This window comes from Jaculus jaculus, chromosome 1 (assembly GCF_020740685.1).
Source record: "Jaculus jaculus isolate mJacJac1 chromosome 1, mJacJac1.mat.Y.cur, whole genome shotgun sequence".
In the NCBI taxonomy this organism is placed as follows: Eukaryota; Metazoa; Chordata; class Mammalia; order Rodentia; family Dipodidae; genus Jaculus; species Jaculus jaculus.
Genome location: NC_059102.1, coordinates 207,975,038 through 208,047,126, shown reverse-complemented (window position 1 = coordinate 208,047,126; position 72,089 = coordinate 207,975,038). Strand labels below are relative to the sequence as shown.

The 72,089-nt window shown below is 38.0% G+C and overlaps 1 pseudogene; it reads right to left on the bottom strand.

Moving 5' to 3' along the window:
• Window positions 1-40,954: 40,954 nt before the first annotated feature.
• On the bottom strand, window positions 40,955-41,522 carry LOC123457762 (annotated as a pseudogene).
• Window positions 41,523-72,089: the final 30,567 nt, after the last annotated feature.

Here is a 72,089-nt window from a genome sequence, read left to right as displayed (position 1 = left end):
TTGCAGTCTGGTTTGCATTGCTGGTAGAAATCACCCAACCAAGAGCAGCTTTGGGACAAAAGGGTTTATTTTGGTTTACAGGCTTGAGGGGAAGCTCCATGATGGAGGGAAAACAATGGCATGAGCAGAGGGTGGACATCACCCCCTGACCAACATCAGGTGGACAAAAGGAACGGTAGAGTGTGCCAGACACTGGCAAAGGGACACTGGCTATAATACCTATAAGCCTACCCCCCAAAATACACTGCCTCCAGGAGGCATTAATTTCCCAAACTTCATCAGCTGGGAACCTAGCATTCAGAACACCTCAGTTTATGCGGGACACCTGAATCAAACTGCCACATCTTCTCTGGTGTTGAGGTACTTCATAAATGATGAGTCTAGGTTGGGTCTGCTGGTGTTAATCAGGAACTTCCCTTGTCTTAGAACCATAACAAAGTATATTGTTAAGCTGTTAGTAAAATGCATGTGCAGAATACTTTCTATGACATAAAATATAAAAACATATAGGATTCAAAAGTGTCTTAGCCATCCATCCTTTCTCCTATTAATTATATTGTTTCTGTTTTCTTTGTTTTTCTTCAGAGTCTTGCTCAATATTTATGACTGGCCTTCAACTCATTCCTTTCATCTCAGCCTTCCAAGTGCTGGGATTATTGGCATGTATTACCACTCCAAGATGAAAATGGAAGTCTTAATATTGATAGATAAAATATCACTTGAACTAGAATGTCAGCAAGATTTTATATAGGAAAAAACAAAATTATACATTCAATAGAACTTAATAGATGAAATGTGGGTATGAAATAAAAGAGTACTTAGATATAATTGGAACTACTTGCTATAGGCAATTGTGTGGGAAGTAGTGTAATTACTTAAGATATTACAGGACAGCAAATTGAAGCAAGCCTTCAAATGGATCCACTTTTTACATAATGTGATCAAAGTATGAAGTGCTGTGACAAGAGTTTGTGTTACAAATATTTTAGAACCATAAACTAGATTTGTAAGGGGCTTTGGATAATCTCTAGTTCAATTTGTATCAAGTCAATGAAGTTCTTAATACCAGAAAAAGTTTTCCTGATTTTCAGGATTGATTATAGTATTCTGTAATCATCACTTAATGAGATTGCATTTTTCTTTATCACTTCATTGATATGAATTTCTGCTCTGAATTGATCATTTAAGAATATTCAGTTTTTATCTTCACTGAAGTGCTTTAGTCATCATGTGTCCCCTCAGCTCTATTAAATTATATCAACTTATCAAAAGTTTTCTAGAAAACTAAGGACTAGTGTGCTTTTATTTGTGTGTTGTGTGCTTCTGATATTTGTTTCATTTGAATTTTTCTGAGACAAGATTTTCACTGTGTTACTTAGATTCATCATGAACTCAGGTCTTGAAGTTTCAGGCTCATTGACATGCCTATAAGGCATTCCAACCACACTTGGCATTTATTTGATGTAAATTCTTGAAAACTATTATTTATCACTGTGAAGTGTATATAACACTTTGTCCTTTCTTTTATAGTCTTTCACTGAATCCTCACACTGGTAGTAGAGGGCAATATTCTAATGGGAAAATTCTACTTGGGAAATTGGAGGCCAATAGAGATGAGGTGACTCAGCACCATCACACAAATAGCAAATAGCTGAAATTATATTCATCAAATGAGAAAGGACAAATAGGGGGATGGATAGATGATATAGTGGTTAAGGTGCTTGCTTTAAAAGTCTAATGATGACCAGGGTCTGATTCCCCAGTACCAGTGTAAATTCAGATGCACAAAGTGCTGGGTCCTTCAGGCAATGTTCTTGCCACTTCACCCATCTGTCAGTAACTTTCCCATCTCATCCTAACAGTTCTCTATTCACCCTTTAGCATAGATCATTTGCCAGAAGTAAATCTACCTTACTATGGTCTTCTTTCAAGTGACCAAGAAAGGCTCAAGGCATCAATTATTCAACTTTATTGCTATAGCTACTAAAACATTATTTGCTTTAAGGAGTTTCCAAGCTGTATGCAGAGAGAATGCTCCTGACATGGCCAGAAAGACAACACAGGGAGTTAGAAGCAATCTCCAGTCCCTGGGGCTTCAGCTAAATAGCCAGCTTTCAGTTGCCATGTTTCAGGGAACTCCTGCACAGTAGTCCACAGTGGGCATTTGACCCTTTCTATCATGTTCATGTTAACAAACAGCTTCACAGTGTTGCTTCTTGTCAAAGGGATGTGCTAAGATAGAGGAACCTAATTGGGTAGTTTGCCATGATGATATTAACAGCCCAGAGAGAGGCAGGGTGAGGAACGAACTGTGCAGGGGACAGTTTACCAAGCTGGCAACTAACACACATGACTGAGGCAGAGTGCCCTGTGACTGGGACACAGGACTGAGGCAAGACAGAGTGCTCTGTGACTGGGACACATGAGCTCGATCCCAGAACTACTTGTAGTCCATGTTTATGCTTCTTTTATGGTAACAGATGGCTGTAGTACCATTTGAAAGGAGACAAATCATTATTTGCTTTTAACTTAGGGCTGCTGTTATCAATAGACATAAATGTACTAAGTGCATCTTAAAAGAACACTCCAGAAGGGAAAGATAGCTATTTGATCCATCATGAAGACTTTTATCTTACTTTCTATTACACTGACAGTGTATTCTATTTCATCAGGTCAGTTTAACTGACAATATTGTTGAACATAGCACTGCTTAAAATAGCCCAGGAAATTTGGTCTGCCTTACATGATTTTGTACTTAGCCATGGAGGACATAGTAGAAGATTTAAGGCAGTTGAAAACAAAGAACTCAGCAGGTTACTTCAAACCATGCTTTCTATTTAAATTGAGAACAAATGAAAGAAATATGTCCCTGGGGGGTATCTGGAGAGATTCAGTGATAATTATAATCTCAGCTCCAGTAGTCATCAACATGAGATAAGGGGAAGATTAACATTGCAGTTCTGAGCTGCCTTTTACAGATTTTACAAAATAGTTTACCAAAAGTAGGGATTTGAATGAGGTCAGAAATTTGAATGAATTTGACAAATGATGAATTATTACTATTCAATGTATAACGTTTTATTGTATGAGGAAGTTGGATGGAGGGAAATTTAGTGTAGAACATTTTATGACATTATTCTTTTTCTTGGATAGTCTTAAATTAGATTACATACTATTTTTTGAGATTTTTATTTGCCTTGTATGGTAATATAATTAATAATATTCAAAACAAATAATTATGATATTTAAATCTCTTGTCCACTTTATTTAGGTTATCTTCTTTTTATTTTTTAATTTAAAAATGATTTATTTATTTATTAGAGACAGAGATAGAAGGAGAGAGAGACAGAGAGAGAATGGGCGCACTAGGGCCTCCAGCCATTGCAAACGAACTCTAGATGCATGTGCCACCATGTGCATCTGGCTTAAGTGAGACCTGGAGAATTGACCCTGGTCTTAGGCATGAGCCTTAACTGCTAAGCTATCTCTCCAGCCCTTATCATCTTCTTCTTTTTTAAAAAATCTATTTAGGGGAAGAGAGAGAGCGAGCAAGTGAGAGGTAGATAGCAAGAGAGAATGGACACACCAGTGCCACTAACCACCTCAAAAGAGATCCAGATACATGTGCCACCATGTGCATCTGGCTTACATGGATACTGTAGAGGCAAACCTAGGCCCTTAGGCTTAACAAGCAAGTACCTTAATAGCTAAACCATCTTTCCAGCCCATTGGTTGTCTTCTTTTTTAAAAATTAAATTAAATTTAATTTTTTATCATTTCACAATTTTTATTAACATTTTCCATGATTACAAAAAATATCCCATGATAATGCCCTCCCCCACCCACATTTTTCCCTTTGAAATTCCATTCTCCATCATATCCCCTCCCCATCTCAATCATTCTACTTACATATATACAATACCAACCTATTAAGTACCATCGTCCCTTCCTTTCTCTTCCCTTTATATGTCCTTTTTAACTTACTGGCATCTGCAACTAAGTATTTTCCTTCTCACACAGAAGCCCAATCATCTGTAGCTAGGATCCACATATGAGAGAGAACATGTGGCGCTTGGCTTTCTGGGCCTGGGTTACCTCACTTAGTATAATACTTTCCAGGTCCATCCATTGCTCTGCAAATTTCATAACTTCATTTTTCTTTACCGCTGAGTAGAACTCCATTGTATAAATGTGCCACACCTTCATTATCCACTCATCTGTTGAGGGACATCTAGGCTGGTTCCATTTCCCAGCTATTATAGATTGAGCAGCAATAAACATAGTTGAGCACGTACTTCTAAGGAAATGAGATGAGTCCTTAAGATATATGCCTAGGAGTACTATAGCTGGGTCATATGGTAGATCAATCTTTAGCTGTTTTAGGAACCTCCACACTGTTTTCCACAATGGCTGAACCAGATTGCATTCCCACCAGCAGTGTAGAAGGGTTCCTCTTTTTCCACATCCCCGCCAACATTTATGATCATTTGTTTTCATGATGGTGGCCAATATGACAGGAGTGAGAGGGAATCTCAATGTAGTTTTAATCTGCATTTCCCTGATGACTAGTGACGTAGAACATTTTTTTAAATGCTTATATGCCATTCATATTTCTTCCTTTGGGAACTCTCTATTTAGCTCCATAGCCCATTTTTTGATTGGCTTGTTTGATTCCTTATTATGTAACTTTTTGAGTTCTTTGTATATCCTAGATATTAATCCTCTATCAGATATATAGCTGGCGAAGATTTTCTCCCATTCTGTAGATTGCCTCTTTGCTTTTTTCACTGTGTCCTTTGCAGTGCAAAATCTTTGTAATTTCATGAGGTCCCAGTGATTAATCTGTGATTTTATTGCCTGAGCAATTGGGGTTGTATTCAGAAAGTCTTTCCTAAGACCAACATGTTGAAGGGTTTCCCCTACTTTTTCCTCTAGGAGTTTCAGAGTTTCAGGTCTGATGTTAAGGTCTTTAATCCATTTGGACTTAATTCTTGTGCATGGAGAGAGAGAAGAATCTATTTTCGTCCTTCTACAGATATATATCCAGTTTTCCCAACACCATTTGCTGAAGAGGCTGTCTTTTCTCCAATGAGTATTTTGGGCATTTTTATCGAATATCAGGTGGCTATAGCTACCTGGACTTATATCTGGGTCCTCTATTCTGTTCCTTTGATCTACATGTCTGTTTTTGTGCCAGTACCATGCTGTTTTTGTTACTATGGCTCTGTAGTATAGGTTAAAATCAGGTATGGTGATACCACCAGCCTTATTTTTGTTGCTCAGTATTATTTTAGATATTCGAGGGTTTTTGTGATTCCAAATGAATTTTTGGATTGTTTTTTCTATTTCCATGAAGAATGTCTTTGGAATTTTGATAGGGATTGCATTAAATGTGTAGATCGCTTTAGGTAAGATTGCCATTTTCACAATATTGATTCTTCCAACCCATGATGAAGAGATTTTTTTTCCGTTTCCTAGTGACTTCTGCAATTTATCACTTGAGTGTTTTATAGTTTTCATTGTAGAGATCCTTTTCTTCCTTGGTTAGGTTTATTCCTCGGTACTTTATTTTCCTCAATGCAATTGTGAATGGAAGTGATTCTCTGATTTCATCCTGTGTGTGTTTGTTGTTAGCATATATGAAGGCTACTGATTTCTGTGTATTTATTTTGTATCCTGCTACATGGCTGTAGGTGTTCATCAACTCTACCAGTTTGCTGGTATATTCTTTAGGGTCCTTTATATATAGAATCATGTCATCTGCAAATAATGATAACTTGATCTCTTCCTTTCCAATTTGTATCTGTTTTATGTGCATTTCTTCCCTTATTGCTATGGCTAAGACTTTCAATACTATATTAAATAAAAGTGGAAACAGTGCACACCCTTGTCTTATTCCTGATTTTAGTGGAAAAGCTTCCAATTTTTTCCTCATTTCCTAATATGTTGGCTGTAGGCTTGTCATAAATAGCCTTTATTATATTGAGATATGTTCCTTCTATTCCAAGTCTCTGTAGGACTTTTATCATGAAGAGATGTTGAATTTTGTCAAATGCTTTCTCTGTGTCAAAAGGGATGATCATGTGATTTTTGTCTTTCAGTCCATTTATATAAGGTATTACAATTATCAATTTGTGTATGTTCAATCAGACCTGCATCTCTGGGATAAAGCCTACTTGGTCAGGGTGAATAATCTTTCTGATAGCTTCTTGTATTCTGTTTACCAATATTTTGTTGAGAATTTTTGCATCTATGTTCATGAAGGAGATTGATCTGCAATTTTCTTTTTTTGTTCTATCTTTGCCTGGTTTTGGTATCAGGGTGATGCTGGCTTCATAGAAGGAATTTGGTAGAATTCCTTATTTTTATATTTCCTGGAAAAGCTTAAAAAGCAATGGTGTTAGCTCTTCCTTAAAGGTCTGGTAAAAATTCAGCAGTGAATCCATCTGGGCCTGGGCTTTTTTTAGTTGGGAGATTATTGATAACTGTTCGGATATCCATGCCTGTTATAGGTCTATTTAAGTGATTAATATCATTTTGATTTAATTTAGGTAGGTCATATAAATCAAGGAAATCATCCATTTCTTTCAGATTTTCATACTTTGTGGAGTATATGCTTTTATAGTATGTCCCTATGATTTTTTGAATTTCTCTGGAATCTGTTGTGATGTTACCTTTTTCATCTCTAATTTTATTAATTTGTGTCTCTTCTCTCTTTCTTTTGGTCAGATTTGCTAAAGGTTTATCAATCTTCTTTATCCTTTCAAATAGCCAACTGTTTGTTTCATTAATTTTTTGGATTGTTTCTTTTGTGTCTATATCATTGATTTCTGCCCTAATCTTTATTATTTATTCCCATCTACTGATTTTTGGTTTGCCTTGTTCTTCTTTTTCCAAGGCTTTAAGGTGAAGCATTAGGTCATTTACTTGAGACCTTTCTAATATCTTAATATAGGCAATTAAACCTATAAATTTTCCTCTCAGGACTGCCTTCATTGTGTCCCAGAGATTTTGGGATGTTATGTTCTCATTATCGTTTCACTCTATAAATGTTTGATTTCCTTCTTGATTTCTTCATTGACCCATTCATCATTTAGTAGTGTGTTGTTTAATTTCCATGATTTGTGTATGCTCTATAGCCTTTCTTGGTATTGATTTGTAGTTTAATTCCATTGTGGTCAGATAGAATTCAAGGAATTATTTCAATTTTCCTGAATTTGTTAAGATTTGCTTTGTGTCCTAATATATGGTCTACTTTAGAGAATGTTCCATGTGCTGCTGAAAAGAATGTATATTCTGCAGCCTTTGGATGAAATGTCCTGTGTATATCTGTTAGGTCCATTCCTTCTATGACCTCATTTAGTCCAGATGCCTCTGTTTATTTTTTCCCGGGGATGACCTGTCAATTGATGAGAGTGGGGTGTTAAAGTCACCCACCACCACTGTGTTTGGTGTTATCTGTGACCTTAGTTCTAATAGCTTTTGTTTGATGAATTTGGGAGCCCCCATGTTAGGTGTACATATATTTAGGATTATAATGTCCTCCTGTTGGCGTGTGCCCTTAATCAATATAAAGTGACCTTCCTTATCTTTCTTGACTAACGTTGGACTGAAGTCTACCTTGTCAGATATTAGGATAGCAACCCCAATGTTCTCTATGCCCATTTGCTTGAAATACCGTTTTTCAACATTTCACCCTAAGATAACGTCTATCCTTGTAGAAAGGTGAGTTTCTTGGAGACAACAAACTGTAGGATCCTGCTTTTTAACTAAGTCTGCAAACCTACGTCTTTTGGTTGGGGCATTGAGGCCATTGATATTAAGAGATATTATTGAAAGGTGTGTGTTTATGTTTGCCTTTTTTTTTTTTTTTTTGTGGTTCTGGTTCTACCTTTGCTCTCTTGTGTTAACTAGTATTTGAGTATTGCTTTTTTTCCCCAGGTTCCTTATATGTGTGCTTTTCTTTTTCTTCAGCATGGAGGATTCTTTCAAGTATTTTCTGTAGAGCTGGTTTTTCTTCAAATACTCCTTTAACCTGCTTTTGTCATGGAATGTCCGTATTTATCCATCTATTTGAATGGATAGCTTTGCAGGATAAAGTAACCTTGGTTGACAGTTATTATCTTTCAGAACTTGGAATATATCACTCTAAGCCCTTCTGGCTTTTAAAGTTTGTGTTGAATAATCTGCTGTAATCCTGATGGGCTTGCTTTTGTAAGTAACTTGATTTTTCTCTCTAACTGCTTTCAATATGTTTTCTTTGGTTTGTGTGTTTAGTAGTTTGATTATAATATGGTGAGGAGATGTTCTTTCCAGGTTTTGTCTGGCTGGGGTTCTAAAGGTTTCCTGTATCTGCATTGGCACCTCTTTCCCAATTTGGGGGAAGTTTTCTTCTATGATTTTGTTGAAGACACCTACTATGCCTTTGGAGTGGAATTCTTCTCTTTCTACTATGCCCTGAATTCTTATATTTGATCTTTTCATAGTGTCCCGAATATCTTGACATTCCCAGCCATACTTTTCTAGAAGTTTGTCTTTCTCTTTGTTGGACTGTATTAGATCTACCACCTAGTCTTCTAGCTTAGATATTCTGTCCTCTCCTTCATCCATTCTACTGGTGTGGTTTTCTACAGAGGTTTTTTTTTTTTTTTTTTTTTTTAATTAACTGTTCTTCATTGCTAGTAATTCTGGCTGGTTTTTCTTTATTATTCCTATTTCCTTATTTATGTCTTGTATTGCCTTCTTTATTTCATTAAGTTGGTATCCTGTGTCTTCTTTGATTTCCTCTTTGACTCCTTTGATTTGGTCTTTGACTTCTTTGAACATATTTACAATCATTCTTTTTAAATCTTTCTCAGGCATTTCCTCTAACTCATTCTCACTGGAGCTCATTTCTGATGCATTAATACTTTTAGGTGGATTTATATTGTCTTGCTTTTTAGTGTTTCTTGTGTTATAATGTATATATTTTTGTATCTTTGATTAAGTTAATGCTTGGATTTTCTAGTTAGCTGGGTATTCTTAGGTGTTTCAATTGATCTGATGTTATATATCTTCAGGGTAGGAGCTTAAGGTATTAGGTGTGGCCTTAAGACTCTCAGAGTATCTACAAAGGTGTTCCTAGGGGTTGAGTTTCCCTGCTATGGGAGTATTCAAGTAGGCTGAATGGAATAAAATATAGGTAGATTCTAAAATTTAACTAAATACTGTACACATTCATTCAAAAACAGCATTGAGTATTAATGTAGCAATAGGTATTATAATAACCAGTTCCTCTATTAACAAAGAGGTTAAGATTTCTGGTCTGTTGAGGGATCCAAGTCAGCTTGTGACCAAGTGAGACCCTTCCCTGGTGCAATCCCAGTTACCTTTTTGGATGACTTTGGTCTCAATCAAGTTGCTGGCTGGGTCGTTGGGCCTCTGTTCTGATTTCTGGAGCTGGGCACTGGCTTTTCCTGCAGGGCCAACTGAGCCTGGCAACTGTGGCTCTGCAGATTGGCACCCCCACTGCTGGAACCGCTACTGCTGAAGCTGCTGCTGCTGGATACTTTGCCGCTGCTTCTAAAGCTGCTGCTGTTGGATCCGCCACTGCTACCTCTGAAGCTGCTGCTGCTGGATCTGCTGCTGTGGCCTGAGCGGCTTTCTGGTGTGATGCTGCCGCTGCAGTCGGCAGACCTGCCGGGGCCACTTTTGCTGGCATGTGCGGGCTCTGGATGCTCTAGATCTGTTCTACTTCTCCGCTGACATTTCAGTTTCCTATATGCCTCGCTTTTTAGTAAAAGTGTGTATTTTGCTGAGTTTTTTTTTCTATTTTTGGTCTTTTTCCCCCCCTAGACTGCTTTGGCATGGTACCTATGCTGCCATGTTAACTGGAAGACTGGTTGTCTTCTTAATTGGTGAATTGCAAATGTTCTTTATGTTTTAGATATAACTCCCTTGGGGTATGTGATTCTTAGTCATTTTCTCTAGGGTTGTCTCTGTACTTTACTCACAGGCTACTTTGAAGTATCAAGGTTTGATTTTTTGTTGATGTGTGCTAACATTTGTGTATGGTGTGAATCAAAATGCATGTGGATATCCAATTGTCTCAAAACCACTGTGGAAAACTATTCCTTTTCCACTTAATTGTCTTGGCACTTTTGTCCAGCTTCTTGTTGTACATAATTCTTAGTAAAAATGACTACATATATTTGTCTATGCAATAGTGCATGACCTCATGCTGTTCAGAGAGAAACCTAAAAGAAAACACAAACTTCAACATTTCTATATATACACTAATATTCTATTGTGCTAAGCCCTTGCTATTATAATAGACACAGATCAGTACAGGATAGTAGCTAAAGATAGACACTAATCATATATTTATATAACATATATGTGGTTATAAACAATGGTAAGCACCAACATTGCTTTTTTACTGAAAGTAGTAGTTCAACAACAAAAGTACAATCCCTTATGCCTTTATCATGTTGAAATATGAAGTTTATATTAATTTTGTGATTTTAAGATGAAAGATATTAAGTAATGGTCATTGTAATTTTATTTGTATTGGTTACAAAAAAAGCTGAATAATGAAAGTGGTGAATTTATTCATTAGGTTCTATGGAGCACTAGGATCAGCACTGGACATCCGGATTTTCTCTTGCAAATGCCTACATCTTAATTTTCCTTTGATGGATAAGTCATTTCTCTCTGCATTTCACTTTTCTTTTCTTTTACTGAGGACATCAATTTCATAAGGTTTTGGTGAGAGGTGAGTTTACACACACACACACACACACACACACACATGATATACATATTAAAAGCCATGCTTGAAACAGAGAAAAACTTAATTATTATTGCTCACATTATTGTAAGCTTTTTGAGGGCAGAGATTTTAATTACTTTATTTCCATGATGTATTTGTATCATCTAAATATGTGGCTGGCACATACTTGTCATACAGTGCCAAACATGCCTTTGGAAGGCAGACATGCTCTGCACTATGACATCAATTCACAGAGGCACCTGTGCAACCCAGACTTGGACCAATGCTGCCTGTGAAGGTGCTATAAGTTTAAGGGCACCTGTGTAATAACTGAGATGTATGCAGACATATAGTCATATATGCAATTGGAAGTATAAACCTGTTTTGTGCAACACATCCAATTACAGAATTTAAAGAACTGAAAGAAAAGTGTGGCAGAAGTTGTAGGTAATATGGGGACTGTGAAGTGAAAAAGTATTAGAAAAAAAGAGACATTGGAATGGAATTTACCCCACCCTTGGTTTTAAAGTTCCCTATAAATGAACTGAATTTCCAATGACATTAGAATGTTCTGAGAGATAACCAGTTTGTAGAAATAAATTTAAAAAAACACAGCGTTTACTGCTTGTTGCCCTGAGCTAAGTATTCAGCCAAGTCTCCATTCTCTCAAATAATGATTCTTATTTTCAAAGGAAGAGAAATCTGATCTTTGTGGAAAGGAGGCAAGTTCAGTGGCTGAAACACACAGGGTAAGGACAGCTTCATGGGAAACTGGGAGTGTCCCAGTTAACTCTTGCAATGTGTTCCTTGACAGATGTGCACCTGAGCCCCTTGTTTTGAGCTGATTTAGGAAGTTAGTCTCTCCCAAAGCTCCCAGCCACCTCCCAAAAGAGCAGACAACATCTCTGCACTCCATTTGAAAAGTAGAAGCTCATGTGTTTCTGTTTGCTTTGGCTTCAATTTGGAGGTAAGCTCAATGTATTGAGGAAATGAATGATAAGTAAAAATGATGTTTCCCCAGCAATTTCTTATGGTTTGATCTGAAGTCCCCTAAATCCCGTGTACTGAAGACTTGGTTTCTGATGCAAGTGTTCAGAAGAGGGTCTTTAGGAAGTGAACAGATGATGAGGCTCTAAATTCATCAGTGCATTAATCTACAGTTTTAGAGCTTAATGGGAGATACTGCAAATTTTAAGCAGTAGGTTTTAAAGCCATCCTTTTGAAGGGTATGTTTTGTTTTCTGTCTCTTCCTCTCCCTCTTGCTTCCTGGCCTCTATAAAGTAATGAGTGTTCTCTGACACAGGTGGCCACTGACATTCTAGTTTAATATGGGATATTTATGTTTAATATGCTTTAGTCTTCCATCAAAGCAATGGAGTCGACCAACATGGGCTGAAACTTCTTCAGTCATGAGAAAAAAGTACATTTATTTATTTTTAATTGCTTTCCTTAGTTATTTTGTCATAGTGACAGAAAGTTGACCAACACAGAAAGTAAAGATTTCACACTCTAGATGTTAAATCAAAAAGATGAGCATTTTGCATCTAGTGCTCATAAAACAGGGCAAAGTGGGCTGGAGAGATGCTTAGTGGTTAGGCACTTGCCTGTGAAACCTAAGGAGCCTGGTTCGAGGCTTGATTCCCCAGGAACCATGTAAGCCAGATGCATAAGGTGGCACATGCATCTGGAGTTTGTTTGCAGTGGCTGGGGGCTCTGGCGTGTCCATTCTCTCCCTCTCTCTCTCTCTCTGCCTGTCTGCCACTCTCAAATAAATAAATAAAAATAAGCAAAATAAATAAATAAACTCAAAAAGAAAAAAGGGGAAAGTGACATGGAAAGTTGGAATCACTAGAGGAAAGACAGCTCATGGATTCCACATTATGATAATCACTGATAGTACATCTCATAGATTTTCTATACTACAGAGGTACACTTAAGCACAGTTCCACATTTACTCCTCAATGCTGGGCATGCCCACACACAGTAAGCACCACATTTCCTCCTCACAGTGTTATTCTGATACAGAAAGGATTAGGGATACTTTTACCAGACTGATTTGTAAATGCTAAAACTGGAATTACTTCTTCATAGGGCTGTCAAAGCAAGTCACCACAAACTCATAGTCTTACTACTACAGAAATTTCTTCTCTCACAGTTCTTGAAGCTAGAAGTCAGAAGTCTAGTTATCAGTGTGGTTGTGTTCCTCCTGAAGGCTCTGGGGAGAATCTACTTCTGTCTTCCATCTTCTTGCTTTGGCATGTGGACATATCCCACCTGTTTCTGTCTCTGTGATCACATCCTCTTTTGTTTATGTCTTTTCTTCTTCTGATCCTCAAATATCACTGTCTTTCTCTTATGACAGCTGTTATTACACTTTGGGTAGACATAGACAAACTGAATATGTCTTCATGTCAAAATATGTCAGTGCCTTCTGAAGTTTCATGTCTGTTAAAAAAAATCAAGAAGTCTCACTTTATGAAAATGAAGAGCCTACCATAGAAAGCAGAAACATAAAATAATAAAATGAAAAGTTAATATGTAGTAGAAAGGGCAGAGGTCTTATATACTTGGGACTGTTGAACAAAATTAAACAGATTAAGCCATAGGCCTGCCCAAATCATTAATGTGTTTTTAGTGCATTTTAAATTTCCAAAGCAAAGTTAGCATTTTAAAAAATTAATTGAGGAAGGGAATAATTTTCACTGAACTCTAAGGACTAGTGGACTTTGAAGTTGTGTAAGAAACAATCTTTTTATCCTTGGCAAGGAAAAAAATTAGTTCACTACCATGAATATCCCAAGAGAATAGTAAGATTGACAGCTATAATTTCTTGAGTACTTTCTATGTTAGAGACCGTGTTAAGTGTTTTCTATGCCTCAACTTATTTATTCTTTGTAAGACAGTTTGAGGATTGGGTCTATTACAATGATTTTATAAGAGAGGATGTGAAGCAAAGAGAACTAAGCAGAGATTTTTCTGAGTTAACACAGCTTCAAAGTGGTGTTGTCAGGTGAGGCAGGGAACCTCATCAAGCCTTCTATCAGAACCTCTGGATCATTGAAGATAAAACCAAGGCTCAACCCAGGTCCTAATGCCTGCAGGTGTTCTACCATTGGGCTACGTCCTTAAGCAGTGTGTCTTTATTCAGGCAGCCCAGGATTGACTTGGACTCTTGATCCTTTTGTATCTGGCCCCTTAGTGCTGGCATTACAAGTGTGCACAACCATGCCCAATTCATATGAGGGAGGGTATTCTAGCAAAGCAGTTCCAGTGTGACCAAGCACTTAAATGTAGGTTTGCAAGTTGGCAGGCAAGGTTCTGAAAAGCAGCAGCCTGGCTCTTTGGTGTGCAGCCAGCTCCAGGAGACCAAGGCTCATCTTCTCATCCATCCATTACCATTTGTCAGGCAAGGTTCTGAGATGAAGCAAAGCTCATGGTTTGAAGGAGGAAAGAAATGCATTGCTGTGTTCTAGACATGTTAAAAATGCTTCACTTCTCAGAGAATTGACTAAATCAGATTCAACTCTGATTCATTTCAAAGCTTCAGAATAAATGAAAGGGATTCACAATGGTACTTAGTTTTGTAAGGGGACCCCTGGATGCTTCTATACCCAGAACCATTGACAGGAGTCATTCTCTGGCAATCACAGGACTGTGCTGAGATGGAAGGTAGTTGTTCTCTTTTCTCCTAAGATAAAATTCTACATGATTTTCTTGACTTTTCCCTAGCAGACTTTCTGCAGTGAAGTTATAGCTTGATCCCACAGTTAACAACTGCTGCTGAAATCTTTTAGGAAGGAAAGCTGAATTATTTAGCAATGATGACTGAAGAGTAGCCTTAAGCTTATACGATCAAATCAGTTACTTTTGGTAAAGATCTTTAGACAGCTCCTGCCATCTACCTGTAAGTGTTCACTAAATAAAAGTGAAACTGAGGAAGAACTCTTTCTTCTGGCGCTGTCTCGAGAGTGCCTGTGCAAACCCAAAGAAAATCAACTATTGCACTAAGAGCAAAAATTTATTGGTAAGCTGAATGCAACATGTATTATGGAATGGCTTCTAACATTTTGAACCTTAGAATTTAGGCGCAGTAACATGTGCATATTGGGTTGCTATCGTATGTTTAAGAAATGTGGAGAGGTCTTTCAGAAAACGAAATTGAGTCTCCCAAGATTAAGCTTCTTCTTCAAGGTCATGCAAAGATTCTGAATCATGCCTCCCTCACTCCCACATCATGGCACCTCCTGCTCTCCTGTGGGCAAACAGGCCTGATTTGTACACTGGCTTGTTAAAACAATATGCATTTATTCATTATTTTTATTTTCATTTTGGATTTTGTAATTCCATTCCTCATGGGACAATATTTCAGTTAATAAGGTTTAACTAAAGCAGTATACTAGTATACTCAGAGTTTGTTAAAAATGTGTATTAGATGGTATGAGAATGGGAACAAATTGGATTTGCCTTGAGGAGATGAGAATTTATGCTTTCTACCTTATGATGATTGATTAACACAGTATAAAAAAATTAAAATATGGTGATATCCGATCAAAGTTAACTCATATAGCAAGCATTTTATGTTACACATGTGTGTTTGTGACTAGCATAGGTGGTGGTGGTGGTATGTGTGTGTGTATGTGTGTGAAAATGTATTTCATATATTCAGTGAACACATGTGCTGAGGCCACTGGAGAATGTTGGACATCCATTCTATTTCTCTTCTACATTGTTTCCTTGAGATGGAGTCTAACTGACTCTGATGCTACCATTTTATTTTCGATCAAACTGGCTGACCAAGGAGCCCCATCCATTCTCATCTCAGCCACTCACAGAAATGGGTTATAGGCATGTGTGGTCATGTCCACCTGTTTAAATGGGTGCTGGAGAATCAGCCTCAGGACAAATCAGGCTCTTTTGGGAACTTATGCTCAAGTGGCAAGCTCTCTTACAAGCTGATCCACATTCCTAGCCCCCATAAGCCTTGTTTTGAAAGCAGATTTTTATAATAAGGGTGCTCATTTAGGCATTATTAAAACCAAAAAGGTAAGTAATGAATTTACCTACTGTATACATCATCTAATCCTAAAGGTGGTTTAGTACTTTAAAGCACTAAATCTTGTAAAAGTAACTACTGTTCAGTGACTATGCTAATGCTGAATAAAATCCTGTGAAAAGTTACATATGCATGTATAGATAAATACATTAATGCATGAATATGTATTTTTAGTTACTTTCTCTCAGAATATGTTAAAGTCTGGCCATATTAAGCAGCAAAAGAGTAAAACAATATTTATTTTATTGAGATCAAAATGCTAGTAAGAATGTTGACACAATAAATCCAGTCAAGACAGATTGTCTTTGTGGTACAGTGATGACAACTAGCTACGGTTTATAGACTCCTAGATGCCATTGGTTCATGTGCATTTTGTTTGCTTATTTATTCCGGGGTATTTTTTTTATTAACAATAGAGATTATATATTTTACTTGGCCAGCAAATAAAATAATATGTCTCAAGTTGTGTTAAATATTAGCCCTGACATCATGGTATTCATGAGCCATATTACCAGTATAGATGTTTTATCTTATCTCTTCACTTCTCACCACTCACACTACACTTTACATGAGAAATGACATGTGTCTTCAATATTCTTTTAAAACATATTTCAAGGAAGTAAAGGGAAATATAGCAAAAAAAATACATTCTGCTCTTCATTTTACAAACACCATATCATCAGAGCATAGCAATAACATGTATCTGCTTATCTATTATAATATTAAAACATTTTGAAATCAATTATTATTATTATTTTATTTTTTCAAGGTAGTGTCTCACTCTAGCCCAAGCTGACCTGGAATTCACTATGTAGTCTCAGGGTGGCCTTGGCTTTATGGCGATCCTCCTACCTCTGCCTCACAAAAGCTGAGATTAAAGGCATGTGCCACCATGCCTGCCTCCTGAAATTAATTTTAATATTTATTTGCTTATTTATTTATTTATTATTTTATTTATTTATATGCAAGCAAGAGAGATAAAGAGAAGAGAGACAGACAGACAGAGGATGGGCATGCCAGGGCCTGTAGCCACTGCAAATGAACTCCAGATGCATGTGCCCCTTGTGCATCTGGCTTACGTAGATCTGGGGAATTGAACCTGGGTTCTTTGGCTTCACAGGCAAATGCCTTAACCACTAAGCCATCTCCTTAGCCCTGAAATTAATTTTTAAATTGAACATATCAGGAGGTGATCATTTCAAGTGATTCTAAACTATAAGTACTTTAAAATAATTTAGTAGTTTACAATGAAGTAAAATTATCAATCTGTTTTTATCTTTCTACATAGATTCTTTACTTTCCCCTCTCTTCTCTAAAAAATTTATCTCTTATTTAGTTCTTTGAATTCTTGTCTTTGTTTTAGTATAATGGATAACTTTTATATTCAGCAACTGCATCTGGTATATACCTTGTTCTTCAAGATAAGTGTTTTTGCGATGAGTGCCCTTGGGCTGATTTTTTTTTTCTTTTTTCTTAAAAAATACACCATTTGTATGAATTTGTGCAAGGATTTGCATCTCTTGCATCTGTTATTTTGCAGGGGACATATGGATTTCCTTCACCCTGTGACCCCAGCCAGGCAAGTTTGCCTTCCTGTTTCCCATCCCCAGGACAAATTAAGAATGCTGAAACCTTTCACTCACAACAAAACCGTGATAAAACAGGTAACAAGACCTCGCATTACTCAGGACTTTCAAAGGAGAGGCCCCAACCTGCACTCTTTGTCTGGCTTACTGGTAGGTGGGTTTTTTTTTTTTTTTTTTCAGGCTCTTTTTAGGAGTCTAGCATTCTCTAGTCCCCAGCACATTCTCCTCGGAGGTGTTTCACTTTTCAGACAGCCCCGGTGTCTTCAGAAGAACCAGAGAGCCTGTGCAGAAATCTGAACTTCTAGTGATCTTGCTTTGTAGCTCCTTACAATGCACAGTGACCCCTCCGTGCTAATGGCATCAGTACACAAAGAGTAGCAACAATGCACAGAGATGGAGGGTGGAAAAAGAGTAAGCCCCATCACAGATGTTTTGTGCCATCATGGTGGAAAAATATCTTGTTTGCCAGAGCCAAATTGTTGCTGTCTCTTGTTAAAGTATTCAGGGTCTCTGTAAACCAAGGCTGAGATGAAGAAAGATGAAGTAGATAAACAATTTTCTTCTCAAGATGAAAACGTAACTATCAGCTCAACTTAATAGTCCATACTTTTTGTGCTATGCGACTCTCCAACACAAGAGAAAACCTCTTCATAATAATGCCTCCTTCAAGTCTCTCCCACATAGCATTTGAACTTTTTCCAGGCTTATGCCATTCTATGTACAATTATGTTGGGTCAAGCATGCCCTCTACTGACCAATGAAAATATTACCATGTAGGATTCACAGAGTTACAAAAATCAGGTAGATGTTACAAGAAGTTTTATTTACAATTAAGTTTCAAGGACATTGTAAATATAAGAAATGATAAAATATATATTGTATTTCATGGAAACAGTACAATCTTAATCTCAAAATTTTAAAATTACAATAATATTTTATACATTGCCAAATGTTTCTGTAATGAGTCAAGTAGTAAATATTTCAAGCTTTTCTGGTCCTTGAGTCTCTGTTGCAGCTGCTCAAATCTGCCCTGATAGTGAAAAGCCAGCTGGTATATGAATGAAGTTGAATAAATGGATGTTTCTGTTTTCCAATAAAACATTAGTTACAAAAAGAAAACTTCCACCTGGATTAGGTCTATAAGGCAGTGACTTGGCAGGTTTGAACTATAAAAGAAAGTAAACTCTCAAGTGATGATTTATGTAAAAATAAAGTTTCTCTAGGAGAGACCACTGTAACTTTTTGGAAGCTGTTATCATACACATTTTGAGATTCTTCCTTTTGAATGGCATCTACGCGCAGCTTCAAAACATCTCTAAAGCCAATGAGCTGTGAGAACGTAATGAGAGGTCAGAGACCATTTATGTACTTCTGTCATTTACCAATGACAAAAATAAAGTTATACTAGTCACTGACAATATTCATGGAGTCAGCTCTCAATGATTTCCACTATTTTCGTAAGATAATGCATGGAGTAATACCTTGAAGATTGAAGGAGTTAAGCTAATATTATTGTTATTAATATGTGAGGAAAGCCAAATAAAAGATATTCTGATTTTATTTTCACATTTTATTTTTATTTATAGGGCTAAATCTATATGAATGATAAAACCACAGGTGAATAACATCTTCTCCAAAGGAGGCTTCCTAAGTTTTACAGATATTAGCTCACCTATTCTATCCTAATTTCATAAATGCTGAAGAAATTTGCTTGGATGTCTTTAGATTTCATGGATCCAGTTGGGGACTGAGAGATAAGGTTTTGTCTTTCAAGGACTCTGAGGAGAAGGGGCTGCTATGCACTTAGGACCAAAAACCCATTATCTAGGCGGATTTTTACTTTTCTGGCAACGGGTGGTTTTTCCCTCTGACCCTAGTTTCCAGACATCAGGGTCCTCTTAAAGTGACCACCTGTGTTTTGTAACACTGCCCTCTTGCAAATCAAGCTCATAGGACTTCACAGAGTAGATTAATGGTAAGGTCTGATACTCTAGTCAGAATTTGCCTAGACCAGAAAGTAGTAATTATCAGAAGAAAGGATAATAGTATTGATATGTTGTCTGTAGTGCTTTTTACAGTAGTTCTTAGTAAATCGAATTGAGCATCAGTTCCCAAATCTAGATTACCTGATTGGGATTCTGCCAGTTGGAACTAAGTGGGTTTCTAATGAGGCTTCACGTTGAATTCCAGTTTTCCTTCCTCTGTTTTCCCTTGTGATTCATGAAAATTGTCAGAAGAAAATAACATATTAGATGCTTGCCATTTTTCTGGGTGCAAGTAATACTAAATAATTTAGACATGTGGTTTGCTCAAGAACTCAATAATACATTGAGCTTTTCCAACTACCCCTCCATTTTTCTCTCAGAGTGTATTTTCCTGCTTTTTCTTGTTCATCACCTTGGATTTCTGTGGACTGATATTCCCTGTATTCTCCATGTTGCTTTGTTCACCATTTGTGCCTCTGGCCTGTGCAGGGTATTTTAAGAAAAATGTTAACATGATATGTAAAACTCTGCCAATAAGCATTTTTCTTGAAGAAATGGAGATTGTTACTATCATAAAATTCCTTTTTAAAATTTTATTTGAGAAAGAGGGAGAAAAAACATTTCTTTAATTTTCAATTAGTTAAATCATATCTACTGATAGGCTGTTTGTATCTGTAAGCATCTATAGTTAGTTTCTTTTATAATGCTACTAAAATATCCACTCCACTGTCAGAAAAGAGGCATTTGATATATTTTCCTTGTTTTTCAGCAGGCTGAGTCTCTATAACTGCCTGTTTGTTGTCTAAATTTGGTTCTTCAGACAATGGTTCTAATTCAAGTAACCTCCATGATCTTCTCTCATTCCTGAAGTAGCCAATGGCAGGAGCTCCAGAATAGGAAGAAGAAATATGCAAAGCTTTTTCTTTTTTGATCAGAAAGTTCTTATTAAAACCCTTAGTGCAGTTTATTGGGCCAAGTATATGACTTACATTTAATTCAATATGAGTCAAAGCTCACTTGTAAAGTGATGTTTGACCCTTGTCTTCATGGTACATCTACCTGGCTCCAGGAGTGAACTTTGACAAGTCTAATTAATCAAAGTATTCCCATCACAATTATCAGTGGTTGGATTAGAGCTGTTTCATTTCCTGCAATTCTATTTACTGTGCTATTAGCATCCTTTTCAGAAAGCCTTTTGCCATGCTTATAGCTTGATATGTTTTCCCCTAGAAGTTTCAAACTTTCATATCTTGTACAAAATACACAGAGACAATCTAACAACCTACTTTTTCCCTTTTACACATGGGTCCAGTTTTTCCCTAGTACTATTTGATGTATTTTTTCTTTTCACATGTTTTTGGCACCTTTGTTGAAAATCAGATGGCTATAGCTGCATGAATTTATTTCAGTCTTCCATTTTATTATATTTTATTATATTGGTCTATGTGTCTGTTTTGGAGACATTACAAAGCTTTTTTGATTTTAAAAATTATTTATGTATGCATGCGTGTTTGTGTGTGTCTCTGTGTGTGTGTGTGTGTGTGTGTGTGTATGCTAGAATCTCTTGCTGCTGCAAATGAATGCCCTTTCAGATTTATGTGGGTGGCTGAGGAATTAACCTTGGGCCTGTAGCATATAGCTGGGTCATCTCGCTAGCCCTACCAAAATGCTCTTACTACAAATGACTTTGTAGTAGAGTTTGAAATCAGGTATTGTCATACTTTCAGCATTGCTCTTTTTGCCCAGAATTGCTTTGGCTATTTGAAAACTTTTGCTTTTACTTCCATATGAATTTTAACATTAGTTTTTTTCAGTTTCATTGGAATTTTGATAAGAGTTGCATTGAATTTATAGATATTTTGTCATTTTCACAATATTAGTTCTGTAAATACAGGGACATGTGAAGTCTTTCAATCCTCTAACATCTTATTTGATTTCTTTCTTCATTGTGTTAAAGTTTTAATTATAGAGGTCTTTCAACCTGCTTGGTTAACAATATTTGTAGGCATTTTATTTTCCTTTAAAAACTTATGAATGGAATTATTACCCTAATTTCTTTCTCAGTTTTTGTTATTGAGATATAGAAAATCCATTGATTTTTTTTTTAATGCTGATTTTGTATCCTGCTTCTTTGCAGAAAGTTCTTACGAGATCAGTAAGTCTTTTGGTTGGACCTTTTAGATTTTTTTAATACAGTATTATATTCCCTGCAAATACAGATAATTTGACTTTTCTATTTGCAATTTGTGTCACTTTTATTTCTTTCCTTGCTCCCTGATTTTTGCAGCATAGCTAGAGCACTATATTGAATAGAGGTACAGAAATGGGTAACCTTTGCTTGTCCTTGATTTCAGAAGACATGCTTTCACCTCTTCAGATATAGTATAATGCTGGCTGTATACGTTTCATATGTAACCTTTTGCTTAAGTCAGGTTTATATTGCTGGCAGAAATTACCCGACCAAGAGCAGCTTTTGAGAGAAAAGGCTTTATTTTGGCTTACAGACTTGTGAAATTCTGTAATGGCAGGGGAAAAAGATGGCATGAGCAGAGGGTGGACATCACCCCCTGGCCAACATAAGGTAGACAACAGCAACAGGAGAGTATGTCAAACACTGGCAAGGGGAAACTGCCTATAATACACATAAGCACCCCCCCCCAACAATACACTGCCTCCAGGAGGTATCAATTCCTTAGTCTCTATCAGCTGGGAACCTAGCAATCAGGACACCTAAGTTTATGGGGGCCACCTGAATCAAAACACCACACCTTTATTATGTTGTAGTATCCTCCTTTTATTCTAGTTCTTAAAGACTTTTAACATGAACAAATGTTGAGCTTTGTAAGAGACCTTTTCTACATTGAATGAGATGATCATGTTATTTTTGTACTTAAGTTTATTTATGTGCTGTTTTAGATTAGCTGATTTGCACTTGTCAAACCATCCTTGCATGCCTTCAATAAAACCAACTTGATCATAGCATATAATCTTAATTTGTTCTTGAATTTCATATGTGTTTAATTAATTATTTTTTATTTGCTTTCAAGAGGGACACTGGCCTATAATTTTCTCTTTTTGTTGTATCCTTATTTAACTTTGGTATAAATACAATATTATCTTCATAAAATGATTTGGTTAGCATTACTTCTCTTTCTATTTCATGGGATAGTTTGGAGAGAGTTAATATTAATTCTTCTATTCCTCTCCTCCCTGGGAAGCCAGGGCTAAGGCTTATGTTTGCTCCCTACTTTTTGCAGCATAGTCTGTGTTTCTCCACACTTTTAATGCTCTCTTTTCAAATCTTTGTTATTACTTATGCCCTCCCTCTCTTTTCTTTCCTAGAATATATTTTTTTTTTAATTTGATGTTCTGACAATTCTCATTTATGGAGATACACAGGGGCCATAATCCACCAACTTACCCTGGAAGTCCCAGAATTTTAGTTTTATAGGGTGGTGGGTATAAAGATTAATTATAATTTCTTTTGATGCTTAAACAAAAGTTAAATCATGATTTAATTCATGATAAACAGAGATAGCATTATGATGAGTAATCTCTGGTTGTTAACTTGACAGGATGTAGACTCACCATGAAAAGAAATCTCTCATCAAGACAGTTTAGGATGTTCTAGATTAAAGTAACTGAGGTGGCAATATTTCATGGGCTGTGTTCCTGGACTCTATAAAAAGGAGAAATCTAGCTGAGCAGTCTGATTCATTACTCTGCTCTCTGGACTGAATGGCCTCAGCTCCTGCCACCGTGACTGCTTTTTCATGATGGACTTCCCTTCAAAACTATAAGTCAAAATAAATCCTTTCATTTTTTTAAGCTGATTCTTGTAACTTTTTTTTCCTCCTCCCACCTCCCTGGCCTGAGTTCCTTGTGCAGACTGTGTGAGTGGGCTTGGTGGTCTGGGCTCCTTCCACTTCCAGTGTCTGAGTTCTTTGGGTAAAGAGTGTGTGGATGGGTGGCACAATCTGGAGTGAGTAGGCCAGAACCATTTTCAGGCTCCTCCAATCTCCTGGGTCTCAGTTTCTTGCACAAACAGTGTATGTGCCAGTGAAGCAGGTTAGAGTGAGTAGAACAGACCTTTGTATCTGGACTACTCCCACCTCCCCAGTCTGTGTGGCTTGTGCTGCTCTGTGTCCTGGAGGGTGCTGCATGAAGTAGGCCAGACCCCTGTTCCCTTGTTTCTCCCATTCCTCTGGTCCTGGTAGGTTCCATTGTGCCTTGCTTGGGGAGGCCTGGTCCCTGTGTGAGCTGTGGAATTAGGCTTTTTGCTCTGGTATCATGACTGGCCCATAAGTACCAATATCCCTGTTCACCTGAGTCAGAAGTTGAGTATGTCAAAGGGCAGTAACCTGCTTCCTCCTTGATAAACTAAAGAGTCTTCCTAAAATGAATAGATGACAATGCAAAAAATCCAATGAAAATAAAAACAAAGTAAAACAAAACAAAACTGAGAGCTCTCCAATAAGGATGCCTAGTCCTACTACAGAAGCCTCCAATGAGACCATAGAAAAATCAACAGAAATTCATTCCCAAAATGAAAACACAACCAATGAGACCCTGATAAAAAAAAAATCACTGAACTTGCAAACAAATTATCAAAGAACCAACAATTGTATCAATGAAATTGAACAGAATCATCTCCTAGAGCATTCAGCCTTTGATAGTAGGCTTAACTTATTGAAGAAAACTGTAGAACCCCCCCAAAGAGATATGACTAAGTTAAAGGTAAGTCAAGAAATATAAGGCCTCAACAACCAGTTGATTATGCTTAATGAATACTTGATCAAATGCAAGAATGAACTACAGGAAGCATCAAGAAAATCAGAATTTGAATTGAAATTGTACCTGAAAAAATAAATGGACATGATACAAAATAACACAACAAAAACAAAAACCAAATAGAAATTATAAATCTCTAGAACCACTCACTAACAGAGTTACTCATGTGGAAGACAGAACCACTGACCTGGAAGATAACACAGAATAAATTGGTCAGGAGGCCACAAATGTTGCCAAGTTCAAAAAAGTCAAGTGAACAGGATATAAGGGAACTGTGAGACACCCTAAAATGACAAAATATCCAGATTATGAGTATACCAAAAGGAGAGGAAAACCAGACCAGAGGCATAGAGACATACTCAACAAAATTGTTGAAACAGTTTTCTGAGTCTTGCAAAAGAGAGAGGCCTATCCAGATAGAAGTAGTCCACTGAACACCAAACAGGCAAAGAAGAAATTCTCCAAGACACATCCTAGTTAAAAGTCTTAACAATGAAAACAAAGACAGAGTGTTAAAAGTAGCAGGAGAGAAGAAATTCACAACATACAAAGGCAATCCCATCAGAATTACATCAGATTTCTCCATGGAAACACTGAAAGCCAGAAGGGCCTAGAATGGAACACTTCAGAGTCTGAAAAATTATAGCATCCAACCCAAACTACTTTATCCAGCAAAAGTATTGCTCATAATAGATGGTGAAAGAAAAACTTTCCATGAAAAAGTCAACTCTATAATTACATAACACAAAGCCAAAACTGCAGAGACTACTTGAGGGACTACTCCACATAGAACAGACAAATAACCAATCTCAAGAGCCAACAAGAAGATCACAATAATCAAAATAAACCAGGCTCAAAACAGTACATAACAGAAGAAAACACCAAACCCCATAAAATACCTCATCATGGCTGGGATTAATTCAAACTTCACAGTAATAACTTTAAATATTTAAGGTCTTAACTCACCCATCAAAAGATACAGGTTATCAGGATGGATCAAAAAACTGCACCCTTCTATCTGCTGTCTTCAAGAAACTTACCTCACCATTGAAGACAGACACCTCCTCAGGGTGAAAGGTTGGAAAATGATATTCCAAGCAATAAATATAAGCAGGAAATAAAATATAAGCAGGTGTTACTAAATTAATATCTGATAAAATAGACTTCAAACAAAAAGTAATCAAGGAGGTCAAAGAAGGCCACTTTTTACTCATAAAGGGAATTATCCAACATGAGCACATCACAATCATAAATATATATGCACCAAATACAGGGCCACCACAGCTTACAAAGCAAAATCTACTCTAAAATAAAAGAGAAATAAACACCAACACCATCGTAGTCAAGATTTCAATACTCCTTTATCATCAATAACCAGGTAACCTAAGATGAAAATCAACAAGGAAATAATAGAGCTCAACAACATCATAAATGAACTAGTCCTAACAGATGTCTACAGAACTTTCTACCCCAACTTTACCAAATACACATTCTTCTCTGCAGCCCATGGAACCTTCTCCAAAATTGACTATAAATTAGGCCATAAAGCATGCCTTCATAAAGTCAGGAAAATTGAAGTAACTTCCTGCATCATGTGAGATCACAATGATTTAAAGCTAGAAATTAATGAGAAGAGATACATCAAGAACTCCTCGAACTCCTGGAGACCAAACAACACACTTTTAAACAAATGAATGGGTCATGGAAAAACATCAAAAAAGAAATTGTAAAATTCCTATATTGAATGATAATGAAAACACAATCTACCAAAACTTTTGGGACTCAATGAAAGCAGTCATAAGGGGAAAATCCATAGCCCTAACTGCCTTCATTACAAAGACAGAAAGATCGTAAATCAGTAATCTGACTGTTCACCTAAAGACACTGGAAAAACAAGAAGAATCCAACCCAGAGAGCACCAGATGGAAAGAAACAATGAAGATTAGAGCAGAAATTAATGAAATGGAAACTAAGAAAACAAATGAAAAAAAAATTATGAAATGAAGAGATGGTTCTTTGAAAAAAAAAAAAAACAAGATTGACAAACTCCTGGCCAAACTGATCAAGCAAAAACAAAAACAAAAACAAACAAACAAACCAAAATGAGCATTCTCAAATTAACAAAATCAGAAAGGAAGAAGGAGAGATCATACACACATCAATGAAATTGGAAGACTCATCAGGACATACTTCTAATATCTCTACTCTACAAAATTAAATAATCTCTCTCTCTCTTATTAAAAAAGACCAAACTTGTCTAATTAATCTATTGCTGCAAAATACCATAGTCTGGTTATTAACAACAGAAATATATTTCTAATAGTTGTTGAATCTGGGATGTCTAATAATATATTGGCAGATTTAGTGTCTAGTGAAGGCACTTTTTTTCACAGATGGGACCTTCTTGGTGTCTTCTCACCTAGTGGAAAGGAAAAAGGAGTATGCATTTTTATTTTTAATACAGAAAGTAATCCCATTTTTGAGACCTTCACAACCTCATCATAGCCCAAATGACATATCCCCACCACCATCATTTTGATGATTATGTTTCAACATATATATTTGGAGGGGGACACAGACATTGAGACTGTAGCAGGCCTCAAGCTGAGAGAACACAGGAATGAACCAGACACCAAGCTTCCTTTCAAGGTGTTTATATGGGAGATAGAGAAAATACAAGCAAGACTATGAGAATAAAAATGTAAGTGAAAATTATCATTGGCCAGCACTAAAAATTATGAAGACTTTTTTCTTCATGGAACCTTTTAGAATGTGTATTTGGTCCGGACCTGAAAGTTGGACAGCATTTCAGGTAGAAAATGAAGCAAGAGCAAGAAGAATGGACAAATGTTCATGAGCAGAAGTATCATTTCAGACATAAAACTGTTGTTGTTTGACTGTATATATTTTTGTTAGATGATTATGTCAGAGAGCTTGTTTGGATCAGTTCATGGGAGATATGCAAAATAACAAAGGGAATTGAATAGATAAATATGATCACAGCTTTATCTAAAATGTTTGGGATCTGAAGTATTACAAATTGTGAATTTCTGCATTTTTTATTCTGAGATCACTTCTAAATGAATTTATTACTTTTTTCTGTCATGATATTTTACCTTAGCATTTGTAGTGCAGGAAATGATTAAAGGTGGGTGTGAAAAATTTTTATTTCTTATTTGAACTTAGGAACCAATTATCCAGTTTTAAAAGAAGGTAATATAAAAGATAGTAAATGGGTGACACTTTGTTGAGTGAAGTTTTAGCAGATCACTCTGAATTTACAGAGTAAGTTAAAATTAGACTGGGCAATTCAAAATACAGGTGATTTTTATAAAATTAATAAGAAAATGAGAAAGAACCAACTTCATACATCCTCATTGTCCCCAGCTACCTTTCCTTCCTCTGCCTATTTTCTCCTTAGTAAAATAAAAACAGAATAAACTCAACATGTCAAAGTTTGGATTACAACCATTAAAGACATACCAACTGCTTTTCCTTGAGACAATAGGACCAATGCCCTTAGGGCAAGGTCCAACCCATTGAAAGCTCAAGCTAGTAAGAATGCAATTTCTTATGATTTTTTTTTTTTTTTTTTGGTTTTTTGAGGTAGGGTCTCACTCTGGTCCAGGCTGACCTGGAATTAACTCTGTCATCTCAGGATGGCCTTGAACTCATGGCAATCCTCCTACCTCTGCCTCCAGAGTGCTGGTATTAAAGGCATGCGCCACCATGCCCGGCTAGAATGCAATTTCTTTTGCAAGAAAATTGCCTGAATGGAAAATTCTTTGCTCCCAAAAGTCAGTATACAAATGTGAATAGAGTTGTGTTTTATGAGCACCAGTATTTATTCTGATCTGACAGCAGAACTTGGCAGCATTCATTGCCCATGTGGCATTGATTTTAAGAGTGAAAGATGTGACTTCCAGTCAAGATGGCATCTGCCTAACCACACCTCACCTCCTGGAAAAGGAAAGGCAAGACCTTCAGGGTTCATTGGGATTTTTAGTGGTTTGCAGATTCTAGTAGTCCTCCAGTGGGAGGGTGCAGAGGAGCAAAGCAGGGAATCAACTGATTCCCATGCTCTCAGGTAGCTCACCAGTCCCCTAATCTCCTCAAGCAGCTGTCCTAGCCACAGTCCCAGCCGCAGGTTCTTCCTGCCCTAACCACAGGCTAAGTGGAACCAGACAAGCAGGCTAGTGTAACTCCACACACAAATGCCATCCTACTCGCCTTCACCCCCCACCCCCTGTTTCCAGACCTAGGCCAGAAGGCTAGGGTAACTCCCCCCTCCCCAACCCTAAGCATTTCCGCCACCACAGAGATAGAAGGCCTCAGCTGCCCCCACCGCTATGCATAGACCCAGGTCAGAAGGCTAACATACTGATAGAGGACCTCCATGTGTGAACATTGTCCCACTCGGTGCTGACCCCCACCCCCATGTGCATACCCAGGCCAGTATGCTTGCTTTCCCCCAGGGGACCTTCACCTGTGAATGCCATCCCACTTGCTGCCACCCGGCACTCCCATGAGCAGACCCATGCCAACAGGTTACCATTCCCTCAGGGGACCTCTATGTGTGAATGCTCATCACACTTGCTGCCCTCCCTCCAACCTCCCGTGGACCCAAGCCATAAAGCTAGCATTCTCCCAGGGGATGCCCATGCAGGAATGCAGTTCCACTACCTGCTGACCCCCATCCCTGTGAGTGGACCAAGGCTAGAAGGCTAGCATACCCCTAGGGGACCTCCAAATATGAATGCCATCCCACTTGCTGCCACCCCTATACCTGTGCATGGACCCAGGCTAGCAGGCTAGCATTCTCCCAGGGGACCTCCACCCATGAACGCCTTCCCACTTGCTGCCACCACTCACTACTGTGTGCAGACCCAGGCCAGCAGGCTAGTGTTCCCACAGAGGACTTCCACTTGGATCCTAACCCCATATCTCCACCCTGCCTTATCAAAGGACCTGGCAGTCCCATCCACCCCATGGTGCCCAGTCATGAGGGGCCTGCTGCCCCATCCCCTAACCCTTCAGCATCTCATAACCACCACACATTCCCATTCTCTCGCCCTCTGCAGCCAAGCCCCAACAACAGTCTGTTTTGTCCCATTCCCTCCTGCCCTCTGTCTCAGGTCACCTGACCACCCATTCCCATACCCTGGCTTATGGAACAACTATCCCAATCATCAGGTCACCCAGCCCCCACCAGAGCCTAATGGGCTCCTTACCTCTGAGCAGGCAGACCCCTTTGCCATTAGAAGCCTAGTGGAAGCAAACATAAAGGGGATTAATCACTGAGGATACTTCAAGGTTAGACTATAGTTTCCACCTAAATTAAATAAGAATCCTACACTGTGATGGGCAGACCATAGCACAAAAGAAATAACATGAAAAATAAACCGTGAGTTAATCCAACAAGACTTCCCAGTGCTACAATGGGTGTCTCTAATCAAAACATAGAATGGGCAATAGGATTAAAACACCAAAATGAAGATACAAGCTATGTAACCCTGACCAAGCAAATAGCAGAATGTGCAGAATATCAACAAAGGGCCAATTATTGTATGGATGTTGTTCTCACTAGATTAGACCTAATAGAGAATCGCCAAGAAGGGTTCCAAAGCTAGTTAAATGATCTGGAGGAGAGTGAAAAAAGAGGAACTCAATAATCAGCTGGATAAGCTTAAAGAAGACAAAGAAATGCAAGGATGAATTCCAAGAAGCATTAAGAAAATCAGAAAATGACTTGAAAAGGGAACTTGACAGAGGGATGGAAAGTATGTGTAAAAAACCAGTAGATAATACAAATTAAATTGAACAAGACCAAAACTATAGAAACTCAAGAATAGAGTCAGCCATGCAGAGGATAGACACTCAGAGCTGAAAGACAAAACAAACAAACAAACAAACAAAAAAATCCAGTTCGTGAGTCCAAAAGTTTCAATAAATTAAAAAATTTTTGTGAACAGAACCTGAGGGAACTGTGGGATACCCTTAAATGTCCCATCATGCAGAACATAGGAATACCAAAAGGGGAAGAAATTCAGACCAAAGGCACAGAGAACATATTCAACAAAATTATAAAGAAAACTTTCCCACTCTCTCAAAATTAAGTCCCATCAAGTTACAAGAAGCTAACAGAACTTCAAACAGACTGGACCAAAGGACATATGTCTCCAAGACGTATAATCATTAAGACTCTAAACATCGATAACAAAGAGAAAGTCCTAAAAGCAGCTAGGAAGAAATGACACATTACATATAAAGGTAACCCCATCAGAATTACTTCAGACTTCTCAATGGAAGCTGTAAAAGCCAGAAGGGCCTGGAATGGAACACTGAAAAGTATAAGAACCTATGGCTTCCAACCCAAACTGTTGTACCCAGCAAATGTATCCCTCATAATAGATGGTGAAAGAAAAGCCTTTCCATGTCAAAAGTCAGCTTTACAATTATATGAACACAAAGCCAAGCCTTCAGAGTACTACACGGAATTCTCCACACAGAAGAAGCAAATAAAGAACCTTAAGGGCCTACAAGAAGCAGATCACAATAACCAAACTTAGAGAAGGCATAAAAAAAATTCCAAGTCAAAGAAAACATAAAACCATATAAACCACTACAATATGGCAGGGATAAAATAAAAAAAATCAGTTATTACCCTAAATATTAATGGCCTTAATTCATCCCTCAAGAGACATAAGCTAACAGGGTGGATCAGACAATTAGACCCCACAATCTGCTGTCTTCAAGAAACCCACCTCACCATTAAAGACAGACTCCCTCCTCAGGGTGAAAGGGGGGAGAATGATTACAAGCAAGCACAAATAAGAAACAAGGAGGAGAAGCTATACTAATATTGGATAAAATAGACTTCAAACCAAAAGTAATAAAAAAAAAGACAAAGAATGCCACTTCTTACTTATCAAGGAAATGATCCAACAAGAGGATATCACAATCATCAACCCTTATGCACCAAAGAGAGCTGCTCTACAATTGGTGACAGAAAACCTATTTGACAACAAAACAGAAATAACCACCAAAACCATCATAGTTGGGGACTTAAATACTCAACTATCAGCAATAGGTAGATCATCCAGACAGAAAATTAACAGAGAAGTAAGAGAGCTCAACAAAACCATAGATCCATTAGACCTAACAGGCATATACAAAACATTGAACCCCAAATCCACAGAATATGAATTCTTTTCAGCAGCCCAAGGAACCTTTTCTAAAATAGGTCACATGCTGGGTCATAATAGATCATATACTGGGTCATAAAGCCTGCCACCATATATTTAGGGAGATTGACATAACTTCTTGCATGATATCAGATCACAATGCTATATTGCTAGAAATAAAAAAATGCACCAGGAATCTCATCAGTTCTGGGAACTGAACAACACACTTTAAAACAATAAATAGGTAGTAGATAAAATTGCAAAATTTCTAGAAATGAATGACAATGAGAACACATTGTACTAAAACTTATGGGACACAATTTTCCTCAGGGGAAAATTCATAGCAATAAATGCCTTCATAACAAAGTCAGTAAGATCCCAAATCAATAACCTAACCATCCACCTAAAGGCATTGGAGAAACAAGAAGAATCCAACCCAAAAAGCTCCAGATCAGAGCAGAAATTAATGAATTGGAAACTAAGAAAATAATTAAAACAATTGATGAAACAAAGATCTGGTCTTTTGAAAAAATAAACCAGATTGGTAAACAGCAGGCCAATTTGATAAAGTAAAAAATGAGATGCTTCAAATTAACAAAATTGGAAATGAAAAAGGAGAGATCACAACAGACACAAGTGAAATTGGGAGAATCATCAGGACTTATTTCAAAAATCTCTACAGCACAAAACTCGATAATATGGAAGAAATGGATGAATTCCTAGTCACATACCTCCTATGAAAGCTAAACTCAGAGCAGATTAATCTCCTAAACAAACCTATCACACCATTGAGATTGAAAAGATAATCAAAAACCTCCCCCAAAAGAAGAGTCCAGGACCAGATGGCTTCTCCATTGAATTCTATCAAACCTTCATGGAAGAATTGAAAGCAATTTTTTCTCAAACTGTGCCACATACTCTGAGAATAGGGAAACCTATCCAACTTCTTCTATGAAGCTGGTATCACCCTAATACCAAAACCAGGCAGAGATGTGACAAAAAAAGAAAACTAGAAAACTATATGCCTATTTCCCTGATGATCATAGATGTAAAGATTCCAAACAAAATCCTAACAAACCAAATTCAACAACACATCAAAAGCATTATCCACCTTGATCAAGTGGAATTCATGCCAGGAACACAGGGTGGTTCAACATACGGTAAGCTGTCAATGTAGTACATCACATAAACAAGCTTAGACAGAAAAACCACATGATCATTTCAATAGATGCAGAAAAAGCCTTTGACAAAATACACCACCACTTCATGAACAAAACATTGGAGAGAATAGACATTGATGGTTTATATTGCACCACAATAAAGGCTATATATAAAGTTCCTAAAGCCCAAATAATACTCAATGGGGAGAGACTGAAGGAATTTCCATTAAGATCAGGAACAAGAGAGGGGTGTCCACTCTCACCTCTGCTCTTTAACATAGTACTGGAAGTCCTAGCTTAAGTAAAAAGACAGGGGAAATAAATAAAAGGGATACAGATTGGAGAGGAATAAGTTAAGTTATCCCTATTCACAGATGCCATGATTTTATACATAATAGACCTGAGCACCTCCATATTAAAACTCTTAAAGGTGATTAACTCCTCCAGAAAAATCGCAGGATACAAAAATCAATGCACAAAAATCAGTAGCTTTCTATGTGGAAAAGACAAACATACAGAGAAATAAATAAGAGATATTGTCCCAGTTTCAATAGCAACAACAACAAAGTAAAATACTTTTGAATTGCATTAACCAAGGATGTGAAAGATCTATACAATGAAAACATAAAAACACTGAAGAAATTAATTGCAGGAGACTTGAGAAAATAGAAAGACCTCCCATTCTCCTGGATAGGCATAACTAACATTGTGAAAATGACAATCTTACCAAAGGCAATATACAAATTTAATGCAATACCAACCAAAATCCCAACATCCTTCTTCACAGAGATAGAACATATGATTTCAGAATTCATAGGGAATGGAAGAAGGCTTTGGATATCCAAGCATAACCTCAGCAAAAGAAACACCTCTGGAGGCATCAACATACCTGATCTAAAGCTATATTACAAAGCCATACTAATAAAAACAACACGGAACTGGCATCAAAACAGGATTATAGACCAATGGAACAGAATCACAGACCCAGACTTTGGGTCAAGTAACTGCAGCTACTTGATATTTGACAAAGGCCCTAACAATGTAAACTGGAAAAAAAAAAAATAGCATCTTCCACAAATGCTGGTGGACAAACTGGATAGCAATATGCAGGAAAATAAACTTGATCCACCCATTTGTCATGCACAAAAATCAAGTCTAAATGGATCAAAGATCTCAACGTAAGACCGGAAACTCTGCTACTACTGGATAAAAAAATATGAGACACATTCCATAATATAGGAATGGGAAAAGACATCATGAACAAAACCCCAGTAGCTCAGGAACTTAAACAATCACTCAACCATTGGGATATAATGAAGCTGAAAAGTTTCTTCACAGACAAACATACAATAAGCAGAGCCAATAGATTACCCATTGAATGGGAGAAACTTTTTTTTTTTTTGCCAGCTATAAGACTTACAGAGGCCTAGTTTCTAGAATCTACAGAGAACTCAACAACCTAAGCAAAATAATGTCAAACAAACCACTCCCAAAATGGGGTACAGAACTGAACAGGTGGTTCTCAGAGGAAGAAACACAAATGGGAAACACACACTTAAGAAAATGTTCATCACCCCTAATCATCATGGAAATGCAAATTAAAACAACTATGAGATTCCATCTTACCCCAGTAAGGATAGCAAACATTAAAAATTCAAATGAAAACAAATGCTGGTGAGGATGTGGAGAAATTCACTGTAGGTGGGAATGTAAGATTGTACAACCACTATGGAAAGGAACATGGAAACTCCTAAAGAGTTTGACTATAGAGTTAGCAACAGACCCAGTCATCCCCTTAATGGGCATTTACCCTAAAAGCTCCATGCCTCAGTTCAGGGATACTTGCTCAACCATGTTTATAGCTGCTCAATTAATAATAGCTAAGATTTGGAATCAACACAGATGTCAATCATTAGATGGATAACCAAAAAGTGGTATATCTACCTGATGGAATTCTACACATCAACAAGAAAAATGACACAATGAAATCTGAAGAAAAATGGTTGAACTTGGAACAGATCTTTCTTAGCAAAGTCACCCAAATCACAGAGAGATAATTATCACATGGTCTCCCTCATCTGTGGCTCCTAACCTGGATCTGCCTGAGATGCTGACATGCCTAATAAGCATCTTGAGCACCAGGCAATTGGGAGGGTGAGGTGGAAGGGGAGGGGAAGGGTGAGAGAGGGGACACAAAACTGGACCCAAACAGCAATGGGACCATAAAATTCTATATCCTAAAAGCCAAACTAATTGGTTGAACTTTCATTAGGTCCTTAGAGGGAACACCTGAACCATAGGGCCCTGGAAAGGATATAATGAAGAGTAACCTTAATCTTCTCCTTTTTTTTTCCTCTCTCCCTCTTCTTTTTCTTCTCTTTTATGTTACTTATCTTTTTCTTCGATCTTTTCCTTGATGCAGTACCAGCATGTGGTTAACATCCACAATGAGGTGTTGGTCAGAGAGACATACAAGGTTTCCCAAAAGAAGACAAATTCTGTCAGAGTACTTGATGACCCACTTAAGGTTAGTGGTAAGAGTCTACTGCTGAAGACACCATATGCTGTTGGTACATAAAATGGAGTGACCTGGCTGGAATCTGGAAGAGGGTCAGTCCCCAGACACTTAGCCTGTTCAGTGCCAGAAGATTCTGCATGAGCAATTGGGCGAAAATGACCAGCATCTGTTCAAGAAACTTGTGATCTAAGCTACTCAGCAGAAAACAACCAGACATGATGCTCACACAAGTGCAATAGTGGCACACAACCATGGTGGGCAACTAACTCCTCTTGATTTGGCTAATGGACCCACTCAGTGGAATAGAACCCATAGCTGGTTATGGGAAACAAGTCAGAATCATATCCAGAAATTAGCCTGTTCTCCATTATCAACCTCTCACCAGTTGTGGGCTACAAGAGGGCCTATAACTATTAAATTCTCTCTAAAATAATAATGGTTACTTCATTTATCTGGTGCTGACTTCACTCTCTGTTGGATAATTCACTTCTCTTTTCAAGATGGACACAGATCCTGAGGAGAGAATTAGCCCATTGCCCCTCACCAGGGCCCCGGCTGAAACCAAAGAAGAATTGGGGAAATGAGCAAGAGTTCTGCTTTCTTGGTGAACCTGGTACCAGCACAAGGATGAAGGAGAGAGACACAGAGAACCCTCAGCTCCTACCAAACCAGATATCCAGAGACAGAGAGGGTCCCAAAACCTCATCACTGAAATAGACTTAAAATGAACCCAACATGACTCAATGAAATTTGCAGAAGAGAGGGCAGAAAGATTGTTAGAGTCACTTGTTGGGACATTGTGCACAGACATTGTTCCTTACCTGTGACTGATGGCTACCCCACAATTCACGACCCACATTCCCCAATGAGGAGGGTCCCTGCAGAGGGGTGAGGACAGAGAGCAGGCTAATGATGTACCAACATAGCTGTATGCACACTGTGTATATTGCTACTAATAGTTTTTAAAAAGTGTGAAAGATGTTAAAACTAAGGAGGTCATGAAGTATGGCACTAGTTTCAGAGAGCCACTGAGGCTAAGCAATATGATACAGGGTCAAAGTCTCTTCAAGGAGACCTTGCCAGGCTATTGTGCATAACTGTGAAGATGAAACCTAAGTTACAATAGAGACCTCAGATTGTTAAGAGATGCCAGGACCATGGGACATCTGTCAAGAAAAGCCATGAGCTCAGGGAAAATTCAACCCATGAGAGACTACAGATAGTACAGCTCAAGAGAAAGAGCTACCTGAGCCTTTTTTGGAGACTGAAGGATTTCATTAGAAATCCCATATACTGACATGAAGCTGCAGGATTTGACGCTTGCCCGGCTGGTTTCTGCTTTCATTCAATCTTTCCTTGCAATGTCTATTTCATTATATGTTGGAAGTATGTAACGTGTGCTATGATTTTACAGGGCTCACATTTAAGAATTTGTCTTAAGTCTCAGATGAGACTGGACTTTTGAACAGTGTTGGGATTGTTAAAGACTATGGGAGGGGCTGGAGAGATTGCTTAGTGGTTAAGGCATTTGCTTGTGAAGCCAAAGGACCCAGATTCAATTCCCCAGGACCCACATAAGCCAGATGCACAAAGGGCACATGCATATCTGAAGTTTGTTTGCAGTGGCTACAGGCCCTGGCATGCCCATTCTCTCTCTGTCTCTCTTCTCTCTATCTCTCTTGCTCCCTGCTTGCAAATAAATAAGTAAAATGAAATAAAATAATAAAAAAGACTATGGGAATTTTTGAACTTGAAACTTAATACATCTTGCATTATGAGATTGCCATCAGCCTATGAGGACACGGGATAGGTGGAAGGATATGGCTTATAAGTATTGTTTGAGTGATAAATTGACAAGAATTGGATTTGTGATAGTTAATCTCTGGTTGTCAATTTGACAGGTTTAGACTCACTATGGACGCAAATCTCTGTGTATATTAGGGATTAGGTGAGAAGGCACACTCTAACTTTGGAGCGGTACCATCTCATGGGATTGGTTCCTAGACTATATAAAAAGGAGAAAGCTAGTCGAGCATGAAACACTTATTACACTATTTCCTTCCTATTGTTGTGATGATGTGATACCAGTTTTGTGCTCCTACCTTATCTTCCCCACAATGATGGACTTCCTCTTGCATCTACAAGCCAAAAGTAAACTTCCCTTTCTTTAGCTGCTTCTGTCTGGGTATTTGTCCCAGCAATGAGAAAGAAACTAATATATTCCCTTAATGTGAATTTTGTTAGGTCTTTCTCCCTAGCATTGGAAGGTAACTAATACAGAATACACTCTAACTTTTATAGTAATGTAAAGAAGCTGTGAGCTAATAATGGAATGATTTACTCCTTGATATTGGAATAGATACAGTTATTTGTGGAAGAGCCAGGATATAGGACAGAAATATTAGAATCAAGTCAAGAAACTGGGTAGGGCTAGAGAGATGGCTTAGTGGTTAAAGTGCTTGCCTGTGAAGCCTAAGGACACAGTTTCGATTCCCCAGTGCCCACATAAGGTAAATGCACAAGGTGGTGCATGTTTTTGGAGTTTGCAGTGGCTACAGTGGGAGATAATTATCAAGTATTATTGTCTATATTTATGGAAATTGTCAACAAAAGTTTAAAAAATGTGCAATAATGTAGGCAGAGCCAATGTTACAGCTCAGACCTGGTTGTTATTTCATTACCTGTTCTAACATTAAATTGAAATTCTTAGAATGTCTTGGCAGTTAGCACACAAGTAACATAAGTTAAAACGGCATGAAGAGTTCCCCTTAAAAACATTAAGGGTGCATTCACCCCAGATTGTGAGATACTCTATTTTCATTCAAAGATTAAGAGAATGGCCATTGGAATCTGGCTTCCTTTCTCAAAAATCATGCCTGCCACTTTTGCAATAAAGTCCCAATTTTTATCCATAAGACAGGGACAAACTATAATTGCTTCAAGGTCCTTTACATATGGCTATATCAAACTCCCACCAGTGTCCAAAACATGACCTTTTTTTTTTTTTTGCTTATTCTTTGCATAGGGTTCCATATCCTGATAATTAAAACTATATTAAAGCACACTAGAAGACTTCAATTTTATCATTCCCTAGAATTTTAGCCAGTTCCTAATAAAATCCATACATTTTGGAGTTGACTACAAACATTTTTAAGTGACATGATTGCAAAGCACAAACTTTGGTCTTCTGAGGCATCAGAAAAATTCTGTGTATAAGGCTGCTAGGAAGATACTCTAGCCACTAATTGTTTCAGCTCAGCAGAGGTTGCCCTGTAATTCATATGGCTTTGGATGGATTTATGATGCAAATATGTTCAATAGTCTAGCTAAATGTTCTCCATACTTCTAAAAGTTTGCTTCCATTCCCTTTATTTGTTGCATTTATCTTAAGTATCAGGCTATTATGCAGTTCCATGACTCAATGAAAACACAGAAAATTCTTTGAAGGCTTTAGTTGTTTTATTATCACATAATAAGTAATTATCAATATTTAAATTGTATATTTCATGCTCTATATTTTTTAAAATTCGCTACAATCTTAGGAAATCTCAATTTAGACTGTAAAAGCCAAATTCTCAAATAAACCACTAGGGGGTGGTATTGTTCTTTCATAACTCCAACAAGGAAAAAATTAAAAAAAGAAATTTAGATTTTTCTCTCTCCTATGCCGAGCTTCACGTTCAGTCATGGTACTGAGATCTCTGTTTAATGTCATGGTAATATCTTGGCTCTTTTGAGGCTGACAATGTAGAGTTCACTCAAGAAGGAAAGACATCTGTTGATCTGTGAAATGTGTTCAGTTCCTTTTTTTTCCTTTATCCTTTCTGCTATACTCCAACAATAGTATCACACAAAACAATGTGTTCTCTATTCACACGAAATATTGATTTCCATAGGAATGTCATACTGACTAAAGATTGAACCAGAGGACTCACTCCTGCCTCTTTGCAGAGGTGACTGACTTGTTGGTCTTCATGACTTCACTCTGTGGATCCATGAACGTGAATGCATGAGTGCTATGAATGGTTCTAATGCTTGTCAAGAAGTGTGCCACGCTCATTCTTTGGTAAATATTTTATTTATTTGAGATATAGAGAGGGAGGGAGGAAGAGAAGAGGAGGAGTTGGAGAAGGAGTGAGAGAATGGGCACACAGGGCTTCTAGGCACTGCAAATGAACACGAGATGCATGTACTACCTTGTGCATCTTATGGATACTTGGGAATCCAATACAGGTCCTTAGGTTTTTCAGGCCATGCAAGAACCTTGACAGCTAAGCCATCTCTCCAGTGCCCAGGCTCATTTTTAGCAGCCAATTTGTATTTACATTTTTTGATGCTTACAAGTAAATATCATTTAAAAAATAATTTAATATACAGGACTGAAAATAGAACTTCATAATAACCACAGGTTTTCTAAGTCAATGTTAACACTCCAAATTACTCCTTCTACATGCAAGGAAAACACTCTATATCCAACTCTTTAGGAAGACATGCAAAAGAAATGATATCTTAGGAGCATATGTTGTTTATCAACTAGCCTCAGGGGATGTGAGGGCCCTACATATTTGATTTTTTCACATGAAAATAAGTCAATTTAATATTAGGTGCATGGCAGATTCTAAAACTACTATTAAAAATTATTGTAAGACTTAAAGATAAACAAATATAAATTTTATTACGGGGTATGCACCATGCTTTTTTCTCTCACCCAATGAAATGTATTTATTTATTTATTTATTTCCAAAATTTTCTAACAGATGCAAAACAGTAAGTTGGAGCCGGGTGTGGTGGCACATCCTTTAATCCCACCACTTGGGAGGCAAAAGCAGGAGGGGTCACCATGAGTTCGAGGCCACCCTGAAACTACATAGTGAATTCCAGGTCAGCTTGTGCTAGAGGGACACCCTACCTCAAAAACAAAAACAAACAAACAAAAAAACCAATAAATGGCCCAACTCCATCAGGGCCTTGATCATGGAAAAGAATTTTGGAAACAGAAACAACTTTTTTTGTTTTTTTCCTTTAGCAAAGACCAAAGTTGACTTTTGAGCTACTTGCTTCTTTCAACAAGTTACTAACTTCTTTATGTAAGTACAGTTCCTGTCAAGTGCAAGCACTCTATTGGCTCACACACAGTGCAATAACTGTTTAATGAAGTATCATCTGCTTTAATCCTTTCCTCACTGAGTCTCAGCCAAAGAGTGACTGAGTCAATTATACAACTTTAGAGATCCCTGTGGCTATACTCTATAAATAAGTCACTGACAATTAAAGACCTACCAAAGGTCTTTGACGAATAGATATTTCCAGGACTAGTTAAAGGTAGAGCATAGGTACCCCAGGAAAGTGGAGCAAAGAAGGTGTGAAACTAAAGAAAGAGTAGTAATAACTGACTAGGGAGATGGCTCAGTGTGACAGAGACCTATTTGAAAGAGGGACAAGAAAAACCCTTTTTAAAATAACTTTAAAAAATATTTATTTTATTATTTATTTATTTATTTGAGAGAGAGAGAGAGAGAGAAAGAGGGAAAGAGATAGAGAGGGAGAGAATGGTTGTTCCATGGCCTCCAGACACTGCAACTGAACTCCAGACACATGTGCCTCCTTTTGCATCTGGCTTATGTGGGTCCTGGGGAATCAAAACTGAGTTCTTTGCCTTTGCAGGCAAGTGCCTTAACCACTAAGCCATCCCTCCAGCCCAAATAAAGCTGTTTTTGACATGTTCTTTCTCCTTTTTTTTTAATGTTGAGAAATTATCATTTTTTTTTTTTTGGTGGGGGGATTTCAAGGTAGGGTTTTATACTAGCTCAGGCTGACCTGGAATTTACTATGTAATCTCAGGGTGGCCTCAAATTCATGGCAATCCTCTTACCTCTGCTTCCCAAGTGCTGGAGAAATGATCTTATTTACAGTCTTTTGATTTTGTTTTATTCATTGTGTCTAAAGTTCTGGAGTGTTCTGACCTTCTGTGCCATATTCACCAAACTTTCCCTAAAATCACTATTCACACAATTTCTGCCAACATTTTCAAACTCATCAAACAGCCAGGTCTCTTTTGAGTTTGCCCTGAACATTTGTTTGTGCTCTTCTGATTATGTAAGAAGGTCCTGTGTAGTTCACAATTCAATCTTATACTTCGTACACTTCCAATTTTTTTTTTTTTGAGAAACTGGAATTCTTCTTCAATAAAAGAATGTTTCCCCTGAAACTTATCTTCAGGAAGCAGGATGTTTGTGGGTATATGCAAAATGAGCTGCACAAACAGCCATTCCATTTTGCCACAGAGGTTATCAAAACATCCTTTCATGAAGCAATGAAATTTCTCCGTGCATTGATGAGGCTAATCTCACAGTCTGGGATGCTCTCCCACGTCCTCAAAACAGCTGGCATCACTTCCAGCAGGTAGGCTTGAAATGCAGTTTAGATCCTAGTTAAGCAAGTTTGAGGTATGAAGATAAAGAAAGGGACCTCAGTGGTCACAGGACCCACAGACATCTTGCTTTAATTTCCTTTTTTTAATCTGTGAAAATTTGTGGGCTGCTGTGGATGATGGAGTAAACCATGCATGGACTTCCTGCCACCTCCTTCAAATCACAGTCAGGTGCCCAAGGTGGGTGGTAGCACTGGCTCCTCAACACTCCCACTGGCATGTATGTGCCTCAGCCAAGGAACACAAAGGCCAGATGGTGTCACACTCCTGATTGGCAGGGAGGGAAAGCTAGCTGTGGTTGGTCTGTTTCAGGAAAATTTTAAATATTCATCAGGAGGGAAGAAAGCAAATTCATTAATCATTTCAACTTTCCAGACCTGGGTATCTTTGGATCTTAAAGGACCAGATAAGAATAGAAATATATGACTTTCATTTCTACCTTTCTGCCAAAAAAAAAAAAAAAGTCTAATGAACTTAAAGCATCAGAATTCAAGCAACGAGGCTCATGTTTCTCTGTGACCTGTAAAGTATTCCTTTAACCCACACCTCCTCCTCTTCTCTAAACCACAGTGAGTGTGTGCTGTGGTATCTTCTCTCAAGAAATGTGGAAGCCATGTTGCATGTATATCCTTAATAATTTAACATTATTTCTGAGATAAGGTGCACTCTTGATAGCAAAACCATAAAATACCAAAACAATTGTTCTTAGCTGACTCATGACAGACATTTTTCATGTGCCTTTGGCACCTTTCCCTGATCTTCGTCTGTCTGGATCAATGCAGCACTGCTTGTGTTCTCCTGCATCTGTGGTTCTGAAGTGATGGCATGACCTAGGCCTACAAATCACTTAAAGCATGAATCCTAAGGAAGACTTAGGAAATGAATAGTTTATAGATATATTGATTGATTTTTCTCTCTCTCTCTCTTTAGTTTATTTTGTGGTAGGGTATCACTTTAACCCAGGCTAACCTGGAATTTACTATGTAATCTCATGGTGGCCTCAAACTCGCGGCAATCCTCCTGCTTCTGCCCTTGAGTGCTGGGATTAAAGGCGTGTGCCACCATGCCAATCTGATTGGTTTCTCTTATAGAAATCTCTTTGTACATTTTTGTACATGTATGTGAGCACATGTGTGTGTCTTTGTTTTCCTTCTGTAGATATGAATACTACCCCTTCTGAACATTATTTTGGATGACATATTCTATAATTTCCCAATAATAATCTATAGGTGATCAAGAATTATGAGGGCCATGGCTGCAGTTGGTAATAGCACCATTGAGTAGGGTTATAGGGGCAAAGCAGGCCAGAAAATGGACAGATTTCTGGTTTAAAGAAAGATACCTGCACTCTGGAAATTGTGTGCATGAGGGAGTCTGAGAAACCTGGTTGGGGTTTTTATCTTTGCATCTAAACCTCCTTGTGGAATTCTTAGGTGAAGATTCAGATTTCTGCAAGTCTCCATAAATGTAGTAGGTAGAACAGCACGATGGGTGAGACAGCAGGATGAAATACGTAGCCTGAGAAGAGCCTTGAACCAAAGTCTAAGAAGCTCCAGTATTGCCAGAAGAGTGGCCTGCAGAAGAATCTACAAGAGCAATGCAGAGGAACAGGAAACAAAGAGACTGTATGTGATATCAAAGCCGAGGCATATTGCCCATGGAGGAAGATGTCAATTATTGAATTCTTAGAGAAGAAGAACTGAAAATCATCACTGGGTTTGCCAACAGAGATACCAGACAAGAGTGCTTTCATGAAGATATGAGGACAGATATAGGACTTGTAAGTGTGATAGAAAAAAATTTGGGCTGGGAAGATGGTTTCATGGGTAAAGTGCTTGTCATGCAAGCAAGAGTACCTGAGTTAAGAGCCTCAGCACCTTATAAAATTGTATGTCTGCAATCCTAATGCTAGGCAGGCAGTGAAAGGGAGTCCCTGTGCTCACCGGCTAGCCAGTCCAGCTGAATCATGAGTTCTAGGCTCACTGAGAAACTCTGTTTCAAAGAATACTGTCCTCTTCCTACATGTACATACCAGTACATGTGCACCCAGCCCACACAATGCACCCACATACATATTAACACACAGAGCGCATGTATGTGTGCATGCACGCGTGTGCGTGCGCGCACACACACACACACACACACACACACAAAGAATGAAAATCTTTTCAGAAATCTTTGTTAATTGAAAGTAAGGGTTATGTTTTGTAGTGGAAAGATTAATTTCTTTGCTTTATTAGTCAATCTTCTCCATTTCCTATAAAAAAGAGTTGATTTAATTAACATCATATGTCTGTCAAGAAGCCCCCAAGGAAAATAAGGGCAAGAATGGCCTGAAGAAGACTGGTGAGAAGGATCTTTAATATCCCTGTGGAGGAATTTTTAAGGTTGCCTGAAAGATCACTGCATAGTTTGTGGCCTTCTTTTGGTATAGAACTTGCCATGGGTATTACTTTTCCCTTTTCTTTAAACTAATTGCAATTATTTACCTTCTGTCATTTACCTGAAATATATTTAGAGTCTGCTTTTAATTCTTATCAGTACATGCTTTTTAAGATAATTATCAGTAAAGGCTCTGACTGCTAAGTAATAGAATGCCAGATGAATGAAGCACAAAATACTGAGATTAGATCAAGGAGGAGGCTCTGTCTGCATCAAACCTCAATGTCCGTATCTATAAAATATGGATTGTTATAGTCATCTCATCATGAATCATAAAGATTAAATTATATCAGATGTATATAAAGCACTGGATTGTGAAGCTCACACTAAATATGCAAGTATAATTTCGTCACTGGGTAAATTATTATTTAACTTTAAAAATGTCATTTCAAAAGGGATTTGTGTATAGACTGAAGCATTCCAAGTTCAGAATTAAAGTTGCTATCAGGGTTGTAGGAATGAAGTTGGCAGTGTATTTATCTTCAATATTCATTGGCTTGCTACATCAAAAAACAAGGATAATGTTCTTTTTTTTTAATTTTTATTAACATTTTCCATGATTATAAAATATATCCCATGGTAATTCCCTCCCTCCCCACCCCCACACTTTCCCATTTGAAATTCCATTCTCCATCATATTACCTCCCCGTTACAATCATTGTAATTACATATATACAATATCAACCTATTAAGTATCCTCCTCCCTTCCTTTCTCCACCCTTTATGTCTCCTTTTCAACTTACTGGCCTCTGCTACTAAGTATTTTCATTCTCACACAGAAGCCCAGTCATCTGTAGCTAGGATCCACATATGAGAGAGAACATGTGGCGCTTGGCTTTCTGGGCCTGGGTTACCTGACTTAGTATAATACTTTCCAGGTCCATCCATTTTTCTGCAAATTTCATAACTTCATTTTTCTTTACCGCTGAGTAGAACTCCATTGTAAAAATGTACCACATCTTCATTATCCACTCATCTGTTGAGGGACATCTAGGCTGGTTCCATTTCCCAGCTATTATAAATTGAGCAGCAATAAACATGTTTGAGCATGTACTTCTAAGGAAATGAGATGAGTCCTTTGGATATATGCCTAGGAGTGCTATAGCTGGGTCATATGGTAGATCAATCTCTAGCTGTTTTAGGAACCTCCACACTGTTTTCCACAATGGCTGGACCAGATTACATTCCTACCAGCAGTGCAGAAGGGTTCCTTTTTTTCCACATCCCCGCCAACATTTATGATCATTTGTTTTCATGATGGTGGCCAATCTGACAGGAGTGAGATGGAATCTCAATGTAGTTTTAATCTGCATTTCCCTGATGACTAGTGACGTAGAACATTTTTTTAGATGCTTATATGCCATTCGTATTTCTTCCGTTGAGAACTCTCTATTTAGCTCCATAGCCCATTTTTTGATTGGCTTGTTTGATTCCTTATTATTTAACTTTTTGAGTTCTTTGTTTATCCTAGATATTAATCCTCTATCAGATATATAGCTGGCGAAGATTTTTTCCCATTCTGTAGGTTGCCTCTTTGCTTTTTTCACTGTGTCCTTTGCGGTGCAAAATCTTGGTAATTTCATTAGGTCCCAGTGGTTAATCTGTGGTTTTATTGCCTGAGCAATTGGGGTTGTATTCAGAAAGTCTTTGCCAACACCAATATGTTGAAGTGTTTCCCCTACTTTTTCCTCTAGCAGTTTCAAAGTTTCCGGTCTGATGTTAAGGTCTTTAATCCATATGGACTTAATTCTTGTGCATGGCGAGAGAGAAGAATCTATTTTCATTCTTCTGCAGATATTTATCCAGTTTTCATAACACCATTTGCTGAAGAGGCTGTCTCTTCTCCAATGAGTATTTTTGGCATTTTTATCGAATATCAGGTGGCTATAGCTACTTGGGCTTACATCTGGGTCCTCTATTCTGTTCCACTGATCTACATGTCTGTTTTTGTGCCAGTACCATGCTGTTTTTGTTACTATGGCTCTGTAGTATAGGTTAAAATCAGGTATGGTGATACCACCAGCCTCTTTTTTGTTGCTCAGTATTATTTTAGATATTCGAGGTTTTTTGTGATTCCAAATGAATTTTTGGATTGTTGTTTCTATTTCCATGATGAAAGCCTTTGGAATTTTGATAGGGATTGCATTAAATGTGTGGATTGCTTTAGGTAAGATTGCCATTTTCACGATATTGATTCTTCCAATCCAGGAACAAGGGATGTTTCTCCACTTTCTAGTGTCTTCTGCAATTTCTCGCTTGAGTGTTTTAAAGTTCTCATTGTATAGATTCTTTACTTCCTTGGTTAGGTTTATTCCAAGGTATTTTATTTTTTTTTGATGCAATTGTGAATGGGAGTGATTCTCTGATTTCATCCTCTGTGTGTTTGTTGTTAGCATATATGAAGGCTACTGATTTCTGTGTATTTATTTTGTATCCTGCTACATTGCTGTAGGTTTTGATCAGCTCTAACAGCTTGCTAGTAGAGTCTTTAGGGTCCTTTATGTATAGAATCATGTCATCTGCAAATAATGATAACTTGATTTCTTCCTTTCCAATTTGTATACCTTTTATGTGTGTCTCTTGCCTTATTGCTATGGCTAAGACTTCCAAAACTATATTAAATAGAAGTGGGGACAGTGGACACCCTTGTCTTGTTCCTGATTTTAGTGGAAAAGCTTCCAGTTTTTCCCCATTTAGTAATATGTTGGCTGTAGGCTTGTCATAAATAGCCTTTAATATATTGAGATATGTTCCTTGTATTCCCAGTCTCTGTAGGACTTTTATCATGAAGGGATGTTGGATTTTGTCAAATGCTTTCTCTGCATCTAATGAGATGATCATGTGATTTTTGGCCTTCAACCCGTTTATGTAGTGTATTACATTTATAGATTTGCGTATGTTGAACCATCCCTGCATCTCTGGGATAAAGCCTACTTGGTCAGGGTGAATGATCTTTTTGATATACTCTTGTATTCTGTTTGCCAATATTTTGTTGAGAATTTTTGCATCTATGTTCATGAGGGAGATTGGTCTGTAATTTTCTTTTTTTGTTCTATCTTTGCCTGGTTTTGGTATCAGGGTGATGCTGGCCTCATAGTAGGAGTTTGGTAGAATTCCTTCTTTTTCTATTTCCTGGAAAAGCTTAAGAAGCAATGGTGTTAGCTCTTTCTTAAAAGTCTGGTAAAATTCAGCAGTGAATCCATCCGGGCCTGGGCTTTTTTTAGTTGGGAGATTATTGATAACTGTTCGGATCTCCATGTTTGTTATAGGTCTATTTAAGTGATTAATCTCATTTTGATTTAATTTAGGTAGGTCATATAGATCAAGGAAATCATCCATTTCTTTCAGATTTTCATACTTTGTGGAGTATATGCTTTTATAGTATGTCCCTATGATTTATTGAATTTCTCTGGAATCTGTTGTGATGTTACCTTGTTCATCTCTGATTTTATTAATTTGTGTCTCTTCTCTCTTTCTTTTGGTCAGATTTGCTAAGGGTTTATCAATCTTGTTTATCCTTTCAAAGAACCAACTCTTTGTTTCATTAATTCTTTGTATTGTTCTTTATGTTTCTATTTCATTAATTTCTGCCCTAATCTTTATTATTTCTTCCCGTTTACTGATTTTTGGTTTGCCTTGTTCTTCTTTTTCCAAGGCTTTAAGGCAAAGCATTAGGTAGTTTACTTGTGACCTTTCTAATTTCTTAATATAGGCACTTAAGGCTATAAATTTACCTCTTAGAACTGCCTTCATTGTGTCCCAGAGATTTTGGTATGTTGTATTCTCACTATCATTTGACTCTATATATTTTTTGATTTCCTTTTTGATTTCTTCATTGACCCACTCATCATTTAGTAGTGTATTGTTTAGTTTTCATGATTTTGTGTATGTTCTATAGCCTTTCTTGCTACTGATTTGTAGTTTAATTCCATTGTGGTCAGATAGAATGCAAGGAATTATTTCAATTTTCCTGAATTTGTTAAGATTTGCTTTGTGTCCTAATATATGGTCTATTTTAGAGAATGTTCCATGTGCTGCTGAAAAGAATGTATATTCTGCAGCCTTTGGATGAAATGTCCTGTATATATCTGTTAGGTTCATTCCTTCTATGACCTCATTTAGTCCAGATGCTTCTCTGTTTATTCTTTCCCTGGATGACCAGTCAATTGATGAGAGTGGGGTGTTAAAGTCATCCACCACCACTGTGTTTGGTGTTATCTGTGACCTTAGTTCTAATAGTGTTTGTTTGATGAATTTGGGAGCCCCCATGTTAGGTGCATATATGTTTAGGATTGTAATGTCCTCCTGTTGGAGTGTGCCCTTAATCAATATAAAGTGACCTTCCTTATCTTTCTTGACTAACGTCGGACTAACGTCTACCCTGTCTGATATTAGGATAGCAACCCCTGCTTGTTTTCTAGGCCCATTTGCTTGAAACACCGTCTTCCAACCTTTCACCCTAAGATAATGTCTATCTTTTGTAGAAAGGTGAGTTTCTTGGAGACAACAAATTGTAGGATCCTGCTTTTTATCCCAGTCTCCAAATCTATGTCTTTTCGTTGGGGCATTGAGACCGTTGATATTAAGAGATATTATTGAAAGGTGTGTATTTATGTTTGCCATTTTTTTGTGTGTGTGTGTTTCTGGTTCTACCTGTGCTCTCTTCTGTTAACTGGTGTTTGAGTATAGCTTGTTTTTTCTAGGTTCCTTATATGTGTGCTTTTCCTTTTGTTCAGCATGGAGGATTCTATCAAGTATTTTCTGTAGAGCTGGTTTTGTCTTCAAATACTCCTTTAACCTGCATTTGTCATGGAATGTCTTTATTTCTCCATCTATTTGAATGGATAACTTTGCAGGATAAAGTAACCTTGGTTGACAGTTGTTATCTTTCAGAACTTGGAATATATCACTCCAAGCCCTTCTGGCTTTAAAAGTTTGTGTTGAATAATCTGCTGTAATCCTGATGGACTTGCTTTTGTAGGTAACTTGATTTTTCTCTCTAACTGCTTTCAATATTTTTTCTTTGGTGTGTGTGTTTGGAAGTTTGATTATAATATGGCGAGGAGAGGTTCTTTCTGGGTTTTGTCTGGCTGGGGTTCTAAAGGCTTCCTGTATCTGTATTGGCACCTCTTTTCCAATTTGGGGGAAATTTTCCTGTATGATTTTGTTGAAGATGCTTACTATGCCTCTGGAGTGGAGTTCTTCTCCTTCTACTATGCCCTGAATTCTTATATTGGATCTTTTCATAGTGTCCCGAATATCTTGAAATTCCCACTCATATTTTTCTATAAGTTTGTCTTTCTCTTTGTTGGACTGAATTAGGTCTGCCACCTGGTCTTCTAGCTTAGATATTCTGTCCTCTCCCTCATCCATCCTACTGGTGAGATTTTCTACAGAGTTTTTTATTTCATTAACTGTGTTCTTCATTGCTAGTAATTCTGACTGGTTTTTCTTTATTATTTCCATTTCCCTATTTATGTCTTGTATTGCCTTCTTTATTTCATTAAATTGGTGTCCTTCCTCTTCTTTGATTCCTTTGATTTCCTCTTTGATTTATTCTTTGATTGTTTTCATGTGTTCTTTGACCTCTTTGAACATATTTATAATTATTCTTTTGAACTCTTTCTCAGGCATTTCCTCTAACTCTTTCTCACTGGAGGACATTTCTGATGCATTAATACTTTTAGGTGGATTTATATCGTCTTGCTTTTTAGTGTTTCTTGTGTTATAATGTATGTATTTTTGCATCTTGGATTAAGTTAATGCTTGGATTTTCTAGCTAGCTGTGTATTCTTAGCTGTATCAATTGATTTGATGTAATATATTTTCAGGGTAGGACCTTACGGTATTAGGTGTGGCTCTTAAGACTCTCAGAGTATCTACAAAGATGTTCTTAGGGGTTGAGTTTCCCTGCTATAGGAGTATTCAAGCAGGCTGAGTGGAATAAAATACAGGTAGATTCTAAAGTTTAAGTAAACACTGTACACATTCAATCAAAAACAGCCCCGAGTATGTATGCAAGAGTAGTTATTATAATGACCAGATCCTCTATCATCAAAGAGGTTTATATTTCTGGTCTGTTGAGGGATCCAAGTCAGCTTGTGACCAAGTGAGACCCTTCCCTGGTGTAGTCCTAGTTACCTTGGGTGATTTTGGTCTCAGTCAAGTTGCTGCCTGGGTCGTCGGGCTGCTGTTCTGATTTCTGGAGCTGGGCACTTGCTTTTCCTAAGGGGGAAACCGAGCCGCTGCTGCTGCCTCTGCTGCTGCTGTCGCTCCCACCACCGGAGCCACCACCGCTGCTGAAGCTGCTGCTGCTGTGTCCACCGCTGCTGCTCCCCCCGAAGCCGCTGCTGCGGGATCTGCCGCCGCTGCCGCTCCTGGGTCCGCTGCTGCTGGGTCCCTGGTACCGGTGCTGGAGCTGCTGAAGTTGCTGCCGAACTCTGCTCCTGCTTGTTCCCGCTGTCAGCCCAAGTTGGCGTGGCCAGGTCCCAGGCCGCTGCTGTGTTCGCTGGAGCTGGGTTCAGGCGGTGGGGGAGGGGAGGGAGCCGCGGCTGCTCTGGTTGTCACGATGTTCCACGTGTTCTTCTACCTCGCGGTCTGCTCCTCCGCTGCTCGCTGCCGCTCTCCCCTCACGTGTCCCGAGTTGTGGAGAGTCCGGTCTGAGGAGAAAATCCCGCACCTGGCTTTTCCTGCAGCTCGAGCCGAGTCTGGAGGTTTTCTGCTGTGCCGCGGCGGTTGGCCGAGCTGCCGGAGCCGCTTTTCCCGCCTGTGTGGGCTCTGGATGCCCTATAACTCTTCTACTTCTCCACTGCCGCTTCAATTTCCTATACACCTCAGTTTTTAGTAAAAGTGTGTATTTTGCTGAGTTTTTTGGGTCTTTTTCCCCCCTAGGCTGCTTTGGCGTGGTGCCTACGCTGCCATCTTAACTGGAATCCCTAAGGATAATGTTCTTAGCGCCAGTCATCCCTCTTTTGCTTCCACCTCACATAAGCAAAACTCTGTTGTTCTTTCATACTTTATGTTGCTAATTTATGATTGCTAGCATTCACTTCCTTACACTCCATTTGCATGCCACTTAAGTATTGCAAGGTTTCACACACTCTGGCTAAGAAATCTGGAACCATTGAGCACAAGAATTCTTAACGTTGTGATTGTGCTTGACACATCCTGGTGCTGTGCTCTCAGAGGTTGGGGGTGTAACCCTTACTTTTAACTTTTAACCATGCTGCAAAGTCAGTTCATGGCTTTTTGAAAATCAAAAGATACTGGTATTCTTTTGCTTATAATGGGTTCACATTCTGATAAATCCACACTAAGTTGAAAATATGTCAAAGTGTCTTTCATTCATTTAGCCTACTGAACAGTGCAGCTTAGTAACACAGTGAATTGACAAGTTTGGGTTGTTTACTTGAATGGTCACAGGATGAGTAGGAGCTTCATTTCCTCGCAACCAACCCATCGATCACCAGAAGAGAGCATTATAACTCCCCTCAGTGGCCTGGAAAAGATTATCGTGGGTAAGATACAGATTACACTATGGAAAAAAATAACACTGGTCACAAGCTGTAATGATAAGTATCCATTAATCCTTTGTCATACAATAAATGATTTAAGAGTGAAAAAAAACTGAAAATTCAAAACATACTCTCTATTGAATGCATATTACTTTTGTGCCTTCAAAAAGTGGGGAAGGGGGACTAGGAAAATGGCTTATGTGTTACAGCATTTGCCTGCAAAGCCTAAGGACTCAGGTTTGATTTCCCAGGACCCACATAAGCCAGTGGCACAAGAGAGCACATGTGTCTGGAGTTTGTATGCAGTGGCTGGAGGCCCTGTTGTGCCCATTCTCTCTTTCTCTCTATCTGTCTCTCTCTAATAAATAAATAAAATATTTTTTTAAAGGTGGGACAAAAAAAGCTGGGCTTGGTGGTGCACGACTTTAAATCCCAGCACTCAGAAGGCAGAGGTAGAAGAATCGCCATGAGTTTGAGGCCACCCTGAAACTACATAGTGAGTTCCATGTCAGACAGGGCTAGAGCGAGACCCTACCTTGAAAAACAAAACAGAAAAACAAACAAAAAAAGTGGAAAAAATAAGTATAAGATGAACTATTGTTGTTGGAGGATATATACACACTTAGATATGCAGTATTTAAAATTATTAGTATTATATTTTTGTTGATCACTAAATCAAAACACAGAATGATTATAGCTCAGAAAGGGAAGCAGAAGTCAGCCAAAGAGGAAACTGAGGCATTAAAATGAAAATAATGTATTCTTAGTATATACAATATTTATACATTTTTGAATTGGCTAAAATGTACTTTATTCAGAGGCTGGGGGAAGAATTTACAAAAATTATGCACATATGTTTTAGGTAGTAATATCTCACATTAGTTAATTAATGACTATAAATGTAGGTGAGAGAGAAGGATACTGTTTCAAAAGAGTTGGGGAAACACTGAGTATAGAATGACTGATGAATGATAGGATCTAGGTAATCAGCACAAGAATAAGGCTGGATGGAGTGATAAAGGTTGAGAGAATGGTGAAGGGAGAGCAGAATTGGGAATTAGAATTTAGAGAATAGTGGGAATTTAATATATAATATCACAATTAAAGCAGTTTGAAGTAATGAGCAATAAGATTGTTAAAAGATATCCTTGAACATTTTTAAAATATTTTGTTTTTATTTATTTGAGAGAGAAAGAGGGAGGGAGGGAAGGAAGGAGAGAGAGAGAGAGAGAAAGGGAGAAAGAGAGAGAGAATCGGCATGCCAAGGCCTCTAGCTACTGCAAGCAAACTCCAGTTGCATGTGCCACCATGTGCATCTAGCTTATGTGGGTACTAGGGAGCCGAACCTGGCTCCTTAGGCCTTAACTGCTAAGCCATGTCTCCAGCTCAGAAGTAAGATTTGAGTCCTTACTCTTTCCACGTGTTCTTATTACTGTGTAGTATTTCTATCATGCTGTGGCTTCCAGAGACTTAGCGTCCCATGATTTGAAAGTACAGCACTCTGTGCTGGCTGCACTCAATGATACATAAGGTCTTGTGGTTTCAGAAGAAGATTCACTATGTAGAGAGTGGAAGATCACAGGAGCTCCATCTAAGCAGCTAAGGGAGGCCAACATTCATTCTAAAATGAGACTCTTTGATGCTATGGCTGCTTTTTGTAAGCCTCCACCCATGACCCTTAAGGTAGTCCAATAAAATCATTGGTTCACCAGGTTAAAAAAAGAAAACCAAGAATATTCCATGCTAAATCTAGAAAAAGTTAAAAATAATATGATTTTTATATTATCAAGATTTTTCATAACTGTTTTTAAGTGATATACAGTTTTACACTTGGGACCAAGCACGGTGGCTCACATTTATAGTTGCAAAACTTAGAAGGCAGACGCACAAGGATTGCCATGAGTTTGAGGCCAGCCTGGCCTAGAGGATGAGACCTTGTCTCTAAAATAGTTTTGGATTTTGATATAGTTTATTAAAGATAAATTTATATGTGTTCAGGTTTCTTAGTCTTTGAATTCTAAGCCAGTAAGCATTTTAAAAAATATTTTATTTTTATTTATTTGACAGAGAAAGAGGGAGGGAGGAAGATAGAGAAAGGTGGGGGGAAGAGAGAGAGAATGGGTGCACCCGGGCCTCCAGCCTCTGCAAACTCACTCCAGATATGGATGCACCCTTGTTCATCTAATTAGTGTGGGTCCTGGGGAATAAAAACTGGGTTCTTTGGCTATGCAGGCAAATGCCTTAACCACTAAACCATCTGTCCAGTCTTAGTAAGCATTTTTTTGGTCTGGTTAGAAGTTGTCTTTACATTTTAATTTCTATCAACCAACAGTATATGAATAATTTCACTTCTTCACATCCTTGCAACCACCTTGATGTTGACTTTTTGTTTTCATGTTTAGAGACATGCTCTGTTGTGGTTTGAGTGTAGGCTCATGTGTTTGACCTTTGGTCCTCAACTGGTGATGTTTGGGAAGGTTGTGGAACCTTCTGGAAGTGTAACCTTGCTGGAGGAATTGGGTAACAGGTGGTAGGCCTTGAGGTTTAATAGCACTGCTCCACTTCCTGCTTACCCTCTGCTTCCTTGCTATGGATTTAATGTGACCAGTGCCCTCCTATTACTAGTACCGTGTACTTCTCTACCAGGATGGACTCTACTTCTGGAACTGGAAGCTAAAATAAACCTTCCCTCCTTAAAAAAAAAAAAGTGGTTTCTAGGATTACTACAGAGTAGCTCAGATTCATAGTTGATAAAACTATATTTTACAAAAAACAGCATCATACTGTCTATTGTATAGTCATTTCTAGGTTTTTACAATGGCAGGAGTCAATGAACTATAGACCGAAGTGCAACCAAAATCGGTTAGCTCCAACATTATTTCCATTAAACCTCATCGAAATGGCCTCCAACCCTGACTCTACATTTTGGAACTTCATCCTGAACCCACCACTGAGGTTTCAATGGACTGACTTCTTTGAATTAAAGTTTCATTGACGAATGTTTCCCCCTATTTCCGTGTCTGTCTTTCCAAAGATAGCTCCAAGCAAGGAACGCCCATTAACTCGGTTGTACTTGAAGGATGTTCTGAAGAAAGGCAAACTTCCTTATTGATGTGAAGTCATTTCTGAAATTGTAAAACTTCTAGAAGAGAAAATGTTGTTTTCCTGCATGTGATATGCTAGTACAGTTTGCCATGAACACACCCAGTGATGTTTAAAGGTACTATTAAAACAGAGCTCATAAGCAGCGTTTAAGTATCACCCTAACATGATGCTCTGGCTGTTGTGGGGTAGTTATGGTTAAGTCGCTCTGTGAGGATATTTTTAGATGAGAGGGATGCACACTACTTCCTTAGTCTTTTCTTCCTGATGGAAAGTAGTAGTAGCGTGAGAGGAGGCGTGGACATGTAGATTTGTCACATAAATGAGTGTATAATGAAGGAAGTTTGGCACTTTTCCCTGATTAAGTACAGAAAGAGGCTTTCTTACTGGTTTTTTTAATGAAACAATTTACTTGAAATAATAATAACAACAACAATAAGAGCTTTCTGTGTTTCTTGCATTTAAATTAGGTCCTGTTCTATAGTATAGAAAGTGTAATTGATAAGTAATGCTTGGAAATAGCTAGGATAATTCACAGTGGTACACGTGAATGTTCCTCCATCCCCCATTCCTAAATTGAGGCTGGGACAGGATTTGGGAATGTTTGTGGATGAACTGTACCTACAAAAGAGGGAGGCAATGTAGTAAAACAGAAAAAATAAAAATAAAATTTTATGACTGTGGCAGTAGTCTGTTGTACAGTTCTAATCCTCATACTGATTTTAATTGAAACCTTAAAATGGTTGTAGATGATTTATTCATAATATTCAGATTATACCTTCTACTTAGAACATGAGAGATTGCTTTGGTTTGAGAATGTTTAATTTCTTGGAGATACATATATGGGGTTGGATTTTTTGAATACTGAATTTATTTTGAAAACCATTTGGATTAACACATTTTTGTGCTTAAATCTCTATAATGATATTCTTTAATTTTTCCAATTACTTATACCACTCTTTGAAAATCTGAGTGTTAGGCAACTTTTGTGTATAATTTTAAAATGAAAAGATTCCTTTTAATATGCTTTTCATTGTTCCATGGTAGTCCTCAAGATTTCACTGTAGCATTTATAAACCTAATGTCATATGCATACAACATTATGATTTTATACTATATTTTGTTTCAGTGTCAAATAACTTTTACAGTGGGAAATGCTGCTGCCAAAACTAAAAATTTCCCCTTCAGTTCTGAGCCTATATATACCGGGTCCTGTATGCACACTTTGTACATTTATCATTTGCTTTTCCTTCTAGAATTTTGGGATTGAAAAGAATGTGTTTAGTTTCACATAAAGGGTCAGTTTTTCACCTTGACAAATTCATAAGTCTACTGTATTTGCTGGTATAGCTCCTTGGCCCATCTTGTGGTTCTGTTGTAGATTTTGCCACTTTTGACTATATGGGACAAAAAAAGTACTCTGGACTCTAAGAGCAACTATGACTTGTAGCACAAATGTTGAGGGATAATAATTCTATACAGCAGGCTTATGGGTACAAGAGGTAACTTTCTACGTGATTAAAATGTCAAAAGACACAAATAACCATTTATATATAGTGGGATTAACTATAATAATTCTCAGGGTATTTGGTTAGTTCTTTAGGATTTAGCTTAGGCTGGTTATAGCTAATGTCCAATAATGGGACAATGCCCACTATTAGCTAAAACTTCTCTTTTTTTTTTTAAGGCTCATATTGCATCTGTATTGGGGTGAATTCTGAATCTACATAATGATTTTATATATGATCCCAGGTGCCTTTCAAACCTCAAGATTGCTACCTCCTGGCTTTCTTGAAGCAAATAGAATTGGTACTAGAGTTCTCTATAAGAGTTCTCAGATAATAGTGCCAGATGAACAGTAACTATGATTTTAGAAATTTGAATTCTTTGCCCCATCTTGGATAACTTGACTTAAAAACTCTGGTGAGTCCAGCAATCTGTGTTCCAACAATCTTTCCAGAAGATTCTAATGCAGTCTGAAGTTTTAGACCTACTGATGAATGCTAGTGGTACTCAAGCCTGACTGTATGTTACCATCACCAGATCCATAAGCTCAATTAGTTTATAGTAAAAACAAGTCACCTCAAGTGATTCTAGTGTAAAGAAGGCCTTGGAGATAGGATTTGGAAAAGGTTTGCTCATAGGAAAGAAAGTGTCACAATGCTCTTCCCCAGTGGGAGGACTGTCATGTGTGAAGGGCACTTGTATATCAAGAAGCATCAAGAGCAGTTATGAGAACAAGGAACTGAAGCCATGAGTCCATTATTATAACTTAATATTAAATATGTTTTCTAAATATTTACAAAATATAGAGTATGGAAGTTAACAATAACAGTTTGTTAAAAATGAAGATACCTATATTTCACCGTTGTCACCTCTGTGCATTAGGAGATAGATGAAGCTGATAACTGAATGTGTTGTTTGAATGTGGAGTGTCCCCCATAGCCTCATGTGATTGTGAGTAAACCTCATAATCTCAAGGTGGTGGAGCCTTTTGGAGATTGAGCCTGGCTGGAGGAGGTGTGCTATTGGAGGAAGCCTTGAGATTTATTAGCCCAGTCCACTCAGGCAACTTCCTTCCCACTGCTATGGAAGTGCAACTCACAGCTACTTGTTCTGGACATGCTTTCCTCATTGCAATGAAACTCCATGTGCCTTTCCCTGCAACTGGAAAGTACAACCTAAACATAAACCCTTTCATTCCATAAGGTACTTCTGGTTGGGTGTTTTGTCCCAGCAACAAGATGGTACCTGCTACAGTGACCATTCAGGTTGTTTGCTTCAATGACTCGCCCTTTCCCCTTCTTCCTTCCCTTTTTCCTTCTCATCCCTTCCTTCCTCCCCTCTTTCCTTTCTTGGTTTTTGGTGAAACACTTTTTCAAGGGAACTTATAGTCACTTATAATTATGATTAAATAGTTGTAGCTGTAAGAATTCAAGAAAAATATTGTTATGAGGTGTAAGTACCTATTTGATTTTTATACATGAGGTTAACTTGAGGCTCTCCTAAACAACTAGAGTTTTCTATTTGAAACTTCTAAAACTTCTAAATTTCCATCTTCAATGCAAATCTAATTATCACAAATATATTAAATTTTGGGGGGATGAGTAGAGCAAAGAGGAAAATAAAATTATTGTATATTAACCCTGGCTTTCATTTATATAGACAATACACAGTTGGAGATCAAACTACATAAGAGTGACCTTGCTTTTAAACAGCTCATGCTGGAGAAGGGACAACAGTAAATTCAAAAGTGCAAATGTTCACATGGTGGGAAGAGACGAAACCCATAGCTAGACAAGACACTTCACATGTTCAGGAAAGGCACAGAACAATCTCGTTACACAAAATGCTAATGCATAGGGATATGCAGTAATGTATAGGGATATGTAGTAATGTATAGGGATATGTGAAACTGAAGAAGAAAAGAAATTCTTGTGTTCAGATCCAAGCATTTTGAAAAGCTGCAGGATTTGTGAGAATAATGCTTTAAGAGACACTAAGAAGTCAGAGATGGGTTTTTATAAACACATTCCAAATATCCCTGAATTTATAATGACTAGGTTTATTGCCTCAAGATTTGGTATCACTGACATGGAATAAAATAAAACAATAACTTTTCAATATTTCCAGAAAATTGCCTGAAAGGGAAAAAAAGCAATAAGTTAGCATGACAGTTACTGATGTGATTTTCCTATTATTTTAGAATTAAGGCTGTTTTTCATCTTGAGTATTTCTTTATTGTCTTAAAAAACAAGCCATTTAATTTACCTCTCAACTAAAGAATTAAAGATAAACAAAATGGATATTTTCATATTGTGTTCATTTACAACAGTCATTTTAATTTTAAGTATAATGAAAAGCAATTGAAGCATGATGTAAGAGGGAGCAACAATGTCATGGAGCCTGGGACCTGCATCAGTCTCATTATTACTGAGGCTTAGTTTTCTCCATCTACATTATTTATGTCTCTAGTTTTCCCACAGGACTGAGTGCCCCTGGGTCAGAGTAATGACCTTGCTTCTTATTGTTACCTGGGCTGCCAAGAAATAGCTATAGCACAAAAGAGAATCAAGACAGATGCAGATGTTATTAGATGGTGAATAGAGTACATGTGGGCCTCGAATACTAATGATTTTTGTCTAGTTTCAGACCTACGTTAGAGTCAGGCCTGGCGACCTGCTTATTTCCTGCCTCTTGGATCCTGTGCTTCACCTCTCTGATAGTCACAGAGGAAGTAGAACAATGAACATAGGGTAAAGTGAATATGGCTTTCTTAGGGTATGCGACAAGGGTTGCTTAGATCATCCCATTTATGATTCTTGCTTGACCTCCACCCAAATCGCCTATATTGCGTACAAGCACTTCATGAAGAAAACATTCCAAACTGCAGGTCAGGAAAGAAAGGAAAACATTAGCAGGGCTAGCTAATATCTACATGATAAGACAGCTTAGTCAGTGAGATCCCAGATCACACCCAGAAAACAAAACAAAGCAGCAACAACGATGACAACAACAACAACACTTAACTGAGATATATTCAGCAGATTCTAGTGCACACTTGTATAAGTCAGACACACATAAGGCACACACACATGCACTGTGGAACTGAGCGCCTGTTCATATGCTATGGTTATTACTTTTTTTTTCTAATAAAACAGACCACACGGGTTAAAAACAGATAAATAAATGTGATACTCAAGAGAGGGATAACTAAGACCTTGTTGTTGAAGACTCTACAGGCTGTGGTAGAAGGACATTGTGAGGTCATGCTGGAATTGAGGTGGAAGCCATCTTCCTTCTGTCTAGCTGTCATAGTGCTGGAAAGCACTGTATAAACTCCTAGGGGAATAAGTGTCACCAGCAGCACAAACAAACAGTACAGACTTCAGGGTACAAAATTAACCAACTGGCAAGATGTATTCAGTGGTGCAATAGTGGCACACAGGCTGTGGGCATATCAACTGCTTTCTGGTTGGATATGAGCACTGATTAGTTGGAAGAAATTCATGCCTGATTATGAGAAACACTTACAAGTCTGTGGCTTGGAAGGTCATAAATCCCCAGAGGATAGCTTCCCTGTTCTTTGGCTAAATTTAGAGGTTATGGCCATCAAAAAGTCTTCTTGAGCTGGAGAAATGACTCCACAGTTAAGGTACTTGCCTAGAAAACATAATGACTTGGATATGATACCCCAACGCTCATATAAAGCCAGGTGCAGAAAGTAGTACATGCTTTGCTCCAGGAGTTCATGTGCAGTGGCTGGAGGCTCTGGTGTGCCCACATTTTCAGTCCCTGTCTCTGTCTCTGTTTCTCTCCTTGCTTTCAAACAAATAAATGAAATTATTTTTTAAAAAGTGTTCTAAATGTTTATGTTTATCCCCTCTGACCCATATTGCTCTTACTCTTGGTTAGAGAATCTGTTTTTTATAGATGGTGGTGAATATATGGGCGACCCAAGACCCATTCAACAGCAAGAAAGCTAACTCCCACAAGTGAAATGAGTCATCATTTTCATATCTGCCAGGGCTGAGGAAACATTGTAATGGAAGTGGTGGGAATTAAAAAAGAGTGCTGCTGTCACTGCTAGCCTGATAACTTCCTTCAGAGAGATGGCAGTAGACTGTTAGGAGACTCAAAACTCATCAAAACAGTGCATCAGAGACTACTGACAACTCAACAGTAAGGAAGATTTATGATCCCTACCCTACTCCCCAAATCTCAGGGAACGTTGCAGAAGAGGTTGAAAGAATGTGACAGGTATACTCTGGGTCATTGGCCTCCCATAGACACTGACTGAGGCATTCATGATCCCACAGTAATTACAGATGACTACACTAAGGAGGACTCTCAGTGGAGTGGGGTGACAGAGAGGACTGAAGAGGAAAACCCAATGAGAAAGGGAATCTAAGAGTATAAACTGATGGGAGAGGGAGCACAAGACTATAATCTGATGGGAATATGCAAATATGCAAAATGCAGTATGTTCATATATTAAAATTCATATTAAAAAGAAAAGTACAGAAAGGGAATAACTGACACCAGGTAATCCAGACTACTTCTCACTTTTTTACCCAAATTTTACAAAGTGTCTGGAATTCATCAAATTATTCCCCAGCAACTAACATAATCAGAATCTGTTTCATACAAGGAGTAAGATAGGAGAAATAATAAAGAAATATGTAGTTGAAAAATATCATTTATCATGGCAAGACTTATGAAGAAAATAGAATGTGGTGCTATGGCAGCAAATGAGGAGGGCGGGGTTACATGGGAACTTCAGGGAAGTCTTCATTACTTAATGCATGCTGTAATGTGGATATTTGCATGACAACCTCTTTCACCCTTTGGTTTCTATGTGACCATCTGAGGTGACTATCTGCAGACAGTTAATAGCATGCTCCTTGTATCTACTTGTCCAGACTATCAGGTCAGATGACATCACAGATCATACACAGAAAAATCTTGAATAAAATATATTCAACAAATCTCTATTACACACCTGTATTCTGGACACACATCAGTAAATAACATCATATCCCTTGGAAAATTTAAGGTTATAATTCATATAATGAAGTCATTATTTTCTTTATGTTTGATTAAACTGGGATTCAAACATTTTTCAAGAAAATTCTGTATTTCTTTTATTTATTAGAAGCTTTGCTGTATGGACAAATTATGTGTTGGTCCCATTCTCCTACTCCTTGCTTCTATTTCACTAAGGATCTTCTCAGTGGGGTGAATGATATTTACTATGGAGTTATGATTTATGAGTTATGAGAGCTGTAGTCTGTCATTGTGTTTGTGTGGAGCAATGTTTTTGGATACCCTCCCTACACTGTGGCTCTTAAAATCTCCCCACCCTTCCTTCTACAATGTTCCCTGAACATTATATGTCTACTTTAGTGTTAAGCTGTCAGAAACATGGGGATTTTTGCTTTGATACATTTTGAGTGTCCTCAGTGTCTATTGTCATCACCCTGGTGCAGGTTGTCAGGCTCTCTGTGAAAGCAGCACTCATGCTGAACTTGGCAGTTCCTCTGTGGTTACACCTGGAATTTGGCTGAAGTGCAAGAGATGTCTCATCACATGATAGGGAGTCAGATATCTTTTCTTGTTATGTTAATGGATTTTGGTTCTTCCAGGTTTTTACTCCCTTCTGTAAAAGAAAGAACAGAGTCTCCAGTAGAGAGTGAGAACAGCATGGATCAAAGGGCATAGGCATAGTTAGTTAAGAGAGATTTTTATGGAGATAGCATCCCTTTTGGCAAAAGACTAGAAGGAGCTTCCACTGAAGTCCATGACTCCTTATCTCCATAGGATTCTGACTTGGTTCCCAGCACCAGATATGAATTCCTTCCCATTGAGTGGGTCTCTTCCCCAACTATAGAGCCATAGGTTACCCACTTAGGCTGAGTTCCACTGTTGCACAGGGGTGGACATCTTATTTGGCTGGTTGATTTTGTATTTTTTAAGCTTTTTTAAAAATTAGTTTTGTATTCAGCAAATACAGGCAGTTTGGTACCATTATTAGGCTCATCAGTGACCTACCCCCTCCCCACTGGCCCCTCCTTGTTGAGGTATATGGGTCATGCATTGTGGAGTTAGCCCACAGTTATTGGTACGGTAAATGTCTCTGCATATCATGACCCAGCATGTGACTCTGACATTCTTTCTGCCCCCTCTTCTGCAAAATTTTCCTGAGCCATGTTGGCTTCATTTTTGATCTCCTTCAGTGATGAGGTGTTGGGGGCCTCTGAGGCTCTGGCTATCTAATTTGGTAGGAGTTGATTTTTCTCTGTGTTGGTCTCCTTCCCCCTTGTTCTGGTATCCAGTTCATCAGGGAAACAACACCCTTGCTTGTTTTGCCAATTTTCCTTAGTTTCAGCCTGGGCCCTTTTGAGGTATGATGGGGTGGCTCTCTCCTTAGGATCTGCATCTATCTGAAAAAGAGAAGCTGATTCTCCAACAGAGAGTAAGTTAGCACCAGGACAAATGAGATAACCTTTACATTTTTTTTAAATTTTTTATTTATTTATTTGAGAGCGACAGACAGAGAAAGAAAGACAGATAGAGGGAGAGAGAGAGAATGGGCGCGCCAGGGCTTCCAGCCTCTGCAAACAAACTCCAGACGCGTGCGCCCCCTGGTGCATCTGGCTAACGTGGGACCTGGGGAACCGAGCCTCGAACCGGGGTCCTTAGGCTTCACAGGCAAGCGCTTAACCACTAAGCCATCTCTCCAGCCCAACCCTTACATTTTTATAGAGAGTTTAATAGGTATAGGAGCTCTTGTAGCCCATGATTGATGGTAGCTTGATATTGGAGAGTGGGCTTGTGTTTCGACATGGTTCTGACTTGTTTCCCAGCTCCAGCTATGGGTCCTGTACCACTGAGGGGATCAGTTAGCCTAATAAAGAGCAGTTGGTTCCCTGCCATGGCTGTGTGCCACTATTGCACTTGTGTGGGCATCACAACAGATTCTTTGCTGCTAAGTAGGTTAGACCATAAGTTGCTTAGACAGATATTGGTTGTTTCCCCCAGTCGCCCATGAAGCACCTCTGGCACTAGACACGCTGACTGTCTGGGGACTGACTCTCTCCTGGCTTCCAGCCATGCTCTTCCATTTTTCGTGTCAGCTGCGTATGGAGTCTTCAGCAGTAGGGTCTTACCACTGGCCTTTGGTGGGTCATCAAGTACTCTGACAGAAATCTGTCATTCTTTTAGGAAACCTTGTAGGTGTCTCTGATCAAAAGCTCATTGTGGATGATAGTATGCTGCTATTGGGAGTTACAGGTCACTGCCCACTAAGAAAATGAGGAAAAAGAAAACTAATATACAAGAGTTAGAGAGATGAGAGAGAGAGATGGTGGGGTCGGGGGGGAGGAAGATGTAGAAGGTTTAGGTTAGACTTGATCCTTTCTCTCCAGTGTCTTGTGGTTCAGGTGTTTCCTGTAAGGGCCTGGTGAAAGTTCAGCCATTTGGTCTGCCTTTTAGGAAGTAGAATTTTATGGTACCATTGCCGTTTGGGTCTAGATTAGTGTTTCCCACCACTTTGATGCCCTCCTCTCCCACCCCATCCATCCTAGTGTCTAGTCCATGAGATGCTTGCTGGGTATGTAAGGTATCTTGGGTAGATTCAGGTTAGGTGCTGTAGGTGAGTGAGACTATGTGGCGATTTTTTTTCTGTGATTGGGTAAGTACACTGAGAATGATCTGTTCCAGGTTCTACCATTTTTCCTCAAATTTCATTGTGTCATTTTTTTCTTACTGCTATATAGAATCTCCTGTTTGTTCACAGTGTTACTGGCTATTTTGCCCTAGCAACACATGTATCATTTTCTAGTACTATGAAGGCTAGCCATCAGGAAGCTGGTTTTCTTTCAGACTCCAGCATGATCTCTTGACATTCTAAATTCTGTATTTTTATTTGGTGGCACATTTCACTCAAAATTTCGACACTTTACACAAATGCTTTACTCTTTACCAGATTTGGTTACTGAGGTGACATCTATATTTACACTTGGCCACTTGGTGTTTTGAATTTCTGGTTTATTTCAAGATTTTATTTTATAGGATGTAGAATTTTATGGTACCATTGCTGTTTGGGTCTAGATTTGTGTCTCCCACCCCCTCCCTTGCTTTCCCCTCCCTCCCCTATTGTCTAGTCCTTGAGATGCTTGCTGTGTTTGTTGGCATCTTGGGTAGATTCAGGTTAGGTGCTGTAGATGAGTGAGACTCTTTTTTGATGTTACTTATTATATTGCAGAAGGCACAAAGCTATAACTCCTACATGCCTTATGGTTTGATCTACTACTGTAAAACAGCTAGTTGGGTCCATTCATCCTCCCCACCCTTTAATGTGTTTCAGCAGACTAAGGAATACTGGCTGAAGATGTAGAAACATACATCTTGTGAGAAAATGGGTCAACTTACTATTTTCTATTTTGAAATGGCATGCTGCCAAGAAAACATTCATAGCAATAAAATTATTCCTTAACTTATAATGACTCATGAGGAAAAGATGCCTCTTTACTTCAGCTAGATACTACTGATGATAGAACAAATAGGAGAGAAGAAAGTTGCTTATACCTTTTTCATGACCCTTCACCAAAGTAGACTTAAGAGAAAACTAATGGAATATAGCATGTAATCTTCCCACTAGACAAGAAAAACAATCCTGATGTCATGTCCAACCTGCAAAGTACTCATAGGAAAATGAACAACACTGAAGATGCACAAGCATATGTTATTAAGTAAGGGAGGAGCTGGAGCCTTTAAAAATATCTAGCCTATAATCAGTTCTTATGGGTTTTGCCATAGCAAAAACTTCAGGTCTAGGAAATTAACACAATTTTAGAATTTCTTTGTAAAATTTTTATTCACTTAATTGTTAGAGAATATGCAGTTTCAAATTAGAAAAAAATGACACAGGACAAAAGTAAACAATATCAAACATAATAATTAAAAAGGAAAAGAAAAATGGCCAGAAAATATCTCTTATATTTTACGTGTTTTCTCTCTAGTTAAAACAAAGTAAGATAGGAACAATTGTGAATTTCTCCCTAATCTGCTTTTTTTGAATGGATCACATTCATAATTATATTTTAGATAAAATACTTTGAGACTAGGAGAAAAGGGTCCTTTTGTAAATTATATTGTGAACAGGCACTTTTCAAATGCTAGTGCTGAGGCCATAGCCCAGAGATAAGAGCAAAGGGGTGCCAAACAAAAAGAGAAGTGGTGGAGAAGACTGTGTGGAAGTGACCTAGCACAGGAAGGAGAACTGAAAAGTAATTCCACAAGGGATCTTTTATGGTATCTTCTTTTTAGTGTAGTTTTCTGGGAAATTACACTTCCTAATTTTGGTAGCCAAGGCATGTCACTATATTTTGGTTTCTGCTTAGCTTATCTAGAATAATTAGGGAGGTGCGTATATAAGGTTTTATCTTTATTCATTTAATTATTTTCCATCAAATCTTTCTACCACCAACAGATTATATCTGACGGACAGATATAATTACAATGTAGTGTGCTTTCCCAGCACACCCCTGGTATTGCAGGTACCTCTGCTCCTATGATGACTACTATATTGACAAGATATGTGTACTACTGTGATGACTACTATATTGAAAAGATATGTGTACCACTGTGATGACTACTATATTGAAAGGATATTTTCAGTACTGTGATTATTATTTTGGAAGAATTAGCATGCCCAAGAAGAGAGTTGTTGCTGAAAAAATTGTAAATTAATCAAACTTAGGTTCTATAAAATTTAATTCAGGGACTGCTGGCTTTATGTGGGAACTTTGATTGTTTTTCTTTATCAGAGCCCTGAATTTTTTGTAAGCAAAAAAATTATTCCATGCTTACCAAAGAATCAAACTTCTTCTTTACTAATAGGCCCAATAGAGGAGGCTATCTGAGCTTGCTTCACCATACAGCTGAATAGAGACAAAATTTGGTAGAGAAACATCTGGGGTGCTAAGGGATTGAGGAGCAGGTTAGGGAGTCTCCTGCAGGGCACAGAACCAGTGCTGGTTGCACAGATTTCTGTTAGGGTCAAGGGAAACTCTAAAATAGGAGGAAGGAATCAATGCTGGACAGCCAGAATCTTACTTCTCTTGCTGACACACACAGTGCTTGGGGATTGCTGTGTTAAACATCACTTGATAAATGTTTCCTCTATTTCATTCTGTTCAAATTACATAGGAAAATTTTTATTTGTCTATTCCACTCAAGGGTACTGGGTTTCTGATTTCAAGATGGAAAAGGCTCCTAATATTTGAATGTTCAAATGGCATTGCTAGGTTAAATTCATTTCTATAAAAATGCATTAATGGGGTGAAGCTAATAGAAATTTCTGTTTTTTATTTTCCTTCTATTTTATGGTTTGTTGGTAACATGGGGCCAGTGTGACTTAGTCCTGTTCAATGAAACTGTCTGCCAGGATAACAATCATTTAGGTCTACAATGTTCAACATGGCGTGTGGTGGTTGATCAGTTTGAAATGTGGCTTGTATGACTGGGGAATGTATTTTTAATTTTATTTAACTTTAGCTAATTTAAATTTGAATAGCTCCTTGGGGCTAGTTGCTTTGACTTTTGAAAGTCCAATGGCTGGAATAAAACCATAGATGGTACAATGACTTACACTGATTAGAATTCTTGGATGTTAGGACTAGAATTACTAAAATGTCACATCTCAGTGTCACTTAAGAACAATGAATTTTCTTTGCCTTTCACTTTTTAAACCAAGAGTGGAGTATAGATTTTTCAGGTGAGGTAAGCAGTTGAGTGAATATCCATTCAGGAACAATTTTACTTCTCCACTTTATGTAGGAAATTGATTTCTGAGTCATGTAAAGGGAAGTAAGTACCTGCTTCTGGAGAGAAGGAATCATGACACCCAGTGGTAATTGAAAATGAATTGTCTGAAAGTTGTAATGTCTCAGTTTTGTTTTGGATCATATTTGCTATTCTTTTTTTTAACAGAAAAGAGGAATTGTCAAGGTATGTTAGGCAAGGTGTATAAAGTGAAGTATTCAAGTACAGTGAACTTTTTGTCTTACAGTTATACTTATATAAAGTTAAATAATGCAATGTTTTTCACAGAGTTGATTGTTATGATAAATTATGTTATGTAGTCTTTTACCTTCATGTATTAAAGACATCATAGCTAACCAAAGCATCAGCTTATACCAAGAATCAGAGACAGTCCTTCTTAATATCATGAAGATTCCAATATTTTTTTATGTAAAATAATTAATGTAGTGCCTAAAATGCTTACATTTGCTAAATGAGTGTCTATTCCCATGAACTGTTAAAATTATATGCCAAGAAAGTCTTTTAGAGCTATTCAGAGCATGTTAGCATTAAGGATTAATGCTTTTATTGCATAAGGTATAAAAGCACCATTTATGAAAGAACTACGACAAAGTGTTAATAGCAAGCATGGTGGTGGCTTATAATTTGGACTTCCCATCCTCATTTTTCCTGTCATTGTGGTCCCTGCTGCCTGCCAAGAAGAAATTGCTGGTGTGCTGGGCCCCAGGGCAGCTGCCCAGTGCTGAGCATGTGCTTCTCTTCTTAACTCTATGACCATCAGTACCATGTGGGGAGGTCAAAACTTGCCCTGTCAAGAGTTTTCACACACAAAATTGTCAAATGTGACAAAATCAAGTTTTTATAATTTGAGGAGAGCTTCTAGACATGAAGGCAACCAACTTAATATTAACTATAATGGTGAAAAGTAAGGACAGGAAATCAGGGATCTTCTTTCGGCTTTCTAATCCAGTATTTTTATTACCATTGTCAATTTTCTGTATGTCATCAGGAAAGGAATAATGAATAAGTCAAAGTGTATTATAGTTATCAATATAGCCTTTATAAGTTTTGGATAATTATGTATGAGCCTCTAGTATAAATAGAACCTCCTATGTCAAGAGTTGAAAGGAATTAGGAACTGAAGATGAAACATTTCAAAGCTGTAGCTCAGCTGCTTCAGGGATTCATCTTATTTGGGATCCTCTAGTAATTGAAGAAGCTGCCAAGTCATTTCATATTCATGCTGAATATTGGCATGAGGAAGTTAAATGTGGCTTCATGTTAGAGGAATAGGAAATCAACCCTTGGGAGTTTATGACATTTTGACAACACATAGAAACAAATGTGTCACCTTTCCAACACTAAGTTAGCTGAATTTAGTCACTTGGTATCCAGAGCAGAGTGATCTTCCCACTGTTTGGAATGCTTCACTAGTTCCCATACCTTGAGTATCAAGTCTGATTCCATACTATTCCACCATTGTGCCTGATTGTTCCACAGGCTGTAATTTCATCATGACACAGAAATGAAAAGCGGGTGAAACTGGGAAAACTGAGACTCCAGGAAAATTAATGAATAGATGGTGAATATCTATGAACATTTTTCACTCCCTCTCTTCCATTTACTCCTTGTCACTTCCTTCTACAGATGCTTTACTAAGGTAAAGAAACTAGTCAATTTGGATATATGATTTATGTAAAGTGTTGTCAATACAAGCATTGCCCTTCAATAACACTACCTTTAGAGATGAATTTAGGAAAGAGAAGTGGAGCTGCTCTCAAGATGTCTATTAAGGGTGAGTTGTTACAGCAATACTTTTGCTAAAGGGAACTTACTTTTCCTTCCTGTCCTCATTTTGAACTTTATACTATTTATTCAATGCTCTCATTTTTGTTGTAGCATATGTCTTCTTCTAATTAAATAAAAATGTCTGAAAAATTGTATGCTTCAGAGTAACATGAGGGCAGGTATTACAATGACCTACTTACCTTAATATATTTCAGGAAAATCTTTCTCCTAGTGCTTTTCTCAAAGAATCTTCCAGACACATTTCAATGCATCCTGTTACAAATTCTAGAGCTCTGGATGATTCTATAGTCAAAGCATTTTTGGAGTAACAATGTGTCCAGGGAGGTGCAGTACTAAAGTGTAAAACTGGATTGGTTTTTAGACAGACTAGGAATTTTGGCAACACTGAAATAAAATCCTCTTTTGAAAGATTTTCTCTTTAGAACAAAATTTCTGCTTCCAGTAAAGATTAGCATATGGTGAAATGATAATTGTGTAATTCTGGTTTCTTCATGTGAGTAAGCAGGGTGAGAGATGAGTAAGAGTTCAACTTGCCTTTCTCAAGTGGAAGTTCACACATTTCAGAAAGCAATCTACCTTTGGGGGAAAATGACAAAAAACAAAACAACAACAACAAAGAACCGGGTTTGTTTGAAGTCAAAAATCAAGAAAGTAACATACTGCTTTCCCTTCAGAGCACACCTTGAGAGACTAAAAGGACAAGCAGAAAGAAAACCCAAGAAACTCTGACAACTTACAAGACTTCAATGAGACAAAACTAAGACATTCCACATAGCAAGCTCACTGCAGAGACACACATACAAATAGGTTGGTATTGTATATATGTAAGTAGAAAAATAGATTAATGGTGGTGAAAAAGCCCAAAGTGAGGTCAGGGGAAGAGATAGAGTAAAGGAAAGGTGGAGGGAGGGCTAATCAATATCTAAGACAATGCAAATAAATCATATGGAATCCTCCGGTTTCGGACAATGGAACACTTAGGAGCCATAGATCACTGTTGAAAATTTTTCAGTGCCAGGATTGGATACCTCCAGTGAGTTGTTGGCCAAGGAGGTCACTGGTGCCACAAAAACATTATAGGCATTGCCAAGGCCCTTGGTTTCCCACCAGGAATAGATGGTAAGACACTACTGCTGAAGACTCCACATACTTGGGCTGCAAGGCCACTGAGAAATCCTGCTGGAATTGAGCTGATAACCTCCTCCATGTAGATCAGCTGACAGAAAGCTGGAAGAAGCCATTCTACATGTAGTTCAATGGGAGAAAGAGATACCACAACTGAAGATACTCAACAGTGGACACTGCAAGCCTTATAATTGGCCAGCCAGCCCAAATGAGCCAATGGGTGCAATAGTGGCATGTCTGTCATGGTAGAAACCAACTGCCCTCCAATTGGACTGGAGGCATGCTCCATGTGAGGGGGGTAAACACATCCCTGATACTGAAAACTTAAAACAGGGGTAGTCATGAGCCCTAGGGATGTAACATCTGCTGATGTCTGGAAAAATGTATATACTATACTTATCAAACTGCCCAGTAAGCACTTCTCTTAATATTTATACCCTTATATTAATTCTACTCTCACTTTGGGTAGAGAATCTTCTCTTTTCAGATGGCAGTGATTTGGGGATGACTCATAGTGTTGGAAAGAAGTGACTGGATCACTGAGTAACATCTCTATCACACCTTCCAAGACTCAGGGTCTAATGCAAAGAGGTGGCAGAAAGAATGTAAGAGCCAAAGGAAGGGTAGGACTCCTTACAACGTGCTCCCTCCAGACATAAAATGGCCTGGATATCCAGGACCTCATAGTGCCTGACACTACCTACACAAGATCATAAAATAAGAGAAGGAAAAGATCATGACATCAAAATAAAAGAGAGACTGATTGAGATGGGGAGGGGATATGATGGAGAATGGAATTTAAAAGGGTAAAGTGTGTGGGGGGGAGGAGAGTATTACCATAGGATATATTTTATAACCATGGGAAATGTTAATAAAAATTGTGAAAAAAAAACCATGCTCTTCATATAGATTTGAGATAGGCTGACTTGGGAAGTGTTAAGGTGAATGCTTATTGCACAATCACACTCATATACAAATATCTAAATGGTAGTCAGAAGTTCTTGACTGGTTCAAGCTTTAAAATTTGGCTTAATATATTTTTCTACATTTAAAATCAAAGCAACCATGATGCTCACATCTGAGGTTTATTGCTCTCATTATGCATATTTATTTTTACTTTGAAGTTACATTTTGATTCCATAAGCTTCTTTCTGTACCTGTTGCATTATCCTTATCCAAACCTGTCATCATCTCTTGTCAGATCATCACATGGCTTTTCACTGGTTTTTCTGTTTCACTTGATTATTTTCTTTTGTTTCTCCTTCAATTACATAGAAACCAAAGTGATTAAGAATACTGAATCAAATTATCATAGTTACTAAACATTTTTTTTTGGACTTTGCATAAGATTTCAACTACTTTCCCTTCAAGGATTTAAATGGTCTGGCATATTTCATCTGGATCCTACCCTGTGGCCCTGTTTTTGCTGCTGGTGGCTCACTGGCATCTCTTGTGCGTATCATTTGTGTGTGAGTGCATTTGTATGTTCAAGTGCACATGCGTTTGTGTGTGTGCGCATGTGGAGGACAGAGGTCAACAATGGGTGTCTTCCTCAATTACTATCAACCTTATTCTTTGAGAAAGGTTGTCTTACTGAACCTAGAGCTAAACTATTTAACCAGTGATTCCTAAGGATTCCTTGCTTCTGCGTCCCCATTGCTGGCATTATAAGTGTGCATCACCATGTCTGGCATTTTATTTATTTTTCCTCAATTTTTAGTAACATTTTCCATGATTATAAAAAATATCCCATGGCAATACCCTCCCTCCCCCACACTTTCCCCTTTTAAATCCCATTATCCATCATATCCCCTCCCCACCTCAATCAGTCTCTCTTTTATTTTGATGTCATGATCTTTTCCTCCTCTTATGATGGTCTTGTGTAGGTAGTTTCAGGCATGGTGAGGTCATGGATATGCAGACCATTTTGTGTCTGGAGAGCATGTTGTAAGGAGTCCTACCCTTCCTTTGGCTGTTACATTCTTTCCTCCACCTCTTCGAATTAGACCCTGAGCCTTGGAAGGTGTGATTGAAATGTTACTCAGTACTCCAGTCACTTCAGTCCAGCACTATGATACCTTCTGAGTCATCGCAAGGTCACTGCCATCTGAAAAGAGAAGATACTCTACCCAAAGTTAGAGTAACATTAATATAAGGGTATAAATATTAAGAGAAGTTCTTACTGGGCAGTTTGATAAGCATTGCATATACACTTATCCAGACATCAGCAGATGTTACACCCCTAGGACTCATGACTACCCCTGTTTTAAGTTTTTTTTTTTTTTAAATTTAATTTATTGGTTTTCTTTTCAG